The sequence below is a fragment of the Lactuca saligna genome, chromosome 8, assembly GCF_052625555.1.
Source record: "Lactuca saligna cultivar CGN05327 chromosome 8, ASM5262555v1, whole genome shotgun sequence".
Lineage (NCBI taxonomy): Eukaryota > Viridiplantae > Streptophyta > Magnoliopsida > Asterales > Asteraceae > Lactuca > Lactuca saligna.
The window spans coordinates 56,010,831-56,082,919 of NC_136424.1; the positions used below are offsets into that span (position 1 = coordinate 56,010,831).

Genomic DNA, 72,089 nt, shown 5'->3' on the forward strand with positions numbered 1-72,089 from the left:
GCTATACGCCAAAATGGTCCTGCCCTCTGGTGTTTTATGTCTGGCCCCTGTCTATACATAGTGGTTGGAAAGTATTGTTTAAACTCTTATATAATAATAATAATAATAATAATAATAATAATAATAATAATAATAATAATAATTAGTCACGGTAATATTAAACTAAAATCTAGTGGTGATAATACTAGGTTTCGTCGAATGAAATTATTTTAAAGTAAACGAAGTGTTGTCCGTGTACCGAGTCACCACCTTCTCAGGTGAGTGCATGGTCTCTTTCATCTTACACATAGATATGAAGTATTTAATATATATTACATGTTGTGAGTGCATAGTTACTTTCAGCTTACACATAGATATGAAGTATTTTATATAAATTACCTGCTATGTGTGCATATTATCTGAATACTTGCTATCTATGCTGGATGAATGTTTTATACATTTTTTCAATGATTTCAGCTGTATATGTATTTTATATATACAAAATGCGTTGGGTAAAACATGGTTAGATGTAATAGTTGTTGTGTGACAAAATAAAATAATGCGAGGCCTCATTATAGATGTTAATGATGATCCAGTCATCTAGCAGATTATAGATGACGACCACAGACTATTCTAGACAGTCCAGTGGAACACTAGCAGGCTCACAACCTGTAGGTGTTTATTCGAACTGTGTGTTTATTTGAACTGTGTGCTAACCAGATGTACTCCATCCCCCACATGGTTGCCTTAAGGACATTTACGGCTGAGGAAACCCTTAGCAGTAGTGTCCATCCTGATGATAGTCCTTAGACTAGGTCCCTTGTGTTAGATGTCTTAGGGACGTAAAGTGATGATAACGGGAATGGGTAATCAGATTTATTTGGTTTGATAAAGTTAATAAACTTATTTATTGTGGGTTGAAAACCCTATGTGCTCACCAGGCTCCCAAGTCTGACCCACTCAGTTTCTTGTATTACAGGTAGTGGCGCATGAGCATAGATGTGATGTCTTGGGATCAGAGGTTAATGGATTTTAGGCCTGTAAATACGGAATAATGTAGTAAGGCCTATGTTGTATTGTTTATACTTATGTACTGTATCGAACATGACATCCCGAGTCTTTTTAATGAAATACATTTCTATGGAAATGCTTTTGATAAATCTTTATCATAATATTGTTTTGGGACAAATTCCGCAACTCTTTTATTCAAAGATTACTATGATTTTGAAAATAAAGTATAAACAAAACCGGTCTTTTCTGGCCGTGATTTTGGGGATGTCACACTATGCCACGAGGAGAAGCCCTGAAAATGTCATGGGAGGAGTTCTTGGATCAACTAAGGGTACAATACTGTTTAGAGATAGATCTGATTGATCTAAACAATGATTTCCAAAACTTGAAGAAGGGGAGAATAAGCGTAGATGACTATGCGACTGCATTCACTGAGAAAATGAAGTTATTTCCGTACCTAGTGCCAACGAAACTCTCCAAGACTGAGAGGCTTGCTAATGGACTTCCTGTCGACTTTGACCCGACAGTCAAGATGACAACCACTCTGAAAACAGCTATTCGAGCATCTAAGAATGTGGAGGCCCAACAGAGGGAAAAGGGCCTGGAAATGATAGATGTTGGTGAGAAAAGGAAGTTCGATGGATCTTCAGGGTCCAACAAGAAAAGCAAATTCTCAAAGTCTAGTTCGAGAAGAGGAGGAGGCGAAGTGAAATGGTGCGACAAATGTAAGAAGAAGCATCACGAAAAATATGACATAGTGGCCACATGCTTCAAATGTGGAAAGCGAGGGCACTATTCCAATAAATCCACTCTCACCAATAAAGTTTGCTATGGTTGTGGTGAGGAGGGACACATGTCTAGGGACTTCCCAAAAAAGGAGGCGGCAACAAGACCCAACATTCCACCAAAGCCGAAGGCAAGAGCCTTCCAGATGACACTGGAAGCTGCTAAAGATGAAGCTGATGTTGCTTCTGGTACCTTTCTTTTTAACGAATTGGCTGCCCAAATTTTATTTGATTCTGGAGCCAACTACTCCTTTATTTCGCATGAATTTGGTAGAAAACTAGCTTTGTCTGTCGATACATTAGATAATGTTTTATTAGTCGAAGTTGCTAGTGGCAAGTTTGTACCTGTTAGCCATCGTATGAAAAACATCTTAATTTATTTGAATGGTAATAAGTTTCACGAGAAATTATTGCCTATCGAACTTAACGGTTTCGACATCGTGCTTGGAATGGATTGGCTTAGCACCAATGACGTCGAGATATTGTGCAAGAAGAACATAGTCAAAGTAAACCCGCCTGGGAAAAACTCATTTATGGTGTATGGGGAAAAACACAGAGTAAATTTTGGGATTATTTCATTGAGGAGAGCCAGAAACTATTTGGCCAAAGGATGTACATCATATCTAGCATTCGTGATCGATGCTAAGAAGGAGAAAAAGGAGATGTGGAGCATTCCTGTCGAGTGTGATTATCCGGAAGTATTTCCCGAAGATCGTCCCTGATTACCGCCTGATAAACAAGTGGAGTTTAGAATAGACTTGTTACCAGGGACGATGCCAATAGCAAAAGCACCTTACCGATTAGCACCGACAGAGATGAAGGAGCTGATGATGCAACTTCAGGAGTTATTGGACAAAGATTTCATTAGACCTAGTTCATCACCCTGGGGAGCTTCGATGTTATTCGTAAAGAAGAAAGGTGGAAGTATGAGAATGTGCATCGATTACAGAGAGTTGAACAAGGCAACAACAAAGAATATATATATATATATATATATATATATATATATATATATATATATATATATATATATATGTTGCAGGGGATTGATGATCTGTTCGATCAACTACAAGGTTCAAGTTATTTTTTAAATATCGACCTAAGGTTAGGATATCATTAGCTAAAGGTGAAGGAGCAGGATTGTCACACCCCGAAAACCGAAGGCGGAAACATTTCCGGGGCGGACTCCACGATGAGTATCAAATCCAATGCACATAGTAAGCAAAGTAAACAACCATTACATTACATATGAAGTTTACATTTGTTCAAAAGTAAAGTTGTGCAATGTGATACATATGTATATATAAACAAAAGCAAGACGTGTCTTCTACGCACTCTGTCTTCAACTAAAGGATCATCGGGTACCTGTCTAATGCGGACCTGAGAATACAAGCATTTTAAAAATCAGCATAAAGCTGGTGAGTTCATAAGCGGTTTTGGTTTGTGAAAATGTACGAGTTTCCTTTTGGTTTCTAAAAATGTTACGGCCCAAGAAAATCCCATATTTTCTTAAAAGTAATTTTTGGTTAACTGTTAGGTTACATGGTTCTGGTTATGTTTAACTATGATCCCAGGAAAATCCCATATTTTCCTAATGTGAAAGATGTATACTGAAAATGTATTAGTTTTAACACGTTTATAAAACTAATAAATACCAAGTAAACTAATTACTAAACCCATTATTACTAAAATGTAAATCTCTGTTATCCAAATTGCGAGTTCCATAACCATACAATAGACTAGATATGGTAATATGTAGTCCACATCCTTATGACTTTCATCACCCTTAAACCTTTCGGTTCGACTGTAGCTAGCAGCCAGGTGTGGGGTAGTCAACCCCATATAGATCTATACACTCAAGTCACGCTCCCTATCTAAGAGGTTCTGGTTACGGGGGTGGTCCTCCACTCGCGTATCACTGTGGAGTGTTCTCTGAGGATGTGTCTCCAGTTTATAGGAATAACAAATTTACTAGTAATCATACTGAATGATCAAATGACTATCCTCCACTCGCGTATCTTTGTGGAGTGTTACTGAGGACAAAACAATGTTCTAAGTTCAAATGTTATGCTTTTAACTGATATAATGTGGGAAAACATTTGTGAAAATATAAATACAATAATTTATACTGTTTTTCACAAATAATATGATAATGTATTTTGTAGGTTCAAATGGTTACTTATTACGACTGTCAGTGTTAAAAGCATATGTAATATGAAACACAACATATATAAAACAAGTTTTAAGTACAAGTATTACTTGTACTTTGCTTGTATTCCCCCTGGAAACAGTGAAAACATTGAAAATGGGTAGGGGTATGAACTCACCAGTCGGGAAAACGTGTCGGTTTGGATGCTAGTTGTCAGTTCGGGGCTTGATTACTTTCGAGGTTCCTATGTAATATGAAATGATATATAATTGTATCTAATTAGACTTTGAACCACTAATTAGACATGAATATGCACTCCATGACTTGAAAATACTACAATTCAAGTGTTAGGAGTCATCAGTGTAGCATCTAAGGGTGTGTAGGGCCTAAATATGGAGTTTACTCTTCAAGAGTAAAGTCCTTAAGGAATTTAAGGCCCATTAACCATATACAAATGAGTTTACGGCCGTAAACTCGAGGGTGGTGGGTTCTTGGATGCCAAATAGTCATATAATGCACACGGGAAGGTTCTATGGTCGATACCATGGCTTAGGAAGTGATCGGGACTTGAAATGACATTGGGAAATGAGTTTACGATCTAAGGAGATGGGTTTACATTCCAAGAATGTTCTTGGGCCATAAACTCAAGTTAATCCCATTTGATGATGTTTTGGTGCATCACATGAAGGTTTATGAGGTTCTACACTCCCATGGAAGCATTTTGAAGGTGTTTAAGGGCATTTTGACTCATTAACATGAGTTTATGGTCCATGAATGAGGGTTTACAGTCCAAGAACATGCTTGGGCCGTAAACTCATGTGCATACATCATATGATACGATTTTTGGGGTCCTAAGCTCATGCATGCAAGTTTCTAGGCCGAATCCAAGCCCTAGAAGTGTTTTGGAGGGGTTTTGAGGCTTCAAAACCCTCATATGAGGTGTTCACGGTTTTGGGAGGGTCCCCAAGCTGTAAACACATGTTCATATGTGTTTTGGGTGATTCCAACAAGAATTTGCAAACCATTCAAGTTAAACAACAAGTTTAGGATGGATTTCTTACCAAATGATGCTTGAAATGAGGTTTCTGGACCACTTTCGAGTTCTAGAGAGAGAGTGTAGAGAGAGAAAGTTTTTAGAGAGAGAGTAAAAGCCTCAAAATGATGTCATTCAATCCCTTATATAGGGGTTGAGTTTGTGGCACGGAGGAATTCTACCTGATACTGCCGTTAGACGGTGCTTTTGGACGAACCCGATAAATTTGTCGTAATCACGATTTAGATGAAAATAATAATTTTCCAAACAAATATGGAAAAATATTTTAATGATTATAACACATCCCGACATTTACAAAATGAAAATAAAAGTGGCGATAAAATTAATTTAATGCAAAGGTTAACGGAACGAATTTAATACGACGGTTTTATTTGACGGGAACGGTTTTAGTTACGGATTAAATTACCGGTTGTCACATTATCCCCCCGTTAGAGGGAATTTCGTCCCAAAATTCAGAATTAGGATACAAATCGTGGATTTGGAAAGAGATGCAGATACTTCTGTTTCATCGAGTCTTCACGCTCCCAAGTGAATTCTGGTCCCCGCTTGGCATTCCAGCGAACCTTCACTATCGGGATGTGACTTTGTTTCGTACGTTTGATCTCTCAATCCATGGTTTCGATGGGTTCTTCCACAAAGTTTAAGTTCTCATTGATTTCGATCTTGTCAAGGGGAATCACGAGGGTTTCATCGGATAGACACTTTTTAAGATTTGAGACGTGAAAGATAGGGCGGATGTTGTTAAGCTCGTGAGGTAGTTGGAGTTTATATGCTACAGGACCAATCCTGGCGAGGATTTCGAAGGCTCCAGTGTACCTCGGATTAAGTTTCCCACGCTTTCCAAAGCGTACCATGCCTTTCCAAGGAGAGATCTTCAACAGGACAGGGTCTCCAACCTGGAACTCCAGAGGTTTTCGTCGTATATCAGCGTAACTCTTTTGGCGATCTCGTGAAGCTTTCAGTCGTTCTCGGGCCCGGATGATCTTTTCGGTGGTTTCACGGATAATTTCAGGACCAGTGAGAGAACTTTCGGGGAATCGACTCTTGGCTAGCTGCGTGTCTCCTACCTCGGCCCAACATAGAGGGGATCTGCACTTGCGACCGTAGAGAGCTTCAAACGGGGCATCCTTGATGCTGGTGTGGTAACTGTTGTTATACGAGAACTCTATCAAAGATAGATGTGTGCCCCACGATTTTCCGAAATCGATGATACATGCTCTAAGCATGTCTTCCAGGGTTTGGATAGTTCTTTCACTCTGTCCATCTGTCTGAGGATGATAAGCCGTGCTCATGTCTAGTTTAGTTCCAAGATCCTTCTAAAGAGACTGCCAAAATCTGGAGGTAAACCTGCTATCTCGATCAGAGATAATGGACGCAGGTACACCATGCAGTCGAACTACCTCTAGGATGTAGATCTGTGCCATTCTTTTCATCTTGAACGATTCTTTGATTGGGATGAAGTCAATGGACTTGGTCAAACGATCAACAATTACCCAAATGGTATCGTACCCACTTGGACATTTGGGTAACTTGGTGATGAAATCCATGGTAATCATCTCCCATTTCCACTCGGGTATCTCGGGTTGCTGGAGTAGACCCGAGGGTTTCTGGTACTCGACTTTCACTTTGGCGCAAGTCAAGCACTTGACCATGAATGTAGCGATCTCATAATTCATGTTCGGCCACCAATATTGTTTCTTGAGATCTAGGTACATTTTGTCCGAACCTGGGTGAACGGAGTATCTGGTCTTGTGTGCTTCTTCCATGACAATCTCCCTGAATCCTCCGGACTTCGGAATCCAGATTTGGTCCATGAAACAATAGACTCCGTCACTTCTGATCTCAAGTTTCTTATCGATTCCCCTCAAGGATTCGCTTGATTTGTTCTCGGGTTTGAGGGCATCTATTTGGGCTTCTCGGATTTACATGGATAAATGGGAATGGATAGTCATCGTCAGTGTCCTCACCTTACGGCTTGAACTTTCCTTTCGGCTAAGGGCATTTTCTACCACATTAGCCTTGCCGGGATGGTAGCGAATCTCGCACTCATAATCGCTGAGCAGTTCTACCCATCGCCGTTGCCTCATGTTTAGGTCTTTCTGATTGAGGATGTGCTACAGGCTTTTATGGTCAGTGAAAATCATACACTTGGTTCTGTAGATATAATGTCTCCAAATCTTCAGTGCAAAGACTACGGCTCCTAACTCCAAGTCGTGCATGGTATAGTTGACCTCGTGTGCCTTCAGCTGTCTTGAGGCATAAGCGATTACCTTTCCTCTTTGCATAAGCACACAGCCTAAGCCCTGATTAGACGTGTCACAATAGACCACAAAGTGCTCTGTCCCTTCGGGTATGGATAGAACAGGTGCGCTACACAAGTCTTGCTTTAATATCTGGAACGTTGTTTCTTGCTTTTCACTCCAACAAAAGGGTACACCTTTATGTGTTAGAGTGGTTAGGGGTTTGGTGATTTTGGAAAAATTCTGGATGAATCGCCGATAATAGCCGACGAGACCCAAGAATTGACGGATTTCTGTGGGTGTCTTTGGTGTCGACCAATTCTCTATCGCTTTAATCTTGGAAGGATCCACATGAATACCCTCCTCGCTTACCAAGTGACCGAGGAAAGTTACCTTCCGAATCCAGAATTCACACTTGGAAAATTTCGCGTACAACTTCTCGGATCTAAGAGTCTCCAAAACTAACCTCAAGTGTTGCTTGTGGTCTTCTTCACTTATGGAGTAGACAAGTATGTCATCGATGAACACAATGACGAACTTATCCAGAAAAGGGCGACACACCCGGTTCATCAGGTCCATGAACACTACCGGTGCATTGGTTAGACCGAAGGGCATCACTACGAACTCGTAGTGTCCATACCGAGTTCTGAAAGTTGTTTTGGAAACATCACTCTCATGAACTCGTAGCTGATGGTACCCTGATCGAAGGTCTATCTTTGAAAAGTAGCTGGCTCCCTGAAGTTGATCGAAGAGGTCATCTATTCGTGGAAGGTATCGGTTTTTGACGGTCAACTTGTTCAACTCACGGTAGTCGATGCACATCTGGAAGGATCCATCTTTCTTCTTTAAAAATAAAACCGGGGCTCCCCAGGGTGAGGAACTCGGTCTGATGAACCCTTTGCTGAGCAACTTGTTGAGTTGGCTAAATAAATCCTGCATTTCTGCTGGAGCTAAACAGTATGGAGACTTGGTTATGGAGGTAGCTCTAGGAATTAGGTCAGTGCGAAATTCGACCTAACGTTCGGGAGGAATTCCTGGGAGCTATTCCGGAAAGACATCAGGAAAGTTACAGACTTCGGGGATGCTCGCGAGGTCTTTAACTTCCTTTTTCTCATTAATGACATGGGCTAGGAATGCTTGGCACTCCTTTCGCAAGAGCTTCTGAGCTTTGATGCAGGAAATAATGCGAAGGTCGGGGATGAGTTTATCGCCATAGATTATGAGAGTTTGACCCACGGGAAGATTGAGATGGATGGCTTTTTCGTAGCAAAGGATATCAGCATAATTGGGACTCAACCACTCCATGCCAATGATAACATCAAAGCTCTTAATGGAGACTGGCATAATATCGATGGGAAATGAATGATCGTTCAGCGTAAGGGTACAACCTATGAATATGTCGCGAGCGCTTTCTTTCTCACCGTTAGCCATCTCGACGGTAAACGTTTCGGCTAATGGTTGGGGGTTAGGTTTTAGTTTATGTTTGAACGAATGACTAACAAAACTTCTTTCAGCACCCGAATCGAAAAGAATACTAGAATAAGAGTTGTCGAGAAGGAACGTACCCGAAACAACAGTGGGATCGGCGACTGCCTCCTCCCATCCCATGGCTAGGACTCTCCCGGTATTATCAGTTGTCGCCTTCTTGGGGCAGTTCCTCTTGTAATGCCCAACTTCTCCACAATTATAGCAGGCTTGACCAATACCTGCTCTAGAAGATTGGTTGGCTGATTGGGCTGGTGCCTTGCAGAATCGGACCATGTGCCCCTTTTTACCACAGTTGGTGCATGACAGATCACGGAAGGGGCTAGGGTTATGGTGGTACTTGCAGTTTTGACACAGAGGAAGGTTACCAACATATCTACTGGTAGGGGTCTGAGCTGTAGATCCGACAACAGAAGCAGTAGCAACGAGGGTAGTAGCAGCATGGACTGCTACAGTCTGCTGTTTCTTTGAGGATCCTTGGGAAGGTTGGCCTTTCTTCTTCTTCCAAAACTTCCTCTTTTCACCACTAGTCTTGGTTGGTTCGGGGGTGGCGGTTGTTCCCTCAACTTCATCACTGTGGTCAATCAGGATATGGGGTAAACTTTTGGCACTATCATACGTATCCAGCCTTGCAGATAAGACGTTTCCTTTGGTCGGTTGGGTCAGCCCCCAAATAAACATGTCTATTTTCTTACTCTCCGGGGTAACCATTCCCGGACAGAGCAGTGCTAGGTCATCAAACCTCGAGGTGTATGCAGCAATATCAGAACCCTTCATCTTCAGGTTCCAGAGCTCGTGCTCTAACTTCTGTATTTCGCCCCGAGGGCAGTACTCGGCCAGAAGGAGTTCTTTCATGGCGTCCCAACCCATAGCATTGGCTACAGGTAGGGTTAGGGATTTGACTTGGCTATTCCACCAAGTCAGGGATTTGTCGCTGAAGGTACAGGTTGCAAAGTTTACTTTATCGGACTCCGAACAAGCACAAATTTCAAATATGGATTCGATTTTCTCGAACCATCGAGTGAGGGAAATGACACCTCCAGTGCCATCAAAGGAAGTGGGTTTTTCGCTCATGAAATCTTTATAAGAACCCCTTTTTCGGTGTCCTTGGCTATCTTCTAAGTTTTGGGGCTGGGGAATACCTCCTGTACTACCATGGTTCATTTGTGACACGGCGGCTGTCACTGCGGCAGTGATGGCTGTTTGAAGCGTTACGAGGACAATTTGAGGAGAAGGTGGTGGCGGAGGGTTGTTGGTCTTTGAGTTGGGTCTCTTTCTTGAAGGCATCTTGATCTAATCAGATCAGGAAAAAGAGGATGATAAGTCCTCCGAATTTAATCAAGAGATATGACAGTTATATATTCCGAATAAGCGATAAAGCAGGAAAGAGTTATCAAAACAGATAAATTATCGCTAAAGGAATGATCAGGGAATAATGCTTGAATGAGGATTTCTACAAAGGATTGGTTCGAGAAATACTCCCATAGTATTTCATGATTCACTACGACCATGGTTCGATGTTTGGGGTATTAGGGTATATTTTAGGCATGCTGAACACCACAGTCACTCCCAAGCACATGTTGGTAGTGTCTCGAATGAATATAGTTGGCCAGGCTATATTGATCCTAGACACGACTACATAACTACCCAGATTTAACTGCAGCGTACAACAACCATTTACTTATGTTTTGTTCTACTTGAAGTTACAGATCTCGATGGCTAGGTATACTTGTATACTTTTGAAAACATTTATACTGTGAAGTATACTTTTAGTTCAGAGCACATAGGCCCCTTAGTGTTTATAGTTTTATACCATGTAAGGTTTGGTATACTTCATTCACAATAAACAAGGTCTCTGATACCAATCTGTCACACCCCGAAAACCGAAGGCGAAAACATTTCCGGGGCGGACTCCACGTTGAGTATCAAATCTCATGCAGTAAGCAAAGTAAACAACCATTACATTACATATGAAATTTACATTTGTTCAAAAGTAAAGTTGTACAGTGTGATACATATGTATATATAAACAAAAGCAAGACGTGTCTTCTACGCACTCCGTCTTCAACAAAAGAATAATCGGGTACATGTCTAATGCGGACCTGAGAATACAAGCATTTTAAAAATTAGCATAAAGCTGGTGAGTTCATAAGCGGTTTTGTTTTGTGAGTATGTATGAGTTTCCTTTTGGTTTCTAAAAATGTTACGACCCAAGAAAATCCCATATTTTCTTAAAAGTAATGTTTGGTTAACTGTTAGGTTACATGGTTCTGGTTATGTTCAACTATGATCCGAGGAAAATCCCATATTTTCCTAATGTGAAAGATGTATAATGAAAATGTATTAGTTTTAACACGTTTATAAAACTAATAAACACCAAGTAAACTAATTACTAAACCCATTATTACTAAAATGTAAATCTTTGTTATCCAAATTACGAGTTCCAAAACCATACAATAGACTAGATATGGCAATATATACTCCACATCCTTATGACTTTCATCACCCTTGAACCTTTCGGTTCGGCTGTAGCTAGCAGCCAAGTGTGGGGTAGTCAGCCCCGTATATATCTATACACTCAAGTCATGCTCCCTATTTAAGAGATTCTGGTTACGAGGGCGGTCCTCCACTCGCGTATCTCTGTGGAGTGCTCTCCAAGGACGTGTCTCCAATTTATAGGAATAACAAATTTACTAGTAATAATACTGAAAGATCAAATGACTACCCTCCACTCTCGTATCTCTGTGGAGTGTTATCGAGGACAAAACAATGTTCTAAGTTCAAATGTTATGCTTTTAACTGATATAATGCGGGAAAACATTTGTGAAAATATAAATACAATAATTTATACTGTTTTTCACATATAATATGATAATGTATTTTGTATGTTCAAATGGTTACTTATTACGACTGTCAGTGTTAAAAGCATATGTAATATGAAACACAACATATAGAAAACAAGTTTTGAGTACAAGTATTACATGTACTTTGCTTGTATTCCCCCCTAAAAACAGTGAAAACATTGAAAATGGGTAGGGGTATGAACTCACCAATCAGGAAAACGTGTCGGTTTGGATGCTAGTTGTCAGTTTGGGGCTTGATTACGCGCGAGGTTCCTATGTAATATGAAATGATATACAATTGTATCTAATTAGACTTTGAACCACTAATTAGACCTGAATATGCAGTCCAATACGTGAAATCACTTCAATTCAAGTGTGATGAGTGATCTGGGTAGCATCTAAAGGTGTGTAGGGCCTAAATATGGAGTTTACTATTCAATAGTAAATTCCTTAAGGAGTTTACGACCCATTGACCATATCCCCATGAGTTTATGGACGTAAACTCATGGGTGGTGGGTTCTTGGATGCCAAATGGTCATATCATGCACACGGGAAGGTTCTAGGGTCGATTCCATGGCTTAGGAAGTGATCGGGACTTGAAATGGCCTTGGGAAATGAGTTTACGGTCTAAGGAGATGGGTTTACGGTCGAAGAATGTTCTTCGGCCGTAAACTCAAGTTTATCCCATTTGATGATGTTTTGGTGCATCACATGAAGGTTTATGAGGTTCTACAATCCCATGGAAGCATTTTGAAGGTGTTTAAGGGCATTTTGACTCATTAACATGAGTTTATGGTCCATGAATGAGGGTTTACGATCCAAGAACATGCTTGGGCTGTAAACTCATGTCCATACATCATATGATATGATTTTTGGGGTCCTAAGCTCATGCATGCAACTTTCTAGGCCGAATCTAAGCCCTAGAAGTGTTTTAGAGGGGTTCGAGGCTTCAAAACCCTCATATGAGGTGTTCACAGTTTTGGGAGGGTCCCCAAACCGTAAAAACATGTTCATATGTGTTTTGGGTGATTCCAACAAGAATTTGCAAACCATTCAACTTAAACAACAAGTTTAGGATGGATTTCTTACCAAATGATGCTTGAAATGAGGTTTTTGGACGACTTTCGAGTTCTAGAGAGAGAGTGTAGAGAGAGAGAGTAAAAGCCTCAAAATGATGTCACTCAATCCCTTATATAGGGGTTGAGTTTGTGGCCCGGAGGAATTCTACCCGATACTGCCGTTAGACGGTGCTTTTGGTTGAACCCGATAAATTTGTCGTAATCACGATTTAGATGAAAATAATAATTTTCCAAACAAATATGGAAAAATATTTTAATGATTATAACACATCCCGACATTTATGAAATCAAAATAAAAGTCGCGATAAAATTAATTTAACGCAAAGGTTAACGGAATGAATTTAATACGATGGTTTTATTTGATGGGAACAGTTTTAGCGACGGAATAAATTACAGGTTGTCACAAGGATATCGAGAAGACTGGATTCAGAACGCGATATGGACACTATGAGTTTTTGCTTATGTTGGTTGGACTAACCAATGCTCCAACAACCTTCATGGATTTAATAAACCGGGTTTGTAATCCGTTCCTTGATAAATCTGTGATAGTGTTCATAGATGACATTCTGATTTACTCGTAAAGCCAAGAGGAGCATGGCAGACACTTTCGAGAAGTGTTAGAAGTCTTGAAGAAGGAGAAGTTGTATGCTAAGTTCTCCAAATGTGATTTTTGGATTCGAGAAGTCCAGTTTTTGGGTCACGTGGTCAACCAAGAAGGGATAATGGTTGATCCAGCAAAGATTGAAGTTGTGATGAAGTGGGAACAACCGAAAAGTCCCACGGAGATTTGAAGATTTTTGGGATTAGCCGGATATTACCGAAGGTTTATCCAAGGCTTTTCTTGGATCGCTACTCCATTAACAGCTTTGACCCACAAAGGAGCTACTTATGCTTGGAGTGATAATCATAAAGAAGCATTCGAGAAGCTAAAGAAGAAACTATGCGAGGCACCGATACTTTCTCTACCCCATGGAGTTGAAGACTTCTCTGTTTATAGTGATGTGTCTAGTGTTGGGTTGGGTTGTGTTTTGATCCAAAGAGATAAGGTGATCGTGTATGCATCTCGACAGCTGAAAGAGGATGAAAAGAACTACCCAACTCATGATTTGGAGTTGGCAGCGATAGTTTTTGCTATGAAAATATGGAGGCATTAACTCTATGACACGAAGTGAAAACTTTTCATTGATTATAAGAGTATCCAATATCTCTTCAATCATAAGGAATTGAATATGAGGCAACGATGTTGGCTAGAGTTACTTAAGGACTACGACTGTGAGATACTTTACCACCCGGTAAAGCAAATGTTGTTGCTGATGCTCTCAGTCGGAAAGTCAATCTTGAAGAAGCGGACAAGAGTGTTGAGAATTAAAGTTGTATCGACAATAGTGGAAAGTATAAAGAAAGCTCAAGAGGAAGCTTCTGAGAAAGAATGACCGAAAGGAAGAATGTTTGGGCAAAACGTTGGTGTTCGGTATAAACAGTCATGGACTGAAGGTGTTCCAAGATCGGATTTGGATAACTAAGACAGGAGGAGTTAGAGATCTTTTGATGGAATAAGCTCACAAAACCATGTACTCGATTCATCCTGGTAGCACTAAAATGTATAGGGACCTGAAACCCTATTATTGATGGCCGACGATGAAGCTTGATATTGCAAAGTATGTGGACGAGTGCGTGACTTGTGCGAGAGTCAAGACACAACATCAGAAACCATACGGGAGTTTAGAACCTTTACCTATGCCCATGGGTAAATGAGAAGAGATTGCTATGGATTTTGTCACTAAACTACCCAGAACAAAGAATGGTCAAGACATGATTTGGGTGGTCGTTGATCAATTCACTAAGAGTGCGCATTTCATAGCGGCCAATGAGAAATTGTCTATGGATAAGCTGGTGAATTCTTACGTGAAGAAATTGTGAGGCTTCACGGTGCTCCATTAACGATTGTGTCAGATCGTGACAGTCGTTTCACCTCACGATTTTGGAAAAGTCTACAAGAGGAATTGGGTACCAAGTTGTGTTTAAGTACAAGTTACCATGCACAGACTGATGGTCAGAGCGAAAGAACAATACAAACACTTGAAGATATGCTAAGCGCATGTACCCTGGAATTCCTAGGTAACTGGGATGAACATTTACCTTTGGTAGAATTTTCCTACAATAATAGTTTCCACTCAAGCATTATGATGGCACCTTATCAAGCTTTGTACGGACAGAAGTGTCGTACGCCATCTTGTTGGCTTGAGGTTGGGGAAAAGCAGTTTATGGGACCAGAGATAGTCCAAGTTGAAAATAATTAGGGAGAGAATGTTAGCAGCTCAGGATTATCAAAAGAGTTATGTTGACAACAAGCGAAGACTGATGACTTTTGAAGTTGGAGATTCGGTTTTGCATAAAGTCTCACCGTGGAAGGGACTTATAAGATTTGGTAAAAGAGGAAAATTAAGTCTGAGGTTTATTGGACCATTTAAAGTTCTTCAAAGGATTGGGAACCAAGCTTACAAGCTCGAATTACCCGAAGAACTGAATGGAATTCATAACACATTTCATGTGTGTTACTTAAGGAACTTCACGGGAGAAGTTCCAGACATGATTCCACTTTCGGAGTTGAGAATCGATGAGAACAAAAGGTTGATTGAAGAACCAGAGGCAATCATTGACCGAAAGACTAAGAAGTTGCAACGCAAAATGGTCGAGTTAGTGCCTCTCCGATAGAAACACACGAATGGGCCAAATTTCACATGGGAGACGGAGAGTGACATGATGATTCGCTACCCGCATTTGTTTGTTGATGTGTGATTCCGGGGATGAAGTCATTCTAAGGTGGAGAGAGTTGTAACGCCTGTGTTTCTGGGCTTGTCATTAATGTTGATATAATAGTCTAGGTTAACCTTTGTAACCTGTTTTGAAATAATAGAAGTGTATTATTTGAGTATTATGTGTTTTGTGCTTAACTGTGTGAAATAATTAAGGATAAAAAGAAGTGTCAAAATGAAATGTTAGATAAAGCCGATATCTATGGATAATGTTGTAGTAGTTGAAACGAGGTTTCAGAATATATAAAGAATATCGAAATCCGAGTTATAACGAAGAAGTTATGACCTGTCGAAGTTTCGCGATAGAACCGACACGACACAGAATGATGTAAAATACGAATTTAATATAGAGTTATATCTAGCCTTAGTAATCTAAACAAAAGTTATGATTTTTCCGAACTTTCGACTTAGCAGTATGCAGCCCGGATCCTCGATATGAGATCAAGTGATTTTTAGCTGAAACAATCTAAACGAGAATCGAAGATCTCGTTAATAGTAGTGAAAGGATAAAAAGATAGGCGAAAACGGAAGTTAGATAAAGAAGTTATGAATTTATAACGGAGTTTTCCTGTCCCGACCTACTAAAAATAATATAAAAGTAATATATTTATAATATATTAAAAATAAAGTCAAAATTAGCCAACGGAGTCTAAACGAGAGTTGTAGAGAGTGTTCTCACCTTCCTGTCGATATAAAGAACGTCGAAAACAGAGTTTGTATGCGAAAGTTCTGAATTTCTGAAGTTCGGGGCACGAAACCCCAAAACTGTCAGCCACCACGACGTGGTAGAAGTGACACGACGTGGCGGGAGCTCTGGAGTCTGTTAGACCCACTTGCAATGATGCATGCAGTGATGACCCAGCCACCACGAGGTGGTAAACTGTACCACGACGTGGCAAAGACAAATTTTGCCCTATAAATAGATTTGAAGGGTCAGCCAAGTTTGGTTGCTCAAATTCTCTCCTATTACTCATATTACCTCGATTTACGTGCGAAGAAGTACCCTAGAAGCCCCAGTATCATCCCGAGACCTGAAGCAAGTCCTGAAGCTCGAAGATCACGCGAAGAAAAGAGTTTTCGAGCCGATGCTTTGCCCGTAAGAAGCCCGGTGAGTGAAGTGAACCCAGTTTCACCGAAGAATACTACTCTTAGAGCCGTAGTGATGTCCGATCATCTTCTGATAAGGTGAGTGTGTAGTTACCTTCTTCTAACGCATAATTATGAAGTATTTTATACAAAATACGTGTTATGTGTATATTTTGTTGTTATATGTGTGACTGTATATTAACCTTCTTCTATCTCATAGATATGATTTATTCTCTATGAAATACGTGTTATGTGTATGTGTCTCATTTGTTGCTTGGAATATGTATTGAATGAGAATGCTATATATGCTTTAAACTATGTATAAAAATATATATTTTTATCTACTAATATGTTGGGTAGAACATGGGTAGATAGTTGATGTGTGATAAACAGATGAGAGGACTCGGTGTTGTTGTTGTTGATCTAGTTATTCAGCGGAGTATGGATAACGACCACATACACTTTCTAGACAGTCCTGTGGAATGCTAGAAGGCTCATAACCTGTAGGTGTTGTGAACGATGTGTTCACCGGTGTACTCTATCCCCCTCATGGTTGCCTTTAGGACATCTATTGTTGAGGAAACCCCTTAGCAGTACTGTTCATTCTGATGAAAATCCTAGATTAGGTCCGTTGAGATAGATGTTGTTTTAGGGACGTAAAGTGAGGATAACGAGAATGAGTAATCGGGTTATTGTTGGTTGGTGAAATTAAATATAATTATTTATTGTGGGTTGGAAACCCTATATGCTTACCAGGCTCCCAAGCCTGACCCACTTAGTTTATTTGTATTACAGGTATTACAGGTAGTGGCACGAGGGCATAAGATGGATGACTTGTCAAGTTATTTTTGGATTATAGACTTGTTGTTTTATATAACTGTTGTAAGGTCTGTATTGTAATGTTTATGCTTTTGGTCCGTTTATCGGAACATGACATCCCAAGTTTTGTTATACAATGAAAATACATTTCTTTAAGAAATGCTTTGGTAAATCTTATTTTTATCATATTTCGTTTTGGAAAGAAATTCTGCAACTCTTTTTATCAAATGATTACTCTGAATTTGTTTTTAAAGCATAAATTAAATCGGTATGGACGTGGTTTTGGGGATGTCACACAAAAAGATGCTTAGAAAAAAACAAAAATATGGTTATGGGGTAAGAGATTGAACAAGAGGTCATATGTCCGGAGTATATGATTTTTGGAGATGTTTGAATATTTATTTCGGAATGTACAAGTTATTTTAGTTGTGATACAATGCTTAGATGCATGTATTTTCCTAAATGTAAATGAGTTATGGATGTATTTTTCTGAGATGAACTGGCTTTTAGTGTGGTACTCAAACTTCGAGAGTACAAGCTCATTTACAGTTGGTACATGTTTGGATTAAGCACGTGATTTCTGTGGATAAGAAACAAGCAATTGTTGATTAAACTGAACGTCTGCCAATGGATATCTACATGTACACGTGCACATATACCGAGTTCTGATGAAATTGCTAGCCTTTTTCCATAAATTAAAATTCAACCTCTAGCTATGTACTATGTCTGAATTTTCTGCTATGTCCATTGATGGGAGACAAACTTGAAGGAAATTCTCGTTTACAGCATGTGAATGACACTCTCCAATCATGCAGCGACTCCTCAACATTTGTCAGCACCACCATTTGAAAGGTAAGTCAAAATCTAAGCCTATTTCTCTCACCTGTGCACAATTCAGCCTTTTGTCTATTTGTCCCACCTGCATTTATTGCTTGAGTGTTCAATTGGTTGAAGTCGGTCATGTGTTTCAGGAATTTACTTGTATTCCCTGTCAACCGCCATTTTTAATCACCTTTTGTCACATATGCTATATAACTCCGAGACCCCACCAATTCCGAGACCAAACCTGATCCAATGTGAATCCATTTTCCTTTTGTTAGATCCATTTAGCCTTTATGTTCGAACCCTCATACCCATCTCGAAGTATATCCATCTCGGACTTAGATCTCTCAACCCATTTCACACCCTCTTATCTCTAACCCATTTCGGAGCCCACCCTTACATCTCTGACCTTTTCTTTTAAAACCCATTTTTTATTTCAGACCTTAAACATTTTTTATTTCTTGCCTTATTTTTTATTTTCATTTCAGACCCTCCCACTTCTAACCTATCTTCCACTTCTAACCTTTAAAACCTTCGAAACTTAACCCATTTTTAGGAGTTAATCCATTTTTATTATGGATCCACCCCCTAACCCATTTCCTTTTTTTATATTCTGAAATTCTTTCACTTCATTTCATTTTTTTAACCCATTTATTTTCAAGTTTTTTTATTATAACCAATTTATTCTTTTTTTTTTAAACCAATTAATTTTATTTAACACCCATTATTGTTTAAAACCCATTTTGTTAATACCAATTATTTTTATTTTATAACAATTATTTTATTAAAACCATTTTTTTTAACACCAATTTTAGCCCCATGGTTCAAGGCTTCATTCTTCTTGCTGATTATGAGTGACGATACAGTTGGTTCAAAGATTATTATTTATGTCTCATCTCTATGGAGAAACTCACATTTGTCGCCTCATATTTATGTGCTTCAGAGATTGATCATTCCAAGGTTTGCATTTTTACTCCCTTCAGACTATATACATATGGTCTCGGACCATTGTTTGGGAGTCCAGGTTTGCTTTTTGATTTTCGGAATTACTTCAGTTCAGCATTATGATTCTTCAGCAATAGGTTTTATGTTGTATATTCTATAGTGTATGTTCAGTTCGGCAATACATCACAATGTCTACCAATGACCAAAAAATAATATCCTCGTTTTTATAGGTAGATGCTTACATCAAGGGGGAGAGTGCGATATTCCATCATATCCGACATATTCTCTTGCCCGATTTCATGATTATTTTTTATCTTCATTGCATGGTCGATGAAAAATATGGGAGAATCATGAGCATCCTTTCTGGTTTATTATTGGAGTTTTGAGTTAGAGACATTTGAAGACGAAGATTCATTTAGTAGTGTGTTATATAAAGTTTCATTATATGGGAGAATCATGAGCATCCTTTATGGTTTATTATTGGAGTTTTGAGTTAGAGACATTTGAAGACGAAGATTCATTTAGTAGTGTGTTATATAAAGTTTCATTATATGGGAGAATCATGAGCATCCTTTCTGGTTTATTATTGGAGTTTTGAGTTAGAGACATTTGAAGATGAAGATTCATTTAGTAGTGTGATGTGGCACTGAGTTTTAGTCTTCACAATTGAATTTTTGGCATTAATAGATGTTCTTCGGATTATGATTATTTATCTTTAGACTCTACACTTTGGGATGTCTCATTTTTGTTTGCATCTGGTCCAGATCTTATGATTGCTCGAGTTTGAATTTGCGATACTTTGAAGATGATGATGATACTCCTATTCTGAGTAAATCATGATACTCCTATTTTGAATCTGATGATGATACTCCTATTCTGAGTAAAGCATGTAGTTGAGAGAGCTTCAGCCTAAAGATAGAGTAGAATATTTGCAAAGTTGAGCATGGATCGATCAGCTTCGACAAGTGTTCTATTGCATCATTCGACTACACCGTTTTGTTGTGGAGTTTAAGGAGCATAAAATTTATGGTCCATAACCTTCTCGGTCAGGAAGTTCTCAATGGTGGAATATGTGAATTCCGAACCATTGTCACTTTGGATTCGCCTTACGTGGAGTTTGATGAGAACTTCAATTCCTTTGATAAAGTTGATGAATTCGGAGGCTGTTTCTGACTTAAGCCTTGGGAAGAAGACCCAAGTGAGCCCAGTAAAGTCATCCACAATCACAAGAATGTATTTCTTATGATGCAAACTCTCTACTGTTGATGGTCCACACAGATAAATGTGTAGAAGTTCTAATGGCTCCGAGATTGATTTTTCAATGATGATGGCATGACCCTTCTTTGATTGCTTTGCACACTCACACACAACATATAAATGGCCATTTTCGAATTTGAGGAGTGGAAAACCTCATACCATCTCTCCGGAAACAAGATCATTCATATATCTAAAGTTTAGATGAGCAAGCTTCCTATGCCATAACCAACTGACGTTAGTAACAATTTTTGAGAGTAAGCATAGTTGAGGCTTGTTGATGATCATGTTGATTTCAAGAGGATACATGTTCTTGTTGCGATTTGACTTGATTAAATATTCCTTACAGTCTTCTAACATGATATGGATGTGATTTATGCAGAATTCAACTCGTTGATTTACATCAGTGAGTTGAGACACACTTATCAAACTATGCTTCAAGTCAGCTACATATGCCACGTTTGAAATAGAGAAGTTGCCATTTGTAACGAAGTCATAACCTCGGATATGAGAGTTGGAGTTGTTGCCATACATCACATCGCCAACATATGGTGAAAGTTTGAGATCTCGTAGAAAGTCCTTCTGCCCCGTCATGTGCATAGAGAAAGCACTATCAATATACCATATTTTTTTCTTGCTCCGAATAATAGAGTGCATGCAAAATTAGTGAGTTCTGGAGGTTTTAGGCTCCGAGTTAGGTTTTAGGACAAATGTACGAGTCTTAGGCTTTGGTTGTGACATTTAAGCAACAGATGGTTTGGAAGGTTTGTTCTAAGATTCCTTAAGAAACCAACAGAAGGCCATGGTTCTTTCATCTATCCAATAATCATACTCAATGACACGAGGATGCGGAACAACTTTTCTTGGACACTCAACTTCCGGAGCAGCGGGAAGCACTATGTCTCCCGAAGTTGCAGTTTCATCATTTTGATTTTTTACTTTCCATACAAGATTTTGTTTTGAAGATTTTTGTGAAACTGTTTTCTTTAAAACTTGTTCTTTGGTTGATGATACATTTGATTCTGAGAGTTGTGGTATGAAAATTGTACCATCAGATTTGGCAATCAAAACTGATGAAGTTGTCCGGGGAGAGTTGGTTCGAGTAGATTGAGTACCTACAATGGAATTTTTCGAATTAAGGCAGACCGATTTCTTATGTTCCACCAGATTGGGAGGAATGGGAGGTATCTTGAGGATCTTAGTTGGTGCGAAGGTGTTGTGAACCTTAGTTGGTGAATTGGCAGTCCGAGATACACTCCTTTTGGAGTTCTCAAGGAATCCATAATTTTATATCGACTTAACTTCCTTTTTGTGAGAATTTCGAGCTTCTACCTTAGGGTCAACAACATCTTTTATATTCAACATGGGATTCCTTTTAGAATGAAGCGAAGATTTAGAAGTTTGTCCTACATACGGATTGTTGAACACAGGCTTGATTGGGACTAGTTTTGTTTTGGAAATCACTTGGGGTTCCGAATCACATGAAATTGACGAATCATTAACTTCACTATCTAAAGATGCCCAAACACATTCAGAAAATTCAGGTCCAACTATCTTCGTAAAAATTTCCTCAACAATATAGTTGTTAGGAGGGTTATAGTTCAGAATTTGAACGACAAAGTTCGAAATACTAGAGTGAGATTTTGAGATCCAATTTAGGTCTAGGTTTATCAGAGGCAGAAGAGGTGTGGAATCGAGACACTTAACAACTATAGGCTTAAACTCAGGAATTATTGATTCAAATTGGTTAGAAGTCTCAAGAAGGGGTGACAAAGGCGAGACAAGGGTGTCCGAATGTTTGATGTTCAGAACGTCTCCCATAAAAGTTAGGTTTTGTAACTCCTTCAGGGGAAGAGCAATAGGTTTCGGAAACTCGCTTCTGAGACCAAGAGCTTTTGACCAAGGATGACAAAAATTGTGAGTCATCCGTTTATATGCTTCAAGAAAGTCAATGGAATTATGCAAATCATCTATTTTAGCACTAATTCGTTTGTTGTCAGAAATTAAAGCATTTCTTTCAAAATGAGTGATTTCACATTTATCTTTAAGAATGATACATTCATCTTGTAACATTACAAGCTCTCATTCTAAAGACTCTATTTTCAACTTCTTATCCTCAAAACTTAATTTAAGACGACTTAATTCACTTTCCTTCTTCTCATTGACTTCTATGCTTGACTCATAGGCTTTGTAAATGATGTTCATATCTGATTGGATCTGGGTTAGATATGGTTTACAAAGGGATAAGTCAAAATTATTATCAGTAGTCATAGATTTTACATGTTGAACGATGCTTCTGTCAGGTGGATTGTTGGTAGCCATGTAGCAGTAGTTTGGTTCAACATCTTCATCATCATCTCTCTCTCTCTGACCCAGACGACCAGTGGCCTTAATCACATTCAATTTCTTGTCGATCCATAATACACATGTTTCTGCCAGTGGTTATGTCATCATCATCTCTAGAAGACGATTATCCTTCCACATCCCTTGACACAGTGGTAACAAAATCCTTTTCACTTTCTGCCATTTCTTGATCTCTATGTGTATAGTAAATAGAATCCTTGATCTTAGGTTTCTATGGGACTTCGGCTAAGAAATCTTTGGCAAAGTGATTTGCATGACCACATTTGTGACATAAAATATTTGGTTTTTCTGACTTCGGAGTTTGTGATGATTCCGAGGTGTGATTTGGTGTAGGAAGGTTAGGCTTGTAGGATGGTGGGTTTTTTGAAGGTTTGTTGAAGGGTGAGGTTTATTTTGATGAGGAGCATGAAAACGGTTGTGATATGGCTTGTTATAAGGATGATTGTATTTCATGGAAAGTAAGGCGAACTAGTGTTGAAAATGGAGTTCGGAGTCCATATCTACAGGATTAAGGTCACTCATTGATTGATAGTTGATATTTGTGGGAGCAGGTATGGTTGGAGGTGAGGGTTGAACAGGAGAGATATATGGAACAACAGCTGAGAGAGTATCCGAAATAGCAGCGTTCAGAATTAGTGGATCATGGGAACTAACTAGAGCTAGAGGACCTCCAGTGACTTCTCGTAGGGTTTATGCAACATTTGATTCATGAACTTGAAGCTCTTTGAAGAGTTGGTAAGGCTTCATCATTTTTAGAGATCTATTACTTTGAAGACATAACTTCACATATCCTCATCCTTTGTTGAGGTTGTTAATGAACTTGAGGTTATATTCAAGTGGGGTTCGGACTATCCAATGAGTTGTCATGTTGTTAACGACGATTTAGTATCTGCTTGAGTCTGAGGCAACAGATTCACCCAGTGTTGTAATGAAATTGTCGAACTCATTAACAATCTAGGTTAGACGCTTATCCTTCATGTTCTCTAACCCTTCGAACAAATATTGCATTGTGTCCCAAATCTCTTTTGCGGATTTGCATAGTTTGATGTGCTCAAAGAGAGATAGTGGAACACCAAACACCATTTCGGAAAAGGCAACTTGATATGCATGTAGTTTTTCAAGATCATCAGCAGTGAGAGATGCTTGATGTTATTCATCTTGTCCCATGAGAGTTGCAGTAGCATCTCTAATAATGGTTCGAACTGGAACATGGGGACCTTCTTTAACGGATCTACACATAGATTTATCTTTTTCTTTTCCAAGTTAAAATTTTTTTTATTTTGACTTTCCAGTGATCATACTCTTCAACAACTAGCAGAGGACGCGTGTAAGGCAACCCACACTATTTGCTATTTGCATTGAGTACATTTTTTGAGAATAGAAGCAACCATTGAAGTTAGGATATCTTGAGCAAAAGTGGTATATAGAAGAACTTTTATCCTAAACACAGAAATTATCAAAATACCAAGGTAATCTCGTATCAACTATAATATGTTCTTATGGATTCAAAGGACAATCACTCAAGCTCTGATACCAATTGTAAGATCAAAGATCTGATTGCACAGGGACAAGGCTCAAAAACTCAAACCTTGAGTTAATGTTTAAGAACAATGTCTACTTCTGATTATAAGTTCTTTTATTATAAGTTCCAGTCAAGTCTGGCAAGACCAATCAAGACTTGAAAATAAGAATCAACAAAGTACTTCAAGTATTTAATAGAGAATAAAGTGTATAATCAAAGTAAAGACAAAAATGAACAAGTAGAATGTTTGAAAGTGTTTGATTTGAGAGAAAGATGCAAGCAAAGTAAATTAAAATATAGCTATCTTTTGAGAAACAATTTGTCTTATATTCTTCACATTAAACACTTCTTAAATAGGAGAAAGGAGTACATCGTACAAACTCAAACACATACATAGGTCCTGTGAGTTGTTACATCAAACTAGAAGGCAAGAATAATTAATGAATAGACGGATAGACTCATTCGGACATATTCTTCGTTCGGAACATCTTCTCTTTGAACATATTCGTAACTACGGACACAAACTTCACTTCTAACCATGGACTGACTCCAAACCGTATTTTACTCCGGAACTAAGACTAACTTCGGAACATGAAAGGTTAGAGATTGCTAGAGGTTCACTTTCAGGTTCCAACATTACACTCATTGGGCGGGGCTCATTATGTGTTTAATTATGTATGGTATGTGATATTTTGGGGAACTCACTAAGCTTTGTGCTTATGGTTTTTAGTTTTGTTTAGTTTGAAAGGAAAGGGCTCGGCTTGGTCGTAACGCATCCACCCATGTTTCCACATTGATGATTTTGGGATTTTACTCTGGTAACTGTGTTCCAAAACAGTAGTTTTGAATATTAAGAAAATGTTGTGGAATGTTGAATTAAAATATAATTAATGTTTTGGTAAAATTAAAAATGAAATTTTTACCTCATAATTTAGAGATGTTACAACATCCACCCATGTTTCCGCATTTTTATGATTTTGGGATTGTAGTTTGATAACTATTTTCACTTTGACATACGTCTGGATGGTTTGATATGAATACTTGATGATTTTTGGTTGAATTAAAAATGGAATTTTTACTTCTGAGATTTGGAATGTTACAACAAATGAAAATCTATCGGATGCTATAGTAACGTTATCGTTATTTTATTCTTCTAAATAAAAATCTAAATTTCGAATTTGGATCTTGCTCTGGAACTTCTTCTTATAATTGACTTGTGTAAAATGGCTTTTATTCTTCTAGTAATATCATAAGTATAATATGATGATATTGGAGAATAATTAAGAGTATGTTGATTTACTACTAAAATACATTGCAGTAAAACCTATATGAGAATGAAACCAAAAGATTCAAATTGTAAATTGTAGATTTTTTAAAGAAGAGAAATGATAAAGTTATCCGACACTTATGATGTAATCGATATTATGACTACCTCAGCTAGAACCTAACCAACTTTCACCTGGAATTTGAGCCTCTCAACATGTCATTATCTTTTCATTTTGTATTTGTTTTAGTTGGTTATCTTGTTTAATAAAATTAACATTTAAAAAATGTTGTAACCCTCGAGATGGAAAAATTGTCATTAGCTAAGCAAGCCAAGAGGTCATCGATAGGACCAAATGTTAGTGTTAAATGGACAAACCACACTCATGTTAGGGATAGTCTCAAGGGATGTGCTCCATGGGAATGTTAGAAGTAGAATGACTTACAACAAAAAATAGCTATCTTACTAACTAATGCTAAACCTCATCGATAGCTTACATCGGGTTGAGTCAGTTTGACCAACCTAGCTAACGCGTTAACTTCATGGATAAGTAGACAAAACATTTTAGAAGCCTCTAAAAAGATTTTACAAACTTCAGGTTTGAATTGGATGAGATACCATATAACAATGTCATCAAATTTGAATTCGAATTACTTCATGACAGCATGTGAGAGGTCGGATGTTGTCATCAGGTTTGATTTTCAGGGATTCGATTATTTCTGTGGTAGTATAAATAAGACATCTCAAGTCCCATTTATTCCACACCTAAAAACACAGCCTTCTACTCCCCTTTCTCTCTCTGTGATTTCTAACTTCTCTTGGTTTCTAGTAATCAACTTTACGTTTATCGTTTTTCCATAGATGCATGTTTGAGGGAAGGATCATCTACATCAAATCCTAGGTTTTATGGTTAAGCTTAAATTGTTAGAGAGATCTAACAACCTTTAATGACATAAGTTTCTTCCATGTAGTTTTTAGCGATCAAGATCAACATATATCATCATTTGGTTTAAATTTAGTGTTCCATCTTATAATTCTTCTGGCAACGGAACAATATGTTTTAATCATTTTCTTATAATTAGATCGGATCGCAAATGATCAAACTGATTTCTAGAGGAAATTGGTAATCAATTAAAATAAATTAGAGTTTTGTTATTGGAGACAAAAAGATTTATAATTCTCAATATTATTTGATGGTTTGATTTTGTTAGAATAATAAAATTTGATACTAGCCACTTGGTACATCCATATTCACGTACCAGAAAATATTGATCACATACAAATTCAAGAATAAATTCTGATTACACACAAATTTAAGAATAAATTCATTGCCATTCCACAAACTTATCACAAAAATAATATTGCTATATATATTCATTTGGTAAATCCTAGATAGTTAGTGAGCGTCTCCTTGTGAACCTTACCACGTCAATTGTTGAAACTGTCGAAGATAATACATCTCTACCATCTGTAACTGCTTGATTCGGAGTTTAAAAAGCTTATTAGAAAATATAAATATTGGAAAAATAAATTCTACAAAGAAGAACAACCTAGCTATGTATCTTACTAGAACTTTCAAAGTTAAAATAAAATGTTTGAAACAAATTTGGTTCAATTACTTGTAATTCTAGCCACAGGCTAGCTCTCTTTTTATAATAAAATCATTTCGTTGTTAAAAAAATGCGTATAACAAATATAATACAATCTCTTACGTAAAATGTAAACATATATTGAGCTTAAAAACCAAAGTCGGTATCTTTATATTAGCCCATAATTTATTGAACTAAATCTGATCTAGTCAATAGATTATAAACGTACAATAATTAAAACCGACGCATGAAAAGTACTAAATAGGGAGTTTTTGTGTTTAAAATATCGATCTCTACCTTAGCCAGGGGATTCCGTAGGCTTCATTTCGGGCCCCAAAGAATGCTTCATTAAAAGGAGGGGGAATTGGGCATGTACACCCTCCAACAACGTTACAATAGTGACCTGGGATCATCAAAATGTTTATTATTTCTGAACTTCTAGAAACTAGCTACGGAATTACATGATGAATGCTTACTGGACATGAGGACCATGAAATATAAAAACAGAAGAAATATACAAAAATAATATGGGAGAAGACAAGTTCTACTACGTTATCATAATTTGTATGTTGGATAGGGGATAAAGATCTTTAATTTGTGGCATCCACTTAATAATTAAAACTCATGTTAACTAAAAAAGCTTGAAGGGGTGATTGAACCTCGGGGTGGTGATGGCGGTGGTGTCAGTTGCGGTGACGTTGGTGGTGGAGTTGGAGGTGGTGGTGGTGGCGTTATTATAGGTGATGTCGAAGTTTGGGGAGGTGACTCATCGCTTCGGTCTGTAAAGATTAAAAAAAAATGTATGAAGCAATAGGCTGAGATTTTATAAATATAACGTACTTTATATTTTGTGCAGATATTTTTTTAAATAATTTTTAAACTCTTTTACACTTATATTAACTAACAAGAAATTGAAAAGGTCCACTAATATGGTTGAGACAGCCCGTCTTTGACAATTAGAAGTTGATAACATATTAAAACTTCAGAGTCCCTTTAGAGTTATGAAAAGATTGACTAAAACTCCGGAGTCTTTTTAGAGTTTTTTCAAATAATAAGCTCTCAATATGTTATCAAGCTATAGAGCGAGCTTTTTTAAAAGCTAACGTTTTCAATGAATTTGCTAATCAACAATGTTTATGTTGAAGCGTTTTTATAATATATATATATATATATATATATATATATATATATATATATATATATATATATATATATATATATATATATATATATATATATATACTAGCCGTCTACCCGCGCAAAGCGGCGGGGCACGTGAGTTCTTTCGGTGATATGTTTCCATTACAAAATTGTTATGTTAAAAAAAAGTACATGTTGAAGACAATATAATCAAACTATGGTGTTATTTGTTACATCATGCATCAAATAACCAATAAAAAGCAACCAGTCAAGACGACACAAAATATTAATCGTGCAATACTTCTTTATATACCACATTTGCTGTATAAACCCCATCACCTTTTGAATTTTCGTTAGGCTTTACTAATACTTTTGTATTGCAACGTGAAACCCCTCTGGACAATGCAACATAAAGTTGTCCATGCGAGAATACTGGTTCTGGAAGATAGATACCTACATATGGAATTGTTTGTCCCTGAGCTTTATTGATTGTCATTGCAAAGCACAATCGAATAGGAAACTGTTTCCTCATTAGAGGATCGATGGTTGCTACTAATTGCTTGTAACTGGTATTGGTTTCATATCGATGGATGTGGATTCGCATATGAAATCAATTGTGTTCGCATCTATGAAATCAGTTCGCATATGACAACAATTGAGTTCGCATTTGGTTTTGTGGGTCAAAACAGTTCGCATAAGAAGTTCACGATTTGTTTGAGGTTAATTGATTTTGATTTCGCAAGCTTGGAGTCGGAGATCTGGATTGTGTTCGCATCTATAGAATGCGAGGAGAATTTAATGGTGATATTCAGTTCGCATTTGGTGACACAAGTACGTGGTTGATGATTTTTGGTTGGTTCGCATTTGAAATTAGTGGGTTTCGCATTTGGCTTCGTATCTGGGTTTCTCAAACAACTGAAATGCGAATATGAGACAACTGATTAATTTCTCAGTTAATGCGATGAAATGCGAATGAACTCAAAGACGGATGGATGCAAGATGCGAAGAATTTGAATGAAAATGCGAAGTTTTTAATGTATAAATGCGAATTGGGGAAGAAAGCTTAGAGTTTCGCATTTGGCACCTGATCTTTTCAAGAAATAATATAAGTGGTCCAACTTCGCAAAATGGGGTCATTTAATCAGAAAATCGATCATTCTTCAAATATGACATTTAATCAGAAAATCGATCTAAAAATGAGACATTTGGTGTTTATCGATTTTTCAGGGTCGACGGGTTGTATGAAAAGCGAAGGCTGAGTAATTGAAAATTAGAGGATCGATGGTTGCTACTAATTGCTTGTAACTGGTATTGGTTTCATATCGATGGATGTGGATTCGCATATGAAATCAATTGTGTTCGCATCTATGAAATCAGTTCGCATATGACATCAATTGAGTTCGCATTTGGTTTTGTGGGTCAAAACAGTTCGCATAAGAAGTTCACGATTTGTTTGAGGTTAATTGATTTTGATTTCGCAAGCTTGGAGTCAGAGATCTGGATTGTGTTCGCATCTATGGAATGCGAGGAGAATTTAATGGTGATATTCAGTTCGCATTTGGTGACACAAGTACGTGGTTGATGATTTTTGGTTGGTTCGCATTTGAAATCAGTGGGTTTCGCATTTGGGTTCGTATCTGGGTTTCTCAAACAACTGAAATGCGAATATGAGACAACTGATTAATTTCTCAGTTAATGCGATGAAATGCGAATGAACTCAAAGACGGATGGATGCAAGATGCGAAGAATTTGAATGAAAATGCGAAGTTTTTAATGTATAAATGCGAATTGGGGAAGAAAGCTTAGAGTTTCGCATTTGGCACCTGATCTTTTCAAGAAATAATATAAGTGGTCCAACTTCGCAAAATGGGGTCATAAAAAGACAAGTGCAGAATTTTCATTTCGCATCCCTGTAGTCTTCGCAAAATGGAAAATTTTACCCAGTTTCGCATTTGGGGTAAATTTTTTTGAGAAATTGGAATATTTTCAAACTTTTTTTCTTAAAGAAAACACATTGTCTTCGTCTAAGAGAGGGAGAAAAACGATTAGGGTTTATAAGGGAAATACTTCATGGCAGTGGGATTTATAGCAGGGTTTATAAGGTGGAGAGAACAAACACACGTCTGCTATGAGATATTTTAATCAGCTGCAAATGCAACATTTAAAGGATATTTGTTGAAGCGTATTAGGATGAAAAGGTTTTAAATTTTGAATGACCATGAAATTAGGATTTTGCTGAGAAATATAAGGAATCAAAACAAATTTAAAATTTAATATTATTTTATTAATGGTTGTTTGTAATATTAGCTTACTCGTTTGTACGTCTTAAAAAAATAATATTATTATATTCAATCTATTTATAGAAATAGTTAGATTTCTTTTATAAGTAGTAAAGATATATATATATATATATATATATATATATATATATATATATATATATATATATATATATATATATATATATAACTTTTTATTTTGAAAAAGTTGTACAACAAAATAACAAGTTAACCGGGCAACAAGTTACACCGTTAAACATTTTTGTATGGTAAACAATTCTTATGAAGACTACCTCTATAGATTTATGGGATATAACATTACTATGTATGATCTGTTGACCGTTATATTTTATTAAGAAATTTTACCGCATTATTCGACGCAATGAAACAAAACGTATCAAATGCAAATAATATGAATAGGTGTTGATCCGAATGTTCTTACAAAATTTTACATTATTATATTTAGGAACTAATAATAATTAATGTTTACTACTGTTTGTAGTTAATTTTACGATTTTTCTATTAATTAAAAACTTTGATCACAAACACATGTTGCGTGAAATACACCAAAAAGCAACAAATTAACATATACAGTATGAGGTTTTTTAGACAAAGATTGTCGGTGGTTTTAAATTAATTTATATATATAATTTGAAATATAATATACATATTTATATATTAACTTAGATTAGTGGCAAGCAAAGCATGGTCTTATTAAAATGAACCAATTTACCTCTTCTGTATTTCTTGTACAACACGGCAACAGTAATACCTAAAGTAGCAGTCGAGGTAATCCCACCAACCGTTGCTCCTACGGTAATTGTCAACCTTCGCACTTGTTTCAGATTTGTTTTGCGTTTCTTTTTCTTTTTTTTCTTTGAATCATCATCGTCATAATCATTATAATCATACGTATCATTATTTGCATCATTATTATTATCTGCATTGATTCAAACTTTCCATAGTAAACTTACTTTATATATTCCAATACTTAAAAGTAATAACTAAAGCCATACAATAGAAACAAACGTTTACCTTGATCAGTATACCGGATAAAACATTTTCCCAAGTACATATTGCCCCAACTCGAGGTCTCACACTCTGATCTTAATCTCGCACGAGCCTCCAAAAGACAATCTTCACATTCACTCACAGTCAAATCTTGTACGCATTGTGCTACACCCTGCACGTTCTCAAAAGCACCCTTACGAAAGTATTGTCCATTCCCAGCAGTTAAATATGCCAATGCATCATCTATACGATTCAAAGCTTGCATATTATAAACAACCGAAGGGCCACAGCTCTTTGACATCTCCATCTTGTCCTCAACCCCAAAAAATGATGTATTATTGTATTTCACAAAACATCCTTCCGACTGTATTTGTCCTCCTACTGACATAGGACAAGATGTCTTGAGTTGACTAAGAGAGTTTGCGACGCAATCTCTGCAAGTGGTGGAGCTAACGTCACCTCGACATTGGTAGAGACCATAAACAACGTCGCTTTGTGAGTATCCCGGAGGACAGATTTGGAATTTGTTGAAGTTAGAGATGGAGGATGACTCAGACAAGGAAGTAAATAGTGAATTGATATGCGACTCATAGGATGTTGCCATGGTGAAGTAGAGTTGAGAGCATTCGACATAGATGATTGAATTTGCGGCTGAAATAGATAAAACAGAGAAAAGAAGATAAAATATGGAGAACGAAAGAAAAAGAGTTTGCTCCAACATTTTTGATCGAGGTACGTAATTTTAAACCTATAGTGAGTTGATGCATGTGAGTCTTATATATATATATATATATATATATATATATATATATATATATATATATATATATATATATATATATATATATATATATATATATATATATATATATATTAGTCAACCCTCGGATGCTATGGATGTGTAATGTATAAATTTATAACTAATACAAATACCTACTGAAGCATCAAATATAGGGTCGTGATAAAATACTTCAAGTAGGATAGAAGATAATTATGTAGTTGTTTTGAATTATATAATAAACTTGCCACTCATTGCATGCACTTTTATTGATTATGTAGTTTTTCCTTGTTCACACGATATTGTTTATACGATATTATGGGTTAAGGTTGATCATATCACATATTGTATTAGTAGTTATTGTTTTATGCCGGAAGTAATCTTGGAAGCACATTTACAAACCTCAGCAGTTAATTAGCATACATATCTTAATTACTTTATTTATTTATTTTTTATTTTTAAATAGCTAACAAAGCCCCACAGATGGACTGAGTGTTCTAGTTTTTTTTCACCGCTACAAAAATATCTATAGACAAACCATAAAGATATGACCATATGTGTATAGTGATATTTTATTTTTTCATTTAAAGTGTGATACAAGATGACATCATCGTATGAGTCTTATTGTCAATTTAATATGTAGTGTCTGTAAGATATTAAAATATATGGTCGTATTATAAAAGTATGATAGTTGGGTAGAAAATTTTGTTTCTAAAATCAATAATTTAATCCAATATTATAACGTTAAACCGTAAATAGATACATTTATTTTGTAATTGTAGTAATTGTATATCACCAAACAACGACATACATGTTGTTTCAATACGAAAGTTTTGCTAGTAAATGGTCACCCAATTCAAAGTTTATTAAGACTATTTGATATCTTTAGCAGACATGCAATTACGATGAACATGATCATATTCACTAAATGATCACATGTAATTAATTTCATAAGTGACGATTTAGTAATAATTAATCATAAAAACAATCTTTTATTATGAGTATTGTCTATTATATAGAAACACAAAATTAAGTGAAACATAATCATAAGTATTATAAATACATATATTTTATTTAAATTATGGATTTAATATTAGCTTACGACTATATTTTTATTGCATATCATGACCCACTAATACAAAATAACATATAAAATACTGTTAAAATGAAACATAGAATACAGTTTTGCAGTCGTATTCCATAAGGGGGGTTTCCTATTCGAACATGTAATACAATACGGTTGTAAATTCGTACTCTATAATCATCATATAGTATGGTTTTCTAGATAATACAATACGGTTGCAAAACCGTACTCTACAATAATCCTAAAGTATATTTTTTTAGATAATACGCTACGGTTGCAAAACCAATACTCTATAATCATTATAAAATACGGTTTTAGGGTTTTTTTTAAAAGTAGCCTTATTCTTTAACGAAACACGTAGAATATTGCTTTTTCAATGTAACCGTACTCCTTATAAAATATTGTAAAGTGCGGTTTCTTCATAAATTAAATACAATAATTACACTTTTCTATAAAAAAAAACATGTGCATAAATAATTTATACACACAAACATTTCATGAACAATCAGAATGTATATAAAAGTCAAAACAAAAGCATGATTAGTCATTAATTTCTAAAATTAACAATATCCAATTCAAACATAATTTGCAATAAACCCAATGTGTCCATCTTAATCAATGAAAAATTAAATATATAAAAAGACAAAAAGATTCATCTGGTAGATGTCAAACTCTATAATTGCAATAACATACCTATGACATAAGACAAGAAAAGAAACTAAAAGTTGCAACTAAGGGAAAAAACATATAACTGTAATGAGAAGAAAAAACTGAGTTAATTGCAGGAAATAACAACATAGTTTCATTTATTTGTTTATTAAGACATCCTACTACCATTTCTTCCTATTCTTATACATTGAGACATATATCCCGTAATAGCAAGATCCTCCAAATTCAAAGTACTTTTTACAATGTATATTTTTCGTAGTTTAATGTCCTAATAAGATAAAGATTTGAAAGTATGATGCTATAGTAGGTTCATTTTTAAAAGTACAATGTCTTGATAAGTTTTTTTTAGGTACAATGGTGTATAAAATGAAATGCAAATGCAATGTTATAATAATCAAGTTCGTTAAAGTAAAATGATATAATAAACAATTAGGTTAGAATAACTAACTTTACAAATGGGCACTTAACTAAAATACTTACTCTCAAACCTTGAACTCCACATAACTATGATTTCATTTAACATTAATCTGGAAACAATTTTGTATCATTTCAGTTGTTCTATATACAAATTAAAAAATAGATTATAATTTAATAAAGAATGTTTAACATATTAGACAAATTGCACAAAGATTTAAGATACTTACTTTGTTTGGGAATTCATTTTGTCGAGTCAACACGAACTCAAACATCCATCTCATGACGTAAAAACCGCACTCCCAACCTGATGGTTGTTGGTTGCACTAAAAATATGAACAATAAAGGATTAGATAACTTTTACTTTGAACCTAGGGCTTTGATCTGATGATGGAACAAGTTTTGTGTTCCAAGTATCATTTTTTATTAAAAAAATTAACAAGCCGGTTCATGGTACCCATGAAGTACTTTTACCTCGACAAGTGTCTAATTTATTGGATGTGTTGTGTCGATATCTTCCTTAAGCCTTGCAACAATCCTAAAATGAATATTAGAAAAAAAAATAAGAAAGCCGTAGAAAGAAATAACAGTCGGAAATACAAAAAAGTTTTCTTACTCTTTGACATATTTCATGACTATGTAGTTCTCCATGGGTTTCTCATCCGAATTTTTTTGGGAATCCACGATATACTTTGTGCCTTGGTTAGGGCAGAATACTAGCAGTATCTAATGCAATCTAGTAATGTTAATACATTTTAGTATACACAATAAAGAAATAAAGCCAATAAAAATGGAAGTAGTAAGATTCAATACCCTTGCCAATAGGGTGCGAGAAAAAATCGTCTGTTTTTATGGAAGCGCATTGCATCAACAATGTAACTTACAACACCCTCACCATTTGACTCGCATATCGTTGCCTGAATCTCACTCAGGGAAATGAAATCACATTTTTTCACTTGATTCCCAACATGTGTTTCAAGCATTGAATGTAACATGCTACAACCCATAAAATGTACATTATAAATCTAAATACTATAAATGAAAATAATTTAAACATTGTTGTTTGTACTTACATTTGAAACCAAGTTATGACACTAATATCAAGCCATTGTTTATTCAAAAAACATAAAATCTCCTTAGGGTAAACGTATGTTTCAATTTTCTAAACTCCAAGGATCCCAGGTTCGGCTTCAACATAAATCGCATCATCAGGAGCTTCATGATTCATCAAACTTATATACATTCTTTTCATGACCAGGGGTATTTTTTTTCTCGTTCGACTTGCTTATTAGAAGTATGTGGTATCAAACTTTCATTTGTTGGCTTGGTCTTCTTTATAGCACCCTTCGAGATTACTAGCATACTCTTGGTTATCTGAGGTTGCTTTGTATTTGTACGACCATTATAAATTGTTTGATTATCACATATTGGTACAATTTAACATATACACACTATAAATAATAAGGTTGGAGAAATTACCAGGTCGACAGCTACCGGTAGAAAGGAACATCTTTTATCTTGTTCAACATTTGGCTTGAACTGTGAGGACTGTTAACAAGTTAGATGTGTGCACAAATATTTATTACTCTAACACTAAAAAAATTTAATGATAATACGATGTACCTGACTGATCTTAATTGCATTCCTTAGCCACTGAACTATACCATGAAGCGCCTCATACAACTTACTCGCTTTTTCAGTCGAGACAGGAAGAAGGATACAATCATGTTGGTCATAGATCTTGTCTATGGATACCCTTAAATGATTTGCATTTAAAGGAACTGAATGTATTTTCCCATTCCCATATGGAAAGACCATCCCTTTTGCATATTTCTAGTTCATCGCGTCGTATGGTATCACTAGCTTGCAAGCAGTAGGAGTCTGCAAACACATAATGTATATGTTAATAAATGATCAAATATCATGTATATAAGTAAAAAAACACATGATTACCTTTATCCCATCTAACTCATCTGGTACAGTCGAGATGACACCATTTCTTTTCAACACCGGGTTTGTAATGTGTATGCCTTTATTCTTTGAGAGAAATTGTTGCATATATGTTTTCATCTATTCCATCTGAGTATTCATCTGTTCTATCTTCGCTTCCATTTTGGCCTCCATCATAGCCTCAACCTTGATCTTCATCTTCTCCTTAATATCTTCCAAGTTATATTTATCATGCCTCTTCCTTTTTGTTCTTATCAACCCTAGGCATGGATTGTCTCAAGCCAACATTGTGCCTAACAGCCCTCGTACAGCCTGGATGGCCGGGACCTAGCACCTTTGTAAGCACATCGGATCCAGGTCCAGGAAACCAATCTGCGTGAGATAATTGGGTATCTTTTTCGATCTGTTAGTCCAAATAAAATTGAAGGGTAATTAATTCCTAAATAGTTTTAAAATAAATGATAACATTACAAAATGAATAGTTAACTTACCAATTCAGACGCCAATGAGTAGAGATCAGTAGATAACGAGTATGTCCCTGTGGGATCACGTTTTAACCTAGCAAGGATAAAATTCCATGCACGTTCACTTCTTATATTATGTAACTCTATTGACTTACCAGAATCCATCTCTATTTCCCATTGAGGTTTCAAACCATAATACCCACGTGGGCCTATCCGAGGCGGATACTTGTTCAACTTTGCAGTCTCCGTAGCTTTACTGCTTATTTCCATGAAAGAAGTAAGTAGCAAAATTTGAAACATTGCAATATACTATTTGTTGGGTTTTGAGCATTCTAACACTCCTAAGTGTACATGCAACCCTAAATACCTTGGATCTATGTTTTCTCTATTATACATGCAAATATGAACATCCAAGGTATTATCCTAATCTAGCATACAAAACAATGAATATAACAAGATAGAATACATACCTCTTTGATGTAGAACGTCTTCATGAAGCTTGAGTGCCTAGTGCCTCAAGTGTGACAGCTCAAATGGTTCACACAACACCAAATACACTTGGAATAACTTGAGAGAATTCTACACTACATGAAATCGGCTAGCCCTTCCTTTTTCACACACTAGTCCCGTTTTTGGTCAAGAATAAGATGCATATATAGTTAGGGTTACACCATGTAAACCCTAATTGACATGGCCTTTCATTTCCATGATCCATGGGTACAAAAACACCATGGAGCATCATTTGGGTTTTAGCCCAACTAGATAGTCCATGGAGCATTAGCCCACTATATAAGTATGGATGATTTGCATAATCAACCCATATATTTTGATCACTTAATTAATTCTAGATTAATTCTTGATCAATACTAATTAAATAATCTTATTATTCTTATTATTAATATACTAGAACTTATAATATATTAATAACCATAAGTGTCTTATTTCTCTCATTATAGTCTATCCAAATGCATGATGCCATGCAACCCAAATGGACCATGTCGGGTCGGGTCAAGTCTTACCAATTATAGTTATGGACTTAGAAAGACTTGACAATAAACATTACAGAGCATTCCAAAGGAGATCAACTCCTTGGAAACATCCTTCTTGCATTAAGTTTCCTAATCTTACACAGATTGAATAATTTCTAACTTTGAAACATTTCCATATTCCATTTTGACTATCACTTCTAAACAAGAGTTGCCTCCTTACAGATTATGTCAATATGGTCCTTCCAGAATTATCATTATACTTCCAACTGTCCTTAAGCAACCAATCTTTGGTAAACCATAGATTGTCCTCGACAATTGCTTAATCCTTTTAGTCATATCCAATTTTAGACCTTTTCCCTTCTTAATGCCCCAGACATTTGGAATATTTTAGAAAGGATGAATATAGCAAATGTAATCGATCCTATATCTAAAGCATATGGGACACGGTTCATGACGTCTCACATAAAGACTAAACTAGTCTTTTGCTATAACATTTCCATTTCTATTTGCCAAGTTCTCATAATTCAGATTATGAAAAGGGATACCGTAATCATAATTGAATTTTAGAACACAAATAATGGACCCATATACAGAATTTCCTTATGTTGAGCCATTCCAACATGAAATTCATATATATATATATATATATATATATATATATATATATATATATATATATATATATATCCTTGACTAAATACGATTAAAACCTCAATCTAAGCTTTTAGATTTGAGATGAAGTATAATTTCCTCTCCCTTAATTATAGCAAAAAACTCTTTCTCAATTGAAACCTTTTGTTTTCTATAATTAACATTACTGACTTGCAATACTTATCATAATTATCATGCTCCCACTAACATGATGATTATTAGCATAACACTTATGCTCCCACTAGCTTTGACATATACTCAGAAATTAGCTGGACTTCTAGAAATCAATTCTTTATTGACTTTCTTACTAAAGTTCAAATTTCTGATACTAGATTGCTTTGATAAAACTTTATCAATATCATACACCTTATCTTAGATAGCTCACAGGTGTGTCTAAACAATTTTAAGAACTATGAAAACGGATGCCGTAATCATAGTCTCGATTGTTTAGACCTTTGCCACTTCTCACAAGTCCACGTTAGTGTGTCGGTTAACCACACACGCTCCACTAACGACTTTGAGAATGCAAATATCACAATTGCTATCTACCTAAAATCTACTTAGTGAAAGTGTTTCCTCACTATCATTTTCATGAATCGGAGAGAAACCTTATGACACTTAGATTTAATGGTGTATGAGTTCTTATCCATGTGAATTGTCAAAACCATAGTCACAAAGACAAGGATAATGACAAATCCAAACTCATATGGACTGAACTTAATCTTAATTTATTGCCATCTGGAAGCTCAAGGGCCTACCATTGCTTCCAAGTTGTTCTACAACCAATTGAGAACTCTAAGAACTCATATGCAAAGCCAACTTTAACTGGAATGGGCATAGAATATGTCAACACGATAGATTATAAACCTCAATTCGTGTGCTAGTGAAGAACTTCAGGTTCTATTCTTGATTAGTTCTTGAGACTTTCAAGACCTTTAAGACTCCCACTGTCCTCTTGACATATAAGACTTTCTTGTCAGATATTCAAGAGATAGTGTGGATTCTATTCAAGACAAACACTTCACAAAATTGGCCTAAGTTGGTCTTTGTTTTATCCAAAACATCACACTTTACCAATTTCAAATGTACAACTGTAGAAAACTTTTACTCTTACATTTGACAAGTGTTTTAAACCTTCTTTAAGTAATGTCACTCAAGTTACAATCTTGGAGTATAACTATAAGAATTGTTTTTGGAACGAAGTATGAATCATCTTCTTGATTTAACCACTTCAACAAATCATAGCTCCTCTTCTTAGCTATAAGAAGGCACTTAGAGGATGAATTGTGATAAGGTCTTTAAGTCATTAATATGATCATAAAAACTGATACTAAACTACTCTCCCATCTTTTCACATTTGAGAAACTTTTATCTTTCTGCCTAAGTTGATTCTTCTTATTTGCTCTGCCATACATTCGAACCTTTTCCAATGTCTCAGAATTACATTTAAGCATGTAAATATAACCATATTTACTGAGCTTTAGTAAACTATGACGAATAGTCTTATCAATCTTTTGTGGTGGACTTAATCAGTGCACAAGAATGTGTACTCGATCCCTTAGTCCATTACTTGACTCACACATCCATGTGAACAAGTAATTAGTCTTAATTTTTCCAATACTTGAAATTTCTCATTCATCATGCTATACAACTTGCATGATTCCAAGTTCCGGACCAATTGAAACTTGGGTGATGAGAATCTTTCCTCATTTGGTAAATTTAGACATACCACAAACGAAAGAATCAATTTCATATTTCCACTCTTGCTATTAATGGAATCTTATAAGCAACAATTTTTCCTTAAATGCCATTGTAAGGATATTTTAAAATAAATAAAATCAAAAAAATTTCTTTTATTTTAAAACTTTGCGGAAAAACTTATCCTTACAATCCATATGAAAACTTGTTGTTATCTATTCCTAAGCAATATCTCATAACTCCTAAGAAGTAGCTCAAGAATCCGATCTTCAAACTATGCGATAGAAATCCATCTATGCGATCTGATTCAACATATTCTTTCTTTAAGTTTCTTCACTTTTCTTTGATTCTGAAAACATCACCATGTGACCCAGTCACATCATGTATCAAGAATCTCAGAATAGAAACTTAGCAGAGTTAGATAGTGGACTTTACCTGAAGTAGGGTCAAACTTATTGACTTTAACATCCTTAGGTAAATTTGGCAGCTTCGCAACTAATGACCCTTCCTTTGGCAATATAAACATATGGACCCTTTGATAATGGTACATGGGAGTATCACAGACTTAGTTTTTCTCTTTACCATTTGGTCAACCGAGTTGACTATGGCCGATCCCTTTCCATTGGGAAGAGAGAGCTTTACTGGATATCCAATGTCATCATTGTCAATGTCCATAAAGTTTTAGGAAGTTGATCTTAGCAAATTGATAAGATCACTAAGGGTCTTGTCTTAGTCTGTTTCATAGGAGTCCCAAAGGAACTCACTATGTGACTTAGAAAGTGATTGAACCACCAACTTTCTCAAGACTTTGACACCCAACTCTCCCAGCTTGTCAATATGTGACTACATCTCCAAGATGTGATCACACCTAGACCTTGCCTTTCCAATAGGGCTTGAGTGACCTCGAACTTGTCAAGAACTTATGGGTTAGGGAAAATAATTAGAGGAGGTGAAAGAAGTATGATTTCCAAAGGACATCATTTTCATTTAGGAAAGCTTGTTTCAAGAGATTTGAGAAGATCATAGATGTCTAAACCAGACATCTTTTGGGAGATATTCAAGATAGTTGATCTAAAGTCCTTAATATGACACCCAATATGAAATATTAAGGCTAGGACCCAACAAACTATTTTATAACTTAGAAGAGGGATGTCGTAATCCAAGCTATAAAATATTTGAAGGTAGGTGAATGACGATTCACCAATTTCCACCAAGATAAACGAAATGTATTATTAGGTTTTAATTGGATTTGAAACTCCTAGATCTTTGAGATTCATTGAACTGTTCAATGGCATGTTTTAATCTCGAGTGTACCCTTCAGGTTTTGTGACTGGGATGTCGAGGATCACAAAACAAGGTGTGAAGTAACGATGCAAATTACTTGGTACCCTTAAGTTTTTACCCCTCAATCGATGTGCCGGTTAACCACACACGCTCCACGGATACTATGATAAACATTAAGTTACCCTTTGCCTACCTTGTTAAGTACGAGTTAGTGTGCCGGTTAACCACACACGCTCCACTAACCGACTTAAACAAAGTGCAAAGTGTAATTTCATGGATTAGCACCTTATTCACATTTTTCTAAGTAACTAAGATTGGGTATTTATTAAGAGTTTAGTTACTTAGTATTTATCATTAATAATTTTAGTGAAGGGACAATTCTAGTCCTATCAAACCCGTTCGGCTAACGACCGTCCACCGATCAAGGAAGCGGTGGGTGAGAGTGGACACCCATTAAACTGCCATTTTATAGGCAGTAACCTTATACCCCCCTTATAGACTAGCTTCGTGAATGAGGCCTACTAACGGTAAGACTGACTTTATTCTTATACATATATATAAATATTATTACCTTATAATATTATAAAGTATAAGGGTTGAATTTTAACTCTTTAAAATTCTAAGGGCTTAACTTGGAATTAAAGTATTTATAAGAGAAAACTTTTTCAAATTCCACAACTTGAGGACAAGTTATGGAAGACTTTAAATTATTAAAGAATGTAACTTTTTTCTTTATTTTGCTTATGGAATTAATTAAGGTTACATATTTTATTACTTAATGAAGTGACTCTTGAACCTCCATAACTTGTGGACAAGACTCTTCATTTCTTTTGTAACCATTGCCAACTTTTATGAGTTTTATGATTCTTAAATGTGACTTTTCATATAACTTGAGGATAAGTTACAAAAACACATTTTAGAATCAACTCTTAGATTAAAATGGATTGAAAACACATAATCAATTAACTTTTCTATTAATCTAAGCAACTCATAAGAACAAGATAATTCAAATCAAACTTTTTCATGTAATTAGTCTAAACTTTAAACTAATACAAAACATGAATCTATTAACAATTATCTTTGAAATTGGATTTGCATGAACATTACCACATCAAAAACAAGTTTATAAGTCCAAAAACATCTTAGGGTAATGTTACGTTCCTAGTCTAATTCCAGCCAAAAAAGGTCGAAGTTATGTTGTCAGGGGTTCCAACTCGTCAAGTGCATGAACCAACTCGGCGAGTTGGATCGATTTGATCAATTTTTAGGCATGGACTCGCTGAGTCTCCTGATGGACTCGTCGAGTCTGATGATCAGACAGAAAACACCTTCGATTTTTTAAGCACTTTTGCAAGTATAACAAGAAAACAAACCTGACTCTGATACCACTGTTAGGTTTTGAGCATTCTAACACTCCTAAGTGTAGATGCAACCCTAAATACCTTGAATCTATGTTTTCTCTATTATACATGCAAATATGAACATCCAAGGTATTATCCTAATCTAGCATACAAAACAATCAATATATCAAGATAGAATACATACCTATTTGATGTAGAACATCTTCATGAAGCTTGAGTTCCTAGTGCCTCAAGTGTGACACCTCAAATGGTTCACACAACACCAAATACACTTGGAATAACTTGAGAGAATTCTACACTACATGAAATCGGCTAGCCCTTCCTTTTTCATACACTAGTCCCGATTTTGGTCAAGAATAAGATGCATATATAGTTAGGGTTAGACCATGTAAACCCCTAATTGACATGACCTTTCATTTCCATGATCCATGGGTAAAAATACACCATGGAGCATCATATGGGTTTTATCCCAACTAGATAATCCATGGAGCATTAGCCCACTATATAAGTATGGGTGATTTGCACAATCAACCCATATTTTAATTAGTCTTCTTTTGATCACTTAATTAATCCTAGATTAATTCTTGATCAATACTAATTAAATAATCTTATTATTCTTATTATTAATATACCAGAACTTATAATATATTAATAACCATAAGTGTCTTATTTCTCTCATTGTAGTCTATCCAAATGCATGATGCCATGCAACCCAAATGGACCATGTCGGATCAGGTCAAGTCTTACCAATTATAGTTATCGACTTAGACATTAATCCAACACTATTATCATATAAAGAGGGGTAAAGTGAGCCAAACCTAGAAGCTCGGTGATGTTTTGAGTTGAACAAAAGCGTTCCATGTAGGCTCTTCTAGGTATGGATATTTAGGTACCGAATTTCTACCCTTCTTTAGGCAGTCAGTAACAAGCCTGCTCTTGTAAGCCTTCCATGATTGATTGCAAATTTTTAGTACCTATTTTTTGTGCCGATGATCTTCTATATTCTAATGTTTCTATTTTTTTACAATAAAGTACAATAAATAATACTAACATATATATATATATATATATATATATATATATATATATATATATATATATATATATATATATATGAATGTATGAATTAAATGAAAGTACTATTAATAGGCTCACACGAATACCTTAATGTTTAGCCACAATTCATCGATTTTAGCCTTAGGAACTTCATCCCATCATAATATGAGGATAGAAATCCTCGTCCTTACCATGACTCCACAATAATTGCTAAACTGAGATTGGGTCGCTTCGATATTTTGGCCTAGCTCATCAAATTCAATTTCCAAATCCACTTTGTTTTTCGGGTTTCCCTTATCAGTGCCACACTTTATTTTTTTCTTTGTGGTTAATCCAATGTATGCCTACAAAACCAAGTAACATAATTTCGGATATACATATTAAGGAAGTTATTGTTAATGTGTATTATAGTGAAGAAGAAGATGGTACAGAAGTTGATATAGGTGTTTAATGATGATTGTCGGCTTCTTTAAATTGAGAGGTCAACGTGCTAACTTCAGTTTAATCTCCCCAAAACAATATATTGGTTGGGAAAGTTTGTGAATACCCATTTTCTATTGATTATTGTTGTGTTTGACAAATTTCTAGCAAACGCTTGACTGAAATTTTAATCTGATCGGAAACAGGGTTTCTGCAAATCGGAAATCGAATGTGAATGAAACCACATATCAATGCATTCAACATGAAATCCATGGCTACATTTTGGTAGAATTCGAGCTTTTTCTCCTTCATCAAGCTCTGATAAATAAACAACACATTCTAATCCATCTTTGAAGTTTTCTGGGTCGAACCGGAATACTAATTATCAGTTATATTTCCTATAACAAAATACTAAAGCCCTAACATGAAAGTGAGGAGTTACAATTTGTTATATTATAGAAACCAAGAAAGAACAAAACTTGACAAAGTTTGATACTATCACACTAATTTGTGCTTGTATCTTGGGTTTTGATCATGAATGGGGGGAAATGATGAGTAGAAGAATTACCTGTGAAATGTAGTCACAATACGATTGAACTGCACTCTCCTTTTGTCACAACGGTTTGCTTTTCGATGCTCTCACAAAATTTTCTTTGATATCTATGGTCTGCTCGTCAACTGCATTCTCAATCCGTAAACCCTAAAATTGAATATAGCAGGGAAAAATGCGTGCCTAAAATTGCTCCTACCTTGATCTAATAGATCATGGGGTATTGGTTTAAAGTATCAGATAAAATTATCCCAAAACAAAAGTATCATAAAATCTCCAAAACATATCACTAAAGGATGTGTATGACCATGCCTTCGCCTTACCCCGATCATCTGAAGTACCTGAAACATAAAACTTAAACTGTAAGCCACAGCTTAGTAAGTTTCCGCAAAATACCACACACAAAACACAAACAAACATGTATACTGGGCCAACAACTTATGTCTGGATTACCAATACAAGGCCCTCAACATAAGTCTGTATTGCCCTAGAGCCCACCACATGAGTCTGGAATGCCCTTCCCGACCCTCAGCCCATGTATGGAGTGCTCCAAAGACCTTAGCATGAGTCTGGAATACCCCTAGAAGGTCCTCATCCCATGTCTAGAATGCTCCCGGTACCTTGTCCTTTAGCACAAAGCAAAACCGCCTCAAACCTGACTTTAAGAATATGTCGACATATGCATATAAGCAAATAACAGATAATAGCCAACCAAAATAGATAATCATGCAGACTTACTAACTGTCCAAATACTACCAGATAACATATCCTAGATATCGGATACATGCATAATCCAGGGGCCGAAATTGGTGCCTTTGACCCTGAGTAACATGAGGAAGAACTCACCTCCATCTCAAGAAGGTAGCTGAACAGATCATTGTTCTGACAATGGCTCTACAGGTACCAAACCTTAAATCCCTATATTACCTAAAGTCATACTTTGCCAATTTCCCCATATAGACTGAGTACGCTCTACATTCTACCTCTCTACGCCATACATAGAGGGTTGCTTGACTTTTACGTGACAAACAGGAGGTACGCGTTGCGTACCCACATGTGCGCTCTGTGTACTCACGTTGAAATCAAATCCTTTTATTAAGTCGTAAATGTAGAAAGTCAACTTATCAAACTTCAGATCTAGACAAAAAGGGACGTATTAATGGATAAAGTCTTTGACTTTATCCATTTTCATGCATATAAAAGGGTATAAATTCAAACCCTAGGTCCAAAAGTCATCCAAGACTCTAAAACTCGTGCATGGCTTAATGAGAGTGACTAAGCTCTCATTTTTTTACTCCATACGCTCAATACTACAAAAAGCTACACCTCAAGGGCCTAAAGTAGCTCATACTCTACTAGACCAAGACTATAGGACCAAAAATGTACACAAACCCTAGAACTAGCAAGATCTTAGAAAAAAAACATAAATTTCCAAGATTTATACCTTTTAGGGATGCTTAACAGTTAGATACTTCTGGATCTAAGTTTCCTTGAACTTCCAAGCTGATCTACCACCTTCTTCCTCTTTCACAAGCACAAAAAAACACTTTCAAGCTCAAAAACACACACACCAAAGAATTAGAGTTTGAAAGGAACTTTTCTAGGCAATGGAGGTTGATGGGAGGAAGGTCTCAAAGGAGTTAAATCCTTTATATATGGATCAAACCCTAAATATTTGGGTTGTGCACTGCGGCAACATGCGCTGCGTATCTAAGGTACGCCCTACATACTACTATAAGTCCATGCATCCTTTTTAATGAGTTACGCCCTGCGTAAGGACCAAAATGTCAACATTTTAAACTTTGATCCATAAATGAAAATAATTGGAAAACGAGTGTTACACTACCACATAAACAATGTACGTTCATATAACTCTATGATTTCCTCTTCAAATTTTAATGTAAGATATTTATTAGAAAACATAATTAATGATATTCAGTAAAGGTTACAGATGTTATAATTTTTCATTAAAGAATACAATGACCATCAAACTCGAAGATGACATCGCACAATGATTAATTTTACGATTTTTGCCGCATTCAATTATTATATTAATTTATATTTTGTATATTATACTAGGCTGTTCATTATTTATATAAGCTCACTTGTCTAATTAGACAATTTGTATTAAAATAGTTGGTTCAGATATTTTGATTTTTGGATAAGTTTTTTTATCAAAAGCAAATTAATTTTTGATTTCGGATTGGTTTTCGTTTATAAAATAAAAACTAGTCAAAAAAAGAGAATATAAATTATTATTTATTTATTTGCATTATTTTTAATTACCCATCTTTTAATTATTTACTAATTTACTAAATTTTACTTTTAAATTGACTAGAAAATATTCCTCAAAAAAAGAAAAAAAAAAAAACTTAATGTGTATTTTTATATTGTTTTTTATCTATAAAATATTAAATTTCAAAATTTTTAATTCATAACTAAATAGCTTAGTTGTGTTTACAATTGACTAATATTTAAATTATATATATTCTAAATGTATGCCTCTTAAAAAACCGAATTGTAAAACCAATCTAAACAAATTGTGATTTGGTTGGTTTAGAACCAATTTGAGTTTAGTTTGCACTATTCATATCCATATTTTGAAAACTAAATTCAATTTGGATTCATTTTATTGGATCAGATTAAACCGATCCATCCAAACGAACAGTAGTTTTGTTTGGATTTGTTCCAAAAATATTTCAACTTGCAAAAATGATTCTTATTTGAAGGTTTCATTATAGATTTAGTCATCAAAATTTGGAATAATGAATTGGAAATGTAATATATTTTTTGATTTGTACACATTTAGTCATTGAGGGTTTTTTTTTCAAGATTTGACCACTTAACTAGTTTTTTTTGTCTACATTGAGTCCTTATAACAAGCTACTCAAGGTCAAGCCGGAAAAATAACTTAATAGGATAATATATTTTTCAGTTTTTACATATTTCGTCATTAATGTTTTTATACACATTATCACTTATGACCGATTTCTTTAGATTTTGCTCATGGCATCCTATGTGAGCCAATCATTAATGAGATGTTCCCTTACGTGGCTCGCCCTTCACTTATATCAGTAACCTAATTCATGAATCGGTCAAATAATTTTGGTGCCATAGTTTTCTCCAAGCAGAAGATGTTTTCGATTTTAGTTTCATCTATCTCCATAGAAGATCACAAGGTTCATTGTGATTGCTTCTTCCTAACTCAAATTTGCACTTCCAAGACAAAATAACTAAGGAATACGATAAAAGTATTTGCACTTCAAAGGCAAAAGAACACTTTGACAAAAACTTTCAGCTATCTCCTTAATAAACAACGATATTCTTTGTGATTACTTCCTCCATCTCGAATTTGAACTTCTAAGATAAATAATCTTGTTAAATGGTATAGAGATAGACGAAATCGAATCCGAAGACATCTTATGCTTTGAGAAAACTAGGGCACTAACATTTTTTGATCAATTCGTGAATTAGGTTACTGATATCAGTGAATGAAGAGCCGTGTATGATAACACTTCATTAATGATTGTCCCACGTAGAATGATGTTAGGAAGATCTGAAGAAACCAAACATAAGAACAGTGGTAGAGCCAAGATCAAAGTAAAGGGGTATCCTAATATTTTATAAGGGTAGCCCAATTTTTTTCGAGGTACTTGGGTTTCCCGGATTCGGTTTCGGTTTTAACCCAAACCTTAATTGAATCCTTAGCGAACCTCAAGTATTGTTATATAAACATGAAGTTGAAGTATATTTTGATACTTGAATCAATATAGGACTCAAAGTAGATATCAAATAAAGCATGAGGATAATAAATTTATATCATAAACGAAAATGGCTGAGTTTACATGTGTTTGGCGATCTATGATAGAATACCTAGGAAAATGAAACAAAGGATATGTAAGGATCAAGAATCAATCCTAAGACCTTTGCTTCAATAAGTCACCGCCATAACCAACAAACCAGTTATTTGTTTGTGTTTATAAGTGAAGGGATGCATATATATACACTACATAAAACAAATTTTTCTTTAAAAAATTGCACTACCCAAAAAAAATTAAGGGGCATCCCGGGCTACCCAGGGATCCCCTTGGATCCTCCCATGCATAAGAACTAAATGTGTAAAATGTGTACAATTTAAAAAATATATTAACTTATTAAGTCATTTTCTAGCTTAACTTGAAATAGCCGATTATAAGAACTCAATGTGGAAAAAAATACAAATTAAATGGTCATATATATATATATATATATATATATATATATATATATATATATATATATATATATATATATATATATATATATATATATATATATATAAAGAGAGGAAGGATCATTTGAGAACTTATAGTTTCCCGAGAACTCGAGAACTAAATAAGGATTGTTGGATCAAAATAATAGAAGGCTAAGATGTTCTATGATATTTTTGTAAATACTTTAGAAAAATAATACACGGGGGTATCTTCATTAAATTAACCAAGGGGCATTTTAGGGATAATATCCCAGCTAAAATTCACGTCAAACTCACTATCTTTTCTCTCTCTCTCTCTCTCTCTCTCTCTCTCTCTCTCTCTCTCTCTCTCTCTTCTCTGCTTAATCTCACCTCCTTGATGACGGGGCAATTCACGATCTATCCTCATCCTCCGAACGACCATCTTCTCTGATGATGGACGCAATCTTCTTCTCCGTTGATATATCCTTATCGATCCATCATCGATCTGATTTCCCCAAAATCAACCCCATTGTTGTCCAGATATGCGATTTACTCATTATCATATGTCGTCTCGTTACTGCCTCTAAATCCAGATCTCGATTGATCTAGCTATCAACATCAATGTTCGTCAATTTATATGAAATCTAAAATCTACCAAATGATTGTTATTGATCATGAACAGAATGAAGGTGTGTTGTGGCGTTCAAGGTGTTATAGATGATCAATTGAGATGTATTGTGGTCGTGCTGGTTAACTTGCCACCAGTTAGAGTTGTAACATCCCAAAAATTATGGACCAAAAATTTCATTTTCAATTAAGTGATTTACAAAACGTTAGTAACAAAATATCATTCGACCATATCATTTAATAAAACATGTCTCATGTTTGTAAACCAGAATGTAGATCATAATAATATCAGAGTACAAGTCCCAGAATCTCTCATAGTGCGAAAAAAACAAGAGCGTGTGTGTGATATGCCGCTACCGCGCAAGCTCCTTCCCCTTGGCTGAAGAGGTACCTGAAACAACAACTAAAAACCATCAGCACGAAGCTTAGTGAGTTCCCCCAACGTACCGCATACCAAATAACCATATAATATACAAATATTGTCAGGCATATATGGGTGCCCGACCTACCCCTTCGGTCCTCTCGACCGGATAATGACTAGCATATCTGGGTTCTGGTCTCCCCTTCGGTCCTTTTGACCGGATACTGACTAGCATATCTGGGTGCTGGTCTCCCCTTTGGTCCTTTTGACCGGATACTGACTAGCATATCTGGGTGTTGTTCACCCCTTCAGTCCTTTCGACAAGATACTGACTAGCATATCTGGGTGCTGGTCTCCCCTTCGGTCCTTTCGACCGGATACTAGGGAATATTTCACCTCCTACCACTACCACATAACACGTATCACATAATCTATTAGCATGGGTGGGCATGACTGCCCCTTCGGCCCTATCGAACGGTAACATGGGGACTATCTCCCCTACTATCGCTAGCACATAGCATCATATCGTACAAACACATAAATATAACACAGGTAGTGGCAACCCTAGATGAATATCACAGAGACAATCATCTAATCATACAATTCCTACTAGTGGGCGGGCATTATGGCCTTAGACCCACAGCTACTGGAAGGTAACTCACCTCGAAGTAGCTGCTGAAAGTCTGCTTGCTGAGCGCCTGATTGCTGAACCAGAACTCCCCGACTACAATTTCCATAAACACTAAGTCAGATACTGATAACTAATCTTAGGGTAAAATGACTATTTTACCCCCCGATCAAAGTCAACATCCTGGTCAAAGTCAACTTCCTGGTTGACCGGACTCACCGAGTTGGCTCGCCAACTCGCCGAGCCCCTTCCATCTGTTTTAGTTCTACACCTGTTTCTACTCGTCGAGCATAGCGAAGACTCGAGGTGTTCTTCCTTGATGCATACATACTAAGTCCAAGTTCATCTAACTTGCCAAGTTGAAGAACAACTCGTCAAGTCTAAGGCAATCTTCATCGGACTCATCGAGTTGCTCATCCAACTCGCCAAGTCCACAGCTATCTTCATAGGACTCGTCGAGTCCATCGTTCTACTCACCGAGTACATTCAGTCCTTTTTCCATACAGACCTGATTTGAGGCATGCAGCGGCTCCAAACTACAGATCCATGCTTCTAGGGCATGCTTATCACGTAAAGTTGCAAACTTTACGTGCATGCATAGCTTTAGGAGCTTCAAATGTCCAAACTAAGTTCTTAATGGGGTTCTAAGCTCAAAAGGGACCTTAATCACCAATATGACCGAAACTTAACACTTCAAGAAGGTGATGAGAGTCCAGATTTGAAGTATAACCCAACCATAAGCTTTCTCTTCAAGGATTTGGGTTTTTAGGGCTTAAAAGCAACAATTTTGGGACAAACAAGATCTAATAGATCAATAACCAAGATGGAGACTTTATTACCAGAATGGATGATCATAAATGAATGTGTTTTGAATCTAAGTCCCTTTCCTTGACCTTTTAACCTTCTCCCTTCTTCCACTTGCTCCATAGTGCACCAAAAGTCCCTTCACAAGGCAATCAATCAATCAAACTTACCAATGGAGGCTAGGGTTTTCGATAAGGAATGCTCTGAGGGTGATGGAGGCTGAGATGGGGCTATAAGGACGTTTAAATATGGTGCAAACCGTAAGGATTAGGGTCTCCTCCTGGTTGGCCTACTCGCCGAGTCCAGGCGTGTAGTCCCCGAGTCCAGGCGTGGACTCGCCGACTAGATCACTTAAATCCCGCATCCACTCGACATCTACTCAGCGAGTTAGGGCTACAACTCGCTGGGTAGCTCTTCCCAAAAGAACATTTAATTAAAATAAATACGTACCAGGAACAGGGCGTTACAATTCTCCCCCACTTATATTAGACTTCGTCCTCGAAGTCTGTTGTCTCCATAAACAACTCAAGGTAGTGTTCCCTTATCTCCTCCTCCACCTCCCATGTCCACTCTGAACCCTTCCGGTGTTGCCACTGCACCTTCACCAACTGAACCACCTTGTTCCTCAAGGTCTTCACCTTTCGATCTAAGATCACAACTGGTCTCTCGATATAATTCAGGTTGCTATCAACCTGAATATCCTCCAAGGGTACAACCGCTGACTCGTCCACCAAACACTTTCTCAACTGAGAAAAATGAAAAGTGTTATGGATCTGGCTAAGCTCTGCTGGAAGATCCAATCGATAGGCGGCTCGACCCAACCGGGCCAAAACCCTAAAAGGACCAATGAACCTGGGGCCTAACTTGCCCCTCTTCCGGAACCTAATGACACCCTTCCAGGGTGATACCTTCAGGAGGACCATGTCATCCACCTGAAACTCCAAGTCTGAATGCCTCCTGTCAGCGTAACTCTTATGCCGACTCTGCGCACTCTGCAATCTACTACGAACCTGTTGGATCAACTCTGTTGTCTTGAGCACCACTTTGGTGCTCCCAGTGACACGCTGACTGACCTCGCCCCAACAAATTGGGGTCCTACACTTTCTCTCGTAAGCATCTCAAAAGGAGGACGGTCAATACTCGCATGGTAACTGTTGTTATATGAAAATTCTGGTAACGGAAGAGACGTATCCCAACTGCCGCCGAAATCTAGCACGCATGCCCACAACATATCCTCAAGGGTTTGGATGGTCCGCTCACTCTGACCATCCGTCTGCGGGTGGAAGGTAGTGCTAAGATGGAGACGAGTTCCCAACTCATCATGAAACTTCTTCCATAACCTGGAAGTAAAACACACATCTCTGTCTGAAATCACTGATACTGGCACCCTGTGCCGCGCCACTATCTCCCTGATATAGATGTCGGCCAACTTCTCCGCCAAGATGCTCTCCTGAATTGGAATAAAATGGGTGCTCTTGGTCAATCGATCCATGATGACCCATATAGAATCCACTCCTCCTGCGGTCCTGGGAAGCTTCATGATAAAATCCATCGTAATATCCTCCCACCTCCACAACGGGATTTCCAACGGCTGCATCTTGCCGTGCGGTCTCTGATGCTCGGCCTTGACCTTCCTGCAGGTCAAGCACCGCTCGACGTACCAAGCCACATCCCGCTTCATGCGGGGCCACCAATAGTCCAGACGAAGATCCCTATACATCTTCGTCGCCCCGGGATGAATGTGTTGGGTTTTGAGCAATCTAACACTTCCTAAGTGTGCATGCAACCCTAATAAACCTTGGATCTATGTTTGTCTAAATACATGCAAAATAATAATTTTCCAAGGTTTATAACCTATCTAACATGGCATGGGGAACATTCCAACATAAAAGAGTTAGAAGAGATTACATACCTTTTGGTGAGTTTGGTTCTAAGGAGTTTGAGGGCCAAGCACCAATAGTGTGAATGCCTCAAATGGAATCACAAACACCACAAACTCTTGGAAAACTTTGATGAGAGTATACACACTCTTGTATTTTCGGCCACACACATGCACACACACACTAGTTCACTAGTTTTCTCTTAGGCTCCATTTCATGCTCCATAAGCATGCTTATATAGTGTGCATGGTTAGGGTGAAACCCTAATAACCCATGTCTTTTCCTTTTCCAAGGATCCATGGGTTAAAAGCTCCATGGATCATCCATGGACTTCCACATAAGCCTAGCCCATTAACAAATGAGTATTAGCCCACACTATATAAAACAAATAGCCCATAATTTAATTAGTATTCCTTTTAATCTCTAAATTAATTCATAATTAATTTAAGACTAAAACTAATTAAATAACGTAACTTCATATTAATATATTATAACTCATAATATATTAATAAACATATGTGTATAACTCTCATAAAATTATCCATAATAGTTTGGATGAGATGCAACCCAAATGGACCATGCCGGTCGGGTCAAGTATATACCAAATAAGTTATGGACTTAGACACCTTATCCAACAGACTCCCACTTGGATAAGTCTAATAACTATATTTGCCTATAACTTCAGGAACCAACCAACAATCGTAGCTCTCGAAAACTCCCTCGAACAATGAAGACTCTGTCGAACTATGAAGCGCCATTTTAGATAAGTGATCACATAATCCTCTGTTCTCATGATATCAGCCAGACAAACACATGGAACTATGTCTTGCTTATTGTCTAGCAGTTGTTTCTCGATTTTCCGATTTGTTTGACGAAGAACTTCACCGAACACATCGGTTTAGTTCTGACCAGGCCTGGTACATGAGTCAACACAAAATCATCGAGGGGCCCAGATATCGCTTCTATTTCTAGAAGGAACAGATAAACTTCGACTGATATGCTTGTTCTACTACTTATTGAATTGTACACAAAGGCACGTTTTATAACATCAAGTTACTGATGCGTTTACGTGCAATCAATGCACAACTAACTCATAGGTAACAACTCATATCTCTAGGTTTAAAGATTTATATGATGTTATCGTCTCACGATCACTCGAGATAAATTCCATGAAGTGATACAAGTGAGCGTGGGTTTATACCAATACTCATAACTTATGAGTACTCATGAATGTTGCAGCAACCATTGCCATGTCTAAACACCTTTAAGGCATCTACAAACCCAATTCATGACAATCTTGATTCATACCTACTTCCGACGTATGATCGATTGTGGAGGTTTGAATAAATTAATTATTCTGGAAGTCAAAACATGCAAAACTGAAACAATAGTAAATAATTGACAATGATAGTAACACTTTACTCATAAATAAATCACAAATTTTATTCATCATCAAACGTCGATTAAATTTTACAAGTTTCAGGAAAACTATCTAATCTGTAAAACTAATATCGTCCCTCAGCCCGATGCGTCTCGCATGCTGAAAATGCTTAACCCTCGTCAGTCCCTTCGTAAGGGGATCTGCAGGATTTTCATCCGACGATATCCTCCTTGTCACAAGGAGTCCTTCTTCAATCTTGTGTCTTATGAAGTGATATTTTCTGTCAATGTGTCGGGATCTGCCATGATCTCTTGGTTCCTTGGCTAAGGTAACCGCACTATTGTTGTCACAGAAAATCTCTATAGGTTCCTTAATAGCTGGTACAACTCCAAGGTCTCCGATGAAGTTCTTTAGCCATATTGCCTCCTTCGCTGCTTCACTCGCTGCTATATACTCTGATTCACAAGTCGAATCAGCCACCGTCTCCTGCTTGGAACTCTTCCAAGAAATTGCCCCTCCATTTAAGGTAAAGATCCAGCCCGACTGAGAGCGGAAATTATCCCTATCAGTCTGAAAACCAGCATCACTATACCCTAATATTCTCAAGTCATCACTGCCACCAAGCGTAAGGATCCAATCCTTAGTCCTCCGCAGGTACTTGAGAATGTTCTTTACCGCGGTCCAATGAGCCTTGCCAGGGTTCCCCTGATACCTGCTGACCATGCTCAAAGCAAATGCCACATCAGGACGGGTACAAGTCATAGCATACATGATCGAGCCAACTGCAGAAGCATATGGTAATTGGCTCATCTCAGCTATCTCTGCCTCTGTACTCGGACTCTGAGTCTTACTCAGTTTGGTATTGCTTTGGATCGGTAAATCTCCTTTCTTGGAATTCTCCATGTTGAACCTTTTCAACACCTTATCCAAGTAGATACTCTGACTAAGTCCAATTAGTCTTCTACTCCTTTCTCTTAATATCCTTATCCCTAGGATATAGGTAGCCTCCCCTAGGTCCTTCATAGCAAAGCACTTCCCAAGCCAGGACTTAACCTCCTGCAAGGTTGGGATGTCATTTCCTATGAGTAGTATGTCATCCACATACAGTACCAAGAAGCTAACTATACTCCCACTAGCTCTGACATACACGCAAGACTCATCTTCACTTCTCAAGAAGCCAAACTCTTTTACCTTCTCATCAAAACAAAGATTCCATCTACGAGATGCTTGTTTTAATCCATAAATGGATTTCTCAAGCTTGCATACTCTATTAGGATACTCTGCATTGACAAAACCCTCTGGCTGATTCATGTACACATCCTCAGCCAACTTTCCATTAAGGAAAGCGGTTTTGACATCCATTTGCCATATTTCATAATCATGAAATGCTGCAATGGCTAACATAACCCTAATAGACTTAATCTTTGCTACCGGCGAAAAGGTTTCATCATAATCAATACCTTGAGTTTGAGTAAAACCCTTCGCAACCAGTCGAGCCTTATAAGTATGCACTTTTCCTTCCATGTTTGTCTTCTTTTTGAAGATCCATTTGCACCCGACTGTTTTACGGCCTGGTACATTGTCAACCAAGTTCCAAACTTGATTGTCATACATGGACTGTATCTCGCTGTCCATAGCCTCCTTCCATTTAGCAGACTCCGGGCCTGCCATGGCTTCCTTAACACTGCTAGGTTCATCCAAATTTACTAGTGTACTATCACTAATAAACGTATCACCTTCCGTAGTAATATGAAAACCATAATAAAACGAAGGTGTGTTCCTAACCCGTGTGGAACGCCTCGGAGGTACAGACTCGTCAGCTGGATCAACAGGAGTTTCCTCCTCGGGTTGATTGCTAGTGTCTGAGGTTCCTTCACCAATTGATTCTTGAATTTCTTCAAGATCAATCTGCCTCCCACTGTCTCCTTGGCTTATAAATTCTTTCTCGCGAAAGATCCCTCTTCGTGCTACAAAGACCACATTCTCACTGGGTCTGTAGAAGAGGTAACCGAAGGATTTCTGTGGGTAGCCGATGAAAATACACCTTTCACTTCGGGGTTCAAGCTTATCATGAGTTTCACGCCTCACGAAGGCTTCGCAACCCCAAATTTTGATGTGGTCCAAATTGGGAACCTTCCCAGTCCACATCTCATGAGGTGTTTTGGTAACCTTCTTTGTAGGGACTAGATTAAGGATATGGGCGGCAGTCTCTAAGGCATACCCCCAAAAAGAGATTGGTAACGAAACTCGACTCATCATAGAGCAAACCATGTCCAACAAGGTTCGATTACGCCTCTCAGCTACACCATTCAGCTGTGGTGTCCTGGGAGGAGTCAATTGTGAGACAATCCCACACTCCTTAAGATAGTCAAGGAACTCGGTACTAAAATACTCACCACCTCGATCGGATCGAAGCATCTTAATGTTCCTGCCCAATTGATTTTCTACTTCCTGCTTGAATTCCTTAAACCTTTCAAAGGTTTCGGACTTATGTTTGATTAAGTAGACATACCCATATCTACTAAAATCATCAATAAAAGTCACATAATACCGATTAGCATTCCTTGTGGCGGTTTTGAATGGCCCACATACATCAGTATGTATTAGGTCCAACAAACCCTCACCCCTCTCACAAGTTCCAGTGAAGGGTGATTTTGTCATTTTTCCAAGTAGACAAGATTCACAACTATCATCTGATTTAAGGTCAAATGATTCCAAGACTCCACTCTTTTGGAGTTGGCCTATGCGTTTCTTGTTTACATGTCCAAGACGACAATGCCACAATGATGCTTTATCTAGGCTAGTAGAAGAATCAATATACAACACATTATTTCCTAAGTTGTCTACAATCGACACAGTTTCATACACGCCATCACAAGGTAATGCTTTAAAATAAAACACATTATTAAAGAAAGCATTAATACCACCACATTCATTATCAAACGAAAAGGTAAAACCTTGTTTGTACAAAGCATGAAAAGAAATAATATTCCTCGCCATTTCAGACGAGTACACACATTTATTCAAATCTAATTTTAACCCATTATTAAGCAACAAAGTATAAACTCCAATCTTGGAAACAGGTGAAGCCTTCCTATTCCCCATGATTAGGTTTATCTTCCCGTGCTCCACATCCTCACTTCTTCTTAGGCCCTGCAAATCAGAACATATGTGAATACCACATCCTGTATCAAGCACCCAAGAGTTAGAATATGTTGAGTAATTAGACAATATATTGTAAATACCTGCATAGGTGGGTTTCACTTTCCCATCCTTTAGATCCTGCAAGTACTTAGGGCAGTTTCGCTTCCAGTGTGCCTTTTCATGGCAATAAAAGCATTCAGCATCCTTGGGAATGGCAGAAGGAGTGACAGAACCGTTCTTAGTCTTTGATGAGGAGCCTTCAAGAGACTTTCCCTTGGTACCCTTCGAAGGGTGCTTCCTCTTTTTCCCTTTGCCTTGCCCAATAGCTAAAACAGGGGTAGAAGTTGGAGTAGGAGTAGTAGAGGTAACAACCGCTTTTCCCTTAAGACCGGTTTCAGCGGTCTTCAAGAGTCCTTGAAGCTTGCTGAGGGTAACTTCCTCCTTGTTCATATGATATGTCATTCGAAAATGATCATAACAAGAAGGCAAGGAGTGCAAAATGATGTCAATTGCCAACTCCTCGGGGATGTTAACATTCAGCTTCAGCAAACGGTCCACATACCTATGCATCTTTTGCATGTGGCCCGTGACGGATTCACCATCCTTCATGCGGGTAGTTATTATGGAGGAGATTATTTCATACCGCTCCTGACGAGCGCTCTGATGGTACCTTTCCATCAGGTCTTGGTGCATCTCAAAAGGGTAGAAATCTTCATACGACTTTTGGAGCTCGGCTGTCATCGTGGCCATCATGATACATGCCACCTTAGTAGCATCTCTCTCATGAGTCCTGAATTCAGCGATCTCCTCAGGAGTAGCAGTAGACTCAGCAAGTTCTTTTAACTCCTTGTCGAGGACATATTCCTTGTCCTCGTAACGAGTAACCATCCTGATGTTCCTAATCCAATCCATGAAGTTGGAACCATCAAAGATGACCCTCCCACAAAGATTCATGAGAGAGAAAGAACCAGTTGGGTTAGAGCTTGAAGCATTAGTGTTGGAAGACATCTGAAAGAAGAAAGTAAGTTTAGATTAGATATTTAGGATCCTTAATAAGACACCCAAATGTAATATTAAGGCTAGGATCCAATCACAATATATTACACTTAGAAGAGGGATGCCGTAATCTAAGTAATAATATATTTGAAAGGTAGGTGAATGACGATTCACCAATTTCCACCATGAAAACGAAATGATTTATTAGGTTTAATTGGATTTGAAATTCCTAGATTCTTTTGAGATTCATTGAACTTTTCAATGGCATGTTTCAATCTCGATTGTGCCCTTCAAGTTTTGTGACTGGGATGCCGAGGATCACAAAACAAGGTGTGAATAACCATGCTAATTCACTTGGTACTCTTAATATTATCACCTAATCAATGTGCCGGTTAACCACACACGCTCCATTGATCTATGACAAACATTAAGTCACCCTTCGTGATCCTTACTAGTCCTAGTTAGTGTGCCGGTTAACCACACATGCTCCACCAACGACTTGGTAAGGTACAAAGTGTGAATTCCATGGACTAGCACCATGTTCACATTTTTCCTAAAATAACTAAGATTGGGAATTAAAAGAGTTTAGTTACTTTATAATATTCATTATACTTTTAATGAGGATTTAAAGTCATTGTTCTACCCGTTCGGCTAATGACCCTCCACCGATCAAGCAAGCGGTGGGTGAGAGTATACACCCATTAAGTCGCCATTTTATAGGCAACAACCTTATACCCACCTTATAGACCGGCTTCGTGAATGAGGCCTACTAACGGTAAAACGACTTATTCTTATACATATATATAATAATTAACCATTAATGTTATAAATAGTATAAGGGTTGAATTTTAACTATTAAAACTCTAAGGTTTGGAATTAAAGTTTATTAAAGTGTGTGAAACTTTACAAATTCCAAAACTTGAGGGCAAGTTTTGTAACTTTGCAAAACTCTTCATTTCATAACTTATGAATTAAAGGTTCATAAAAATGAAGACTCTTCATTTTCATGTAACTTATGTGTTTTAAGTGTGTGTTAAATGAAAGTGACCTTTGGTAATCCATAACTTGAGGACAAATTATGGACTCCATTAAAACACATAAATGATAAAGAATTAATCCTAAACAATTCAGCAAATAATTCCTATCATTTTCTAAATTCATAAGAACATGAACATGATCATCAAAATTCAAGAATTATATGAACACATAAAATCATGGAATTTTGATATATGCTATTGTAAATGGATTAGAACAACCATTACACCAACTAAAATAAGTTTTATAACACCAAAACAGTTTAGGGTAATGTTTCTAGTCTATTTCCAGCAGCAAAAGTCGAGGATCTGCACTCTTTCGATCCTACTCGTCGAGTGCATGAACTGACTCGTCGAGTAGGTTGAATTTTGCCTTGGACTCGTCGAGTCCCCCCAATGGACTCGGCGAGTCCACCATGCTGATAGCAACGATTTCGACTTTTTTCACTATTTTGCATCAAGTATCAAACAAGCAAGCCTAGGCTCTGATACCACTGTTGGGTTTTGAGCAATCTAACACTTCCTAAGTGTGCATGCAACCCTAATAAACCTTGGATCTATGTTTTTCTAAATACATGCAAAATAATAATTTTCCAAGGTTTATAACCTATCTAACATGGCATGGGGAACATTTCAACATAAAAGAGTTAGAAGAGATTACATACCTTTTGGTGAGTTTGGTTCTAAGGAGTTTGAGGGCCAAGCACCAATAGTGTGAATGCCTCAAATAGAATCACAAACACCACAAACTCTTGGAAAACTTTGATGAGAGTATACACACTCTTGTATTTTCGGCCACACACATGCACACACACACTAGTTCACTAGTTTTCTCTTAGGCTCCATTTCATGCTCCATAAGCATGCTTATATAGTGTGCATGGTTAGGGTGAAACCCTAATAACCCATGTCTTTTCCTTTTCCAAGGATCCATGGGTTAAAAGCTCCATGGATCATCCATGGACTTCCACATAAGCCTAGCCCATTAACAAATGAGTATTAGTCCACACTATATAAAACAAATAGCCCATAATTTAATTAGTATTCCTTTTAATCTCTAAATTAATTCATAATTAATTTAAGACTAAAACTAATTAAATAACGTAACTTCATATTAATATATTATAACTCATAATATATTAATAAACATATGTGTATAACTCTCATAAAATTATCCATAATAGTTTGGATGAGATGCAACCCAAATGGACCATGCCGGTCGGGTCAAGTATATACCAAATAAGTTATGGACTTAGACACCTTATCCAACAGAATGGAGAATCGGGATTTGTGCGACTCCTCCATCAAAATCTGGTGCATGCCTCCGAGGTATGGCACCCATACCCTGCGGTGTAATGTCAATAATCCCCTGCTGTCATAGTCAAAGGAGGAAACCTGACCCACTATGCGCTCACTCTTCCGATGTTCCTCCTTCAGGGCCTCCTGCTGGGCCTCCCGAATCCGTTCCAAAAGCGGAGTCACCACTGTCATCCACATGCAAATATCCCTGATCAGCACCACCTTACGGCTAAGCGCATCGGCCACCACATTGGCCTTACCCGGTTGGTAAAGGATCTTGCAATCATAATCCTTCACCACATCAAGCCACCGATGCTGCCTCATGTTCAAATTCGGTTGATCCATGAGGTACCTCAAACTCTTGTGGTCTGTGTAAATGGTACACCAAACCCCGTAGAGTTAATGTCACCAAATCTTGAGGGTGGAGACTGCCGCCCCCAACTCTAAATCATGCGTCGGGTAGTTTGCCTCGTGAGGCTTCAGTTGCCTCGAAGCGTAGGTTATGACGTGCCCTCTCTGCATCAGCACCACACCCAACCCCGAAATGGACGCGTCACAATATACCACAAAATCCTCTACGCCCTTTGGTAGGGATAAGATTGGCGCCTCGCACAATCTCTGTCTCACAGCCTCGAATGCTGCCTGTTGTTCAGGCTCCCATCGAAAGACTACGGCTTTCTTAGTCAACCATGTAAGGGGTACGACTATCTTGGAGAAGTCCTGAATGAATCTCCGATAGTATCCCGCTAAACCCAGGAAACTCTGAATCTTGGATGGAGACTTCGGAACCTCCCATCTCATCATGGCCTCTATCTTGGCCGGGTCGACCAGTCTACCATTCTGGTTGACAAGGTGCCCAAGGAATTGCACCTCGTGCAACCAGAACTCGCACTTGGATAACTTAGCATACAAGCTCTCCCTCCTCAGAGTCTCCAAAACCTCTCTCAGATGCTCCTCGTGCTCCTCCTGTATCTTGGAATAAACCAAGATATCGTCAATGAAAACTATCGCAGATCGATCCAGCATCGATCTGCATACGCGGTTCATGAGGTCCATGAACGCGGAAGGATAATTGGTGATCCCGAATGGCATCACGACGAACTCATAATGGCCATAACGCGTCCAAAACGCAGTCTTCTGCACATCCTCCTCTCTAACCCTCATTGATGATAACCTGAACGCAAATCGATCTATGAGAACCAAGATGCTCCCTGCAACTGATCAAAGAGGTCGTCAATCCTCGGGAGCAGGTAACGGTTCTTCACCATTACCTTGTTCAGCTCCAGGTAAACTATACACATCCGATGCGACCTGTCCTTCTTTTTCACAAACAGGATCGGGGCTCCCCAGGGTGAACTGCTCGGTCTAATGAATCTCTTATCTAACAGCTCCTGTAGCTATGTAGACAACTCCTGCATCTCAGGAGGAGCCAACCGATACGGTGCCTTAGCTATCGGAGCTGGACTAGGAACTAGGTCAATCCTGAACTCTACCTGTCGCTCCGGAGGCATTCTAGGAAGCTCCTCCGGGAACACATCAGCGTAGTCTCGCACCACTGGAACCTCGTTCACCGTCGCCTTACCCGCCTCCCGGGTATCCACAACATACTCGACATATCCCGCGCAACCATGCTGAAGGTAGCGCCTAGCTCTCGCTGCTGAACATACCGAGGTTCCACGTTGTGGCCTCTCGCCATAGATCACCAACTCTCCCCCACTTGGGGTCCTGATTCGCACTAGCTGTTGTGCACAATCTATCACCGCCCCATTAGGGCTCAACCAATCCATGCCTATAATCACCTTGTTCCCACGCAATGGAATGGGAACCAAATCCACCAAGTAGCGCTCCTCGAATAACCTCGGAACGCAATCTGTGAACACCGCTGATGGCCGCACTGATCGATCATCGGCGATCTTTACCTCTAAAGGGCAATCCAACATGCCTGAAGACTCAGAAAACTTCTTGCAAAGCGCAAGAGAAACAAAAGATCGGGTGGCACCCGAGTCAAACAACACCTTAACAGGGATACCGCTCACATGGAACGATCCTAAGGCATATACACAGAGCATATATCAATAACATATCAGCATGAAAATGAAATATAAGGAAAGAATCATACTCGTCACCACATCGGGTGCGGCGCGTGCCTCCTCGGTAGTCAACTGAAACACCCGGCTCCTCATCGCAGGAGCCTCTGCCTTTCCCTATCGGCCATCCATGATCCGCAGGGTCGCTGGAGCTGGCGCCTTTACTGGCGCTGATGCTGCTATCAACTGGGGGCAACTGGCTCTCTTATAGCCCCTCTGGTTGCAATGGAAACATAGCAACTCGGACGTCTGTATCACAGGTGAAGAGGTGGTACAATCCCTGCGAAAGTGCCCAGACTTGCCGCACTTATAGCAGCCCGATGATCCCGACATGCACGCTCCCTCATGCGCCTTACCGCATTTCCTGCAGCAGCCCCGCCCCTGTTCGCCTTTCAGCCCCGCATCTAGTCCCTTGGGCTTCTTCCCTGAAGCCCCCATAACATGACCCTCTTCTGCCTTCCTCTTCCGGATGTGCTCCAAATCTATCTCCCTCTCCCTTGCCCTGGCAATCATAGAGTCCAGGGTAGGACAACCTGAAAAACTGACATGCTCCCAAATACCAACTCGTAACATATCATGATAGCGGGTCCTCCTCATATCCTCATCTCCTGCATATTGGGGCACCAACAACGCCCACTCCCGGAACTTGGCGGTGATCTCCGCCACAATCTCCGTCGTCTGCCTCATATCTAATTACTCCGTGGCCAGCTGCTGAAGCTCGACAACTGGTGCAAACTCTGCCCTGAACCTGGTCATGAAGTTTGGCCAGGTCATAGCCTCGACATTTGAGGCTCCCAACGAATCACCAACGGACTCCCACCAATCCCTAGCTCGATCCCTCAGACATCCTGCTGCAAAATCTCACCTTCGACCCCTTAGGGCAGAAGCTAGTCAACTGTGCAGACTCAATGTCTACAATCCATTGCCTGGCGGCTATGGGGTCCTTCACCCCGTGAAAATCCGGCGCACCACTGCCCCTGAAGTCCTTGAAGGACAGTGTGCGAGATCCCGACTGGCCAGATGCCATGTCGCTCCTGAATGCCCGAAGGCGATCCTCCATCAGCTTAACTATCCCTTCCATGATTGACCCGAAGATAATGGGGGTCGACTCAAGGATGCCCCTGGTGATCTCTGACGTGATGAAATCGTGTAGCCTCTCATCTACCGGCTCGGAACCTGATCCCGAACCCGATCCCTCCCTTGAACTGCCAACTGCTGGTCTAGGGAGTAATACCACCATTCTGAAACACAACATAATAAACGTCATGAACATTGATAAATCTCGAGGAATCACTACTACCACAAGTTTCCTGATCTCATCTCAGCTTTCCTTGATTCGAGTACGGATCCTCTGCTTCCAGTAGTACGGGCCCATACTACCTTCCACATCTATCCGTACTTTCCTCAAGTACTGCCTTGACTCCACCAAGTCACTATTACTGCCAATAATCTCTGCTACTCCCATCCTAGGCTTTCCCTAAGGTGTTCTCTGACTATACCTGATCCAGTCCTCAGCTGCTGAAAGCCTCCTTATGATGCCGATTAGCCATCACATGAATACCATCACATGCGGCGAGGCTCAGATAATCCTTCAAGTAAAAGACTCGTCCCTACAATGGTTAGACTCAGACAAGAGCTGTGCAATAGGGCCAAGTCTAGCACTTTGAGATTATTCAACCCTGTTCGCATGTGACGTGACACATTCATCTAATGGCTAACTCCCATCACTTAGAGTCCCACAAAGCACAAAGCAAGCATCCTTCAGACATAGAAGATTACTCAAGCAATTCTATCCTCATAATGGAAAACTGTTCTAGCCTACAATGCTAAGCTCATGTTATTAGGCATAACCTAAACAGGCTATCCTACTACTATCTACTAAATTCTAGCATGCAATTTTCATATACTGAAGCACAATAAGCAGGCACATAAGGCATCACTCCTAGATCCTTAGTCCTATTCTAGCATGTTGTTCTACTGAAACAGATAAACATACATAAACTTGTATGGGTACATTGGGGAATACTTACTTGAGCTCGGCCGGTCGCGCACATCAAACACTTCGTTCCTTCTTAAGATTCTTTACTTAACCTTTTAGAAAACATTTTTATTTTTCAAAATCTTGTAATCCCTTGATTTAAGTTCAGACACCCCTGAAGGTGTGTCTGAATCCCCCAAACCAGGGCTCTGATACCAACTTGTAACATCCCAAAAATTATGGACCAAAAATTTCATTTTTAATTAAGTGATTTGCAAAACGTTAGTAACAAAATATCATTCTACCATATCATTTAATAAAACATGTCTCGCATTTGTAAACCAGAAGGTAGATCATAATAATATCAGAGTACAAATCCCAGAATGTCTCATAGTGCGAAAAAAACAAGAGCGTGTGTGTGATATGCAGCTACCGCGCCAGCTCCTTCCCCTTGGCTGAAGAGGTACCTGAAACAGCAACTAAAAACCGTAAGCACGAAGCTTAGTGAGTTCCCCCAATATACCGCATACCAAATAACCATATAATATACAAATATTTTTAGGCATATCTGGGTGCTCGACCTACCCCTTCGGTCCTTTCTACCGGATACTGACTAGCATATCTGGGTGCTGGTCTCCCCTTCGGTCCTTTCGACCGGATACTGACTAGCATATCTGGGTGCTAGTCTCCCCTTCGGTCCTTTCGACCGGATACTGACTAGCATATTTGGGTGGTGGTCTCCCCTTTGGTCCTTTCGACCGGATACTAACTAGCATATCTGGGTGTTGGTCTCCCCTTTGGTCCTTTCGACCGGATACTAACTAGCATATCTGGGTGTTGGTCTCCCCTTCAGTCCTTTCGACCGGATACTGGGGATTAGTTCACCCCTACCACTACCACAAAAACGTATCACATAATCTATTTGCATGGCTGGGCATGACTGCCCCTTCGACCCTATCGACCGGTAACCTGGGGACTATCTCCCTTACTATCGCTAGCACATAGCATCATATCATACAAACACATAAACATAACACAGGTTGTGGCAACCCTAGATGAATATCACAGAGACAATCATCTAATCATACAATTCCTACTAGTGGGCCGGCATTGTGGCCTTAGACCCACCGCTAGTGGAAGGTAACTCACCTCGAAGTAGCTGCTGAAAGTCTGCTTGTTGAGCGCCTGACTGCTGGACTGGAACTCCCCGGCTACAATTTCCATGAACATTAAGTCAGATACTGATAACTAATCTTAGGGTAAAATGACTATTTTACCCCCGGTCAAAGTCAACATCCTAGTCAAAGTCAACTTCCTAGTTGACCGGACTCGCCGAGTTGGCTCGCCAACTCATCGAGTCCCTTCCATATGTTCTAGTTCTACACCCGTTTCTACTCGTCGAGCTTAGCGAAGACTCGACGCGTTCTTCCTTGATGCATACATACTAAGTCCAAGTTCATCTGACTCGCCGAGTTGAAGAACAACTCGTCGAGTCTAAGGTAATCTTCATCGGACTCGCCGAGTTGCTCATCCAACTCGCTGAGTCCACGGGTATCTTCATAGGACTCACCGAGTCCATCATTCTACTCACCGAGTACATTCAATCCTTTTTCTATACATAACTGATTTGAGCCATGCAGCGGCTCGAAACTACAGATCCAGGCTTCTAGGGCATGCTTATCACGTAAAGTTGCAAACTTTACGTGCATGCATAGCTTTAGGAGCTTCAAATGTCCAAACTAAGTTCTTAATGGGGTTCTAAGCTCAAAAGGGACCTTAATCACCAATATGATCGAAACTTAACACTTCAAGAAGGTAATGAGAGTCCAGATCTGAAGTATAACCCAACCATATGGTTTCTCTTCAAGGATTTTGGGTTTTAGTGCTTAAAACCATCAATTTTGGGACAAACAAGATCTAATAGATCAATAATCAAGATGGAAACTTTATTACCAGAATGGATGATCACAAATGAATGTGTTTTGGATCTAAGTCCCCTTCCTTGACCTCTTCAACTTCTCCCTTCTTCCACTTGATCCAAAGTGCACCAAAAGTCCTTTCACAAGGCAATCAATCACTCAAACTTACCAATTGAGGCTAGGGTTTTCGATAAGGAATGCTCTGAGGGTGATGGAGGCTGAGATGGGGCTATAAGGACGTTTAAATAGGGTGCAAACCCTAAGGATTAGGGTCTCCTCCTGGTTGGCCTACTCGCCGAGTCCAGGCGTGGACTCGCCGAGTAGATCACTTAAAGCCCGCATCCACTCAACATCTACTCGGCGAGTTAGGGCTACAACTCGCCGAGTAGCTCTTCGCAAAAGAACATTTAATTAAAATAAATACGTACCAGGAACGGTACGAGGCGTTACAAGAGTAAACGTGGATGATCAAAAGAAGGTTGGAGGAAGAATCGAGTAGCAGTTTACTCATAACAGTATACATCAACAGCAAATCAAACATCAAGAGGATGTGAGTTTTTTTACTACGTCGGCACTGGCTCAGGTGGTGACTATCGGTGTGCCTATAGTATCCAAGGTTGCGATGTAGGGAAAAAGGAGAGCAGTGTAGTCACCAAGAGATTTTACTTTTGAGCACGTTGTCCTTTTTTTTTCGTGCTTATTGGTAAGTAAGAGCCATTACCAATTGGAATTTAATTCCGGTCAATTCCTAATTTTGATTACAGAAGGGTATGGATCCGAATTGAATGGGAATTCAAGAAATACTTGCATTTGGTAGATTTATTTTCTTATAAAGCAACTTATTACAGATTTACTGTAGGCTTTTCTAATTTAAAAGATATTTTTTTTCGTAAATTGAAATGTGCTTTGGTCTCCCTTATTTGAAGATCTTATTTACAGATTACCTGTAGTTTTTTTTTTTTAAACTATTTTCAATTCTTAATCGACTCATTTCTTGGTTATAGATTTAACCAATCTTTTTTATTTCTTTTAAATTTCTGTTACAAAATCAGAACTTAAGGGATCTCAAAGCTGCAAGCGCTTATCAAGATTTAGATAAAACTGCCAAGTACTTTGCAGTCCTCACACTCCTGGGCCATGAACAATTATGCTTCTGGCTCTCAACCGTTGCAGCCAGTTTAGTCATCATATCACGTCTAGCAATCAACAGGCTTGCCCGACTGCACAGAAGGTAATAACAAAGAATGAGGTTCACGAAATGCATTTTTATGCAGTCCAATTTTTTGAAAGGTATATTGGTCATTTTCTTATATGTTTTCTCATTCTCCTTCATGTATAGATTCCATAGGTTTTGAAGCTACAAGGGAGATTTGTTAAAGCTCAAGGAGGAGGAATTGGAGCAGTACCCACCAGAGGAAGCAGTTGGACTGGTGCTGCCTTAGACTAAATTTGGTTAAATTAATTTTGTACCCAACATATGTGTTTTAAAAAGAGAATATATCTTAGTTTGCTTCTACTTACTTCATTTTTTAAGCATTATACTTTTATAGTTAACCAATTATAGCATCCTACTTCTATGACAAACGACTTATAAACGATGACACCATCTTTAACGTAATGTCTTCCATCAGTTTCTTTGACATAAGTGCCGAATCCAACCCCGTGAAGCAGGGGCTTCTTATCTAGTTATTATTAAATTTTCCTTGTTAATTATTATTATTTTTTATATTAAAATTTTAAATTAAAATACCGAACACTTACCTGTAGCCCCATAGGCCTTCTTATCTTCTTTGTGTCGTTCCTCTCCCGCAATCTCCGTTATAAAAATTTACAATCAAGCATTAAATTATTGTAATTATTAGGGTAAAGAAAAATAGATTACTTAATACAAATCAAGTACTTTAATTATTATTTTTAAAGTCTTTCTAAAGATATACTAATGATTTAAATAAAATTTGAGACAGTTGACTTCAAAGGTTTGAAATTTGGGAATAATTTTGTTTGGTTTTTGATAATTACAATATTGGTTATTGGTCTGTTTTCTACTTTTGGTCTACAATTAAGTATGAATAATTTGAATAAGCAAATATCAATATGTATAATACTTGTCACTATCATACACACACTAACTCACTAAAATCAATATTTCTTCTCAATATATAGTTTTTATCGGCTATTATCAATTTTAGATTTAATTGGCATCTCCGGCGATCCCCTGTCATCTTACAAACACTGTAATGAATGTCCTATTACACCTTGTAACTGTGTTCATGAGGCAGGCCCCAATTGACCGCATTGGAACATCAACAAACATCGACTATAGGGAAATGCAAACTTTCATGTTCTCCATCTTCTAGAAATTGATTTGCATACAGCATAGTGAAGTTAATTATAGGATTAATCAAAGTATATTATACAAAAAAAATAAATAAACCCTTAGAAAAGATATACTGACACTTAGATCTTTTAAGATAAATAACTTGCGCACACGAATAATTTGTACAAATTGATTTGCATATGGGAGATTAGTGTTAGGTAGTTAATTCCCGTGAATATCATGACATTAAACCAATATAAACGCGTTTCAAAAATTAAACCAATGTAAATACAAGGTTATTAGGGTGTAAAATTTATACGGGCTAGAGGTGCATATTTGAATTTTTTTTTTTTATTTATTTATATTTTTTTTTCTTGAATGGCAATAGAATATATTAAATAACGAACACTAGCAAGAAGTTACAGAGAAAATATTACAAACTAGTGCAAGCTAAAACTGGATTATAAAACCAAACAACGTGGTTATGTTAGCTTTTCCATTCATATTACAAATCCAAAAGTACGCCCTGCCTTATCAACAACGTTATCAAACAAATTAGACTTTCTAGGAGCAGACGACACAAGAAAAAAACATAGAATTTCGGAAGTTCCATAATCTACAAAAGGAAGTCATCACCACCACATCAAAATGATGGGTTTTGATATATAAAATAGAGAGTTTTTCATAAAAACCGGCAACGGAAGCTTTAAAAATTTCTTACAATTTTCGAGTATATAACAAAATCAAACCATCAATGATCCTTTCAAAGATGTTAGAATGATATTAAAACAATCATAGGGTGTTTTGGAGTGACTACCTTTGGAGCCTTTAGATCCTTTTGGATTTAGGGTGTTGAAGTAGATGGTAAGAACAAAGAGCTTGAACATCTCTACAAGTAATCTACCAACAAGATTAATGTACCAAAAATGCTAGTTTTCTTCTTGTATTATTTTTTTCTTTAATCCTTTAAATGATCAACAAATAAGCACCATACGAAGACAACCTTTAAGTGATTAACAAATAAGCACCATAGGAAAACACCAATGAAGCACCAAATCTTCACACTTTACTTTGAAAGAAGAGAGGAAGGAAGGAGCTCAGAAAGATACGACTTTTGTGTGGAGAAAATGAGGACCAAAAACCAGTAACTGTCATGCAAGAAGTTTTCTAATGTATCACATGTTAGGTAAAGCTAAACATTATAACACTATAAATTATTCTAAAAATATAAAGCAAAGGAGACAAAGTCTAGAGGTTGACAAGTAGTTTCCACCCTTCTCCTAAAGGAGACAAAGTCTGATATCGACAGTAGCTGGTGTCTAGCAATGGTGTAATGCCCCTAACAAGACACAAAGGATTGCCATAAATCAACATCCAATTCTAGGAGTTCAAAAGCTACAATTGAAGTATAAGGTAAGTGTATCAATATTCTCTTTATTTCAGACATCATGTTAGATATGATACATGGAACATAATCATTCTCATTTGGCATCCAACTTTAAGTAAGGTGCCTTAGATGTCTCTCAACACATAAAAGGAACAAATCCCATCTTGACTACATACACACTCTCACATAGTTCATGTTATACCCAACGGAAGTTTTAATGACTGCACATGTGCGAACAACGTTTAACCATGTCAAAGTATAACAATCATCATATTAGATTTCTCCAATAAGTATCTCAGGTTGAAATACATAAAGATATTTACCTGTGTTCAAGATTCACTTATAATAACGTGTCACACCCCAAAACCTGAACGACGGAAACGTTCGGGGGTGTAGGACGTCATGTATAGTATCAAAACAATGCAAAGTAGTAAACAAGCAACAACATCATCCATTGCATTAATAATATAATTTCATACAAGTGTGTTCTGTCAAGTTATATAGACACCAAAAAGTACATCAAAATAAAAGAGGAGTCTTGAACAAGCTCCATCTTCTCAAAAACCTGGCACCGATACTTGTCTACTGGTGACCTGATAATACAAGTTATTTTGAAAGAGTTTATCAGCTTTAAAGCTGGTGAGATCATAAGTATATTAGTGTCTGAGTTTGTATCAAAGCATTTGTAAGGTGTTTGTAAGATGTAATGTATAAGTTTTGTAAAGTTTGTATTTGTTTGAACACTCCTAGAAAACCCTATGTTTCCTACTAAAAGTAGCCTTCTGCCAAGGCATATAGTAAATGTGTGTGTCTCTTGTAAGAGTGTGTATTTTCCCAAATCCAACTATCATTAACCAAAAATATAGTTTTTACATTACCGTGCATCGTGTGAATGTTCACGAAGTAAATGTAATGGGAAAAATATTATAGTACTATAGTATTGTATTAAGTAACTATTGTTGTACTAACTACCTTAAACCAATTGTTATTTAAAGTACCATGTGATCGGCCTGTACCCTACTACCGACTCAATAGTAAAACGACGATGTAAGACGTCGTAAGAAATGACATTCGGCACCCGTAGACTTGCAAGTCCCATTGTAGCGAGCAGCAAGATGTAGGATAGTCAAT

The 72,089-nt window shown here is 37.5% G+C and overlaps 1 protein-coding gene across 2 annotated transcripts; it reads right to left on the reverse strand.

Annotated features, from left to right (window-relative positions):
- Positions 1-26,773: 26,773 nt before the first annotated feature.
- LOC145012068 (plasmodesmata-located protein 6-like) lies at positions 26,774-32,263 on the reverse strand. Of its 2 annotated transcripts, XM_078970839.1 has the most exons (5): positions 31,561-32,263; positions 31,259-31,465; positions 27,766-27,885; positions 27,404-27,509; positions 26,774-26,991 (listed from the first exon to the last, which is right to left on the reverse strand). In XM_078970839.1, exons 1-5 carry the CDS (start codon positions 32,255-32,257, stop codon positions 26,979-26,981), a joined length of 1,143 nt encoding a protein of 380 aa, XP_078826965.1. In that variant the 5' UTR covers positions 32,258-32,263; the 3' UTR covers positions 26,774-26,978. The 2 variants fall into 2 exon arrangements, with proteins under 2 accessions (XP_078826965.1, XP_078826966.1); XM_078970840.1 differs by lacking the exon at positions 27,766-27,885.
- Between the last annotated feature and the right edge of the window lie 39,826 nt (positions 32,264-72,089).

Coding starts and splice junctions, on each gene's coding strand:
- LOC145012068 (XM_078970839.1), bottom strand. CDS start 32,257: ATGTTGGAGCAAACTCTTTTTCTTTCGTTCTCCATATTTTATCTTCTT. Junction 31,466..31,560: donor TATCCGGTATACTGATCAAG/GTAAACGTTTGT, acceptor GAATCAATGCAG/ATAATAATAATGATGCAAAT. Junction 27,886..31,258: donor GTACAAGAAATACAGAAGAG/GTAAATTGGTTC, acceptor TAATCTTTACAG/ACCGAAGCGATGAGTCACCT.